This window comes from Chenopodium album, chromosome 5 (assembly GCF_948465745.1).
Source record: "Chenopodium album chromosome 5, dcCheAlbu1.1, whole genome shotgun sequence".
NCBI classification, from domain to species: Eukaryota; Viridiplantae; Streptophyta; class Magnoliopsida; order Caryophyllales; family Amaranthaceae; genus Chenopodium; species Chenopodium album.
In genome coordinates this window covers 65,647,544-65,719,632 of record NC_137838.1, presented here as the reverse complement: position 1 = coordinate 65,719,632, position 72,089 = coordinate 65,647,544, and positions in this window count along the sequence as shown.

Here is a 72,089-nt window from a genome sequence, read left to right as displayed (position 1 = left end):
TAATTTTAAAAGTATAATTAACATTTCAATGTAGCAAAAATTTAGACCACTATTGAGAATTTCTTGTGCCCCGCAAATCCTTTGAAATTACGCGACGTTACTTCACAAACATTTCATAATGCCACATCACCTACCCAACATCTCTTTATGTCATATCATCACTTAATCATATAAAAAAAATATAAGGTAAAGGGGATTCAAACACCCAACCATATATTACAAAGTTGGCTATTTAACCATCTTAACCCATTATCAGCATGTTATAAATATGAAAAAGAAATATAAATAAGTGTTAACTACATGATTTAATTATTAAAAAAAAACCCATTCAATAATGTAGTTTATATCAAATTGCAAAATCCTAAAAAAAAAGTACCCAATTGCACGATTACAAAAGTAGTAACCCAGGGCAACACCCGTGCTACTCACTAGTTTAAAGTTTAAAAGTAGGGATGTCAATGAGACGGGCTTGACAATTGATGGTTTTCCATCCTCATCCCCGCTTAACATCTCTATTTCCATTTCCATCCCCATTCCCATGACGAGTCCAAAATTCATCCCCTGCCTCGACGGACACAATTTCAAAACCATCCTCACTCCACTTACCCCTTGGTTATCTACACTCACACATAGTATAAAAGTATAAAATTTTGTTTTTTTTTATAAAAATATATGAATGTGGTATGTGGATAAGAAGTGTGGGGTGAGTTCAACTTTTGATTCATCCTGGAGGGAGAACTAATCAAAAGTGGAGAGGGTCCAATTGGTAGCAAGCAGGGGTAATATCGGATTTTCGCCACTTAAGTTGAGGGGCTAGCTGGGTAAGCAAAACGGCCTCCGTAGGCCGTTTTGCTGACTGTACTTAAGGATGAAATTTTGGCGAAAATTTCATCTACGCGTGCAATCTTTTCAATTTTTTGGACTTACACTTTTCTTCCACTTTCGACAAAGCAAGAGAGAGAAAGTTCGAGCAAGAGAGAGAAAGTGCGAGCATTAGAGAGAAAGTTCAAGTAAGAGAGAAAGTTCGAGTAATAGAAAGAAAGTGCGAGCAAAGAGTTGAGCATTCACCTATTCTTGTTCAAGGTAAATCTCAATTGAATTCTGAATTCCATTTTTGTATATTTGTGTGTAAATTAATGATTAGTTGTATATTTTGTTTGATTAATTATAAATTTAGAAGCATTTGATTAATTTAGAAGCACTTGTGTTTGTAATTGACTATAATTGCTCCATCCGACTTCTTAATTGTGGTAGATCAATGCTAGGATTATAGTTGAAGACCATTAGTTCAATTTAGGGTTTGTCAAATTGGGATAAATTGGTTCTTTGGCTGATTTAAGGTTGTTGAAATTCTAGGGTTATACTTGAAGACCATTAGATCAATTCTAGGGTTATAGTTGAAGACCATTAGAAGGACCATTAACTCAATTTAATGAGTTCAATTTAGGGTTGTTGTTGCATTAGCTTAGTTTATTTAAATTTAGGTCTTTGATTGAAGTACCTATACCATTAGCTCATTAGTTCAATTTAGGGATTTTAAGGATGTCGTTTAATTGACATGTAGGATTTGAACAAATTATGTGTCTTTTGTGGGGCTAGCAATTCAATTAGTGATACTAGACATAATGAAATCATAAATATATGTGGTAAAAAAATATCTTTTCTGAAAAGGAAATGGGATGCATAAACAATTGATTCACCTAATTATAAGCAAAAAGGGGATACTTTTAAACTTATTGATCAACAAGTAGCTACTTAACAAAACAAAAAGGCCGGAGGAACAACCCCATTAGAAAGAGCAGCATCATAAAACATTCGATTAGCATAAGTGATCAAGTAGAAGTACTACTTAATACCAAATGTGATTGAAATAACAAGCACATTCAATACAAACATGTTGTGTGTAATTGAAATAACAAGCATGTTGACCACAATTCAAAATTCAATACATATATGTTCTATGTAATTGAAATAATAAGCACATAGATACGTTTAACAGGTTGTTGACGCTTTGTTTGGGCATTCACCATTGTTGTTACACTATATGCAAAATTGCAAATCGACTAAAAACTTGAAAATTATTGGAAATGTTCTCTTGTTAAAATTAAACTTGCTACGTTGTATGACATCAAGCCCAAACTTGTTACTATCTTTTTCTGATTTGGAGGTTGATTATATTATTCTTTGTATGTGTAGGTTTGCTTTGTGTTGAATTCTTGTAACAATGACAAAGAGCAAGGGAAAGAAAGTCACTTGTAGAGGTAGATGGGGGGTAAGTTCTTGTTAAATTTTGTTGAATTATATGTTTACTCATATTTTGATTAATATATGAATTAATTGGTTGGAAAATGTGCACTATACTTGCAGAGGAACTTGAGTTAGGTGATGGCTGTTCAACCAGTTAATACAACAAAGAAAGCTACAAAAAAAGAACCTCAATGCAACCAATGTTGTAAAGCTCAACATGATCAAAGCGACGATGAGCAGGAAATCAGTTACTCTAGCTCAGATTATGCTACTGATTCCTCATAGTCCTCGGAGGAGCCTAAAAGAGGAAAGAAAAAAGTGGTTGCGTCTAAGACGTGTAAGAGATCAGAGAGCAAAAGGTCTGGAAAGGCCGATCTTCTTGAGAGTTCTTCAGCCAAAAAAAAAATAAAATGGTCGTACGGAGGTCAAGATTGCTGACCTAAAATTTGAGATATCTGCTGGTGATAGAGTGCGTAGTAAAGGCCTAGTAATATACACTAAAAAACAAAGGGCAAGAAAAAGGGTAAGCACACACTTATATTTGTGTTTGTTTTTTTTTTTCTCTTATATATATATATATAACGTTTCTAAAAATATTTTAGAGAAAGTTGTTTCTAAATTTACTGAAAATAGATATACTTATGGTCTTCGCTCTACTATTTGCAGCCTCCCAATGTAATTTGTAGGGTTGATGCTTGGAGCAAAATGATAAATGTGCTTGATGAGACGAGAGTTATGGCTGTCAAGGGAATGGGTTTCGGTGGGTTGTTGGGAATTAAGCTAAATTTCCTCCCACGTCAACTATGTTATTGGTTGATGTCAAGGATTGTTCGCGATGCCCTTGTTATTGGTGATATGGAGTTCCCTTTGTGCCCCATCCAAGTTAATTGTGTTCTTGGGTTGCCTACTAGACCGTTACAAGTCCCACATGTTGAAGGCGTAGGAGAAGCAACTCCTGAGTTGGTTGATGTTGTTGTTAGTAGATTTGGTACTCTTCAAGAAAATATTGACGAAGATGGGAATGTTAGGTTCATTGTCAAAATCTGTATAGATGATGTTATGAATAATATAAAAGGTCCTAGGGACGAAAAAGGTGTAGCTGTACCATTTGGTAGTGATGATGATATAAAAAATTTCAAACGACTTTCCTTGTTGCTGATTTGGGATTGATTTTGTGCCCCACTACAGATGGTAGTGTCCTTGCAACTAGCTTGCTCCCCGCTTTCACAGTAGCATCTAACGCTAGCAATTACGATTAGTGCAAATTTGTTCAAGACTGGCTCTTAGATTATGCTAAGATGTTTCTAAAAAGGTTTAATTCCAAGGGATATGCTGGTGGTTGTGGAGGGTGTACACTTTTTTTGGCGGTAATCTCCTACTTGTACAACATATATTCTAATTACATTCTCCTATGCATTAACATTTTGTATTGGAGTGCAGATATTTTACTTGGATCGTTTGAAAAGACCACCAATTGAATGGAATATCTTTCCATGGGTGATGGTGTGGGATTCTGAGTTGGTGCGATGTGTGGTGGAAATTGATAGGACTACAATTAAGGACTATGGTGAATTTGGTGTAAGTATGCTGATCCTTAGTAGTTGATGTATAATTATTTTGGTATGTGAATGATTAATGTATTGTCAAATGTGTGTTCTAATTTGATCTACGTTTTAAAAATGGAAATCCAAATAAATCATTATAGAAATGGTAGACCTTTACATTGCATAGCTAAAAGTTGCTTGTTTTTAGATGAATGTTAGATGGGTACTTCCTTACTCACACATTTGATATTTTTTTTCTTTACCAACAGGTTGTTGATGCTACTTATGGGCATGCGCACCCGACGTTTCCTTAAGATGGTAGGGTTACCTACGTTGAGGAAGTTGCAACCGAGGTGAAAGCTATTGCTAGTCCATTTCAAACAATGTCTTGTGCTATATTACATTTTGTGTGGTAAAGGTTATTTGTTATTGTACGCAAGTTGTGAGGCTGATTGGCCCAGAGTTGTAGAAAATGATTTGCTTTATGGTAATTGGGTTGAAGGATGCCGTGAGTGTGAATTGGGAGGAAAAATCAGGCCTTCCCCCTGATGAGGCGTTTACTCCTACTGTTTTGTTTGGGTTTGACATCTATGAAGACATGCGTAACCACCCATTCCAAAATAGGGCTCAACCATCCCATTCCAATAGGTCAACACCTATTAAGAAGCCGGAGGTAGCCCTTGTTGAAAGGTCACAACCGTTTGAGAAGACGGAGGTATCCCCTGCTACAACAAGGTTACAACTATTTGAGAAGCCGGAGGAAATACCTGTTGAAAAGGCACAAGCTTTTGAGAAGCCTGAGGTGGCTGGAGTTAGCCTGAAGTCACCTCCGAAACAAAAGTCGCTTGAGGATAGGTTACTTTCTTTAGACAGTATAATCAACGTGGGTGGTATTGAAGTCCCTATTAGGTTAGCTGTAAGCTCTGTAGCGAAAGAAGTGGCGGATGACACCAGGAAGAATTGGAGTGTAGATCTCCAAGGGCCTCAGTTGATGTGACTGCAGAATATCGAAAGCTGTCAGCATTTCAAAAAGATGTGGCTCACTTCATTAGGAGATGGGGTGAAAACAAGAGAAAAGGAGTTTGGTACGTAAGCATACCTCTCATCCTTTACCTTTAGTTTTGCATAATTTCGATATTAGTCCTTTATACTTATTGTTATGGCTTTTCTTACCTTGTATTTCACAGTCCTGGGCCTATAGTTATTAGGTGTGATGGATATGAAGCATCACAGAAGAATTTCTATAAAGTCCTTCACATGAATGGAAGAGTATCAACCGGATACGTGGGTTTGGCTGTTGTTCTATACAATAAGAGATGGGCATTGAAATACAAAGGGTTGACTAAGAGAATAATGCTTGATTGTTTTTTTGCAGTACGTGTTTGGTTCTGTTGGGTTTTCATAGTTAATGTTTTAAGATAATATTGCAAGAGGCATTTTAAGTTGATTTAACAAAAATTTCAGGCTCAAGTGAAGGCTGGGAAGCATGCTTTGGATTTTCTTGGAAACAGATGGTCAAATTTAAGTGCAACCAAGACAAACGATGTTTGTGTGGTATGATGACAATGTGACGATATTCTATATATGAATCTTGCCAAAATTCTTTTGCAAGTTTATATAAAATGCTAACGCTTATGATAATTGCTGTCTAACCATATTCACATGTGAAATTAGGTGTTTGTTCTAGTGTTGGAGAAAGAGCACTGGCGGTGTATTGCCTTTGCCGGCCAGCATAAAACAATTTGGGTGATTGACTCCCTCTTCATGAATGCATTGGTCCAGCATGAGACTACAATCAGGGAATTGGTAAGACCCTATTCATTCCTCTCTTTCGTTTATGTGAAATGTAATTGGCTAATTTAAAACCTCACTTCTTTTAGATACAAGATGTTGATGTGATGTTACATTGTGTGGATCCTGCCTGGTTGATTAATGACATGCCCTTGTGGGAAATAAAGCAATTGGAAATCCCCCCAACAAACAGATACGTGAGTACAATAGTCGATAAATTTACTTTATAAAATTGCACGTTACTTGTATGAATAAGTATGCAATTCTTGTAATGCAACAAGGTGTGTAGAGTCTTGATGCTGCGCTATGTGAAGCTGTATTGTGAACGGTTTGTAGCTGAAGCTGGAACGGTAATCTCGGACCTATGGATTTGTAGAGTGTTCACGCTGTGCTCTATGTTTAGTCTAATATAGGCCTGTTTTACTCAATTCTTAAAATTTCAATGCAGGTTTCCATTCCCAAAGCTAGACTCAAGCTGCTTGTCGAGGATGTATTCTCGGAAGAAAATGAATTACGATCAAATCTCCATTCCATTATTGCCAGCCAAAAATGATCCCATAACAATCGGAGCAACAATATTGTACTTTTGTCGAACACTTTCCTGAATTTATATTTAATTATGATAGCAATTGAAACTATAATTGTATTAACATGTATTCGTACTGCTTTGTGTTTCCCTATGTTCTGGTACTATGTTTAAGATGTAGGGTACTAACCGCTACTACTCCCACTAAACAACATAGGTCATTTATTTCGCTTTGAAGTGAAGGAGATATATTTTGTCCTTGCGAGGCATAACTCTATCTCAAGGAAACTACTACTATGCTCTGTATTAATCTAGTTGCTATATGTTATGACCAAATACCTCCCAATTGAATTGATCTAATAACTTGATCTAATTTCTAGAATTAATCTAGTTGTCGTTTGTATAGTTGATATTATTTTTTGTGATATTGTATTATTATTTAATAGCTTGGTTGTCTCTAGTCTAAAAATGTTGGATTTTTACAACAAATACTTATTGAAATATTATTAGAATAATGAACTTTGCATGTGTATATTGAATTAGTATGTAAACTTAAATTAATTAGTTTACTCAATGGGTGATTTAGTAATATAAGTGAATTTACTGATATTAATATTATAGCACTTCCCACTTAAGGTTATTTATGTACATTAATATTAGGATTGTAGGCTTTTATGTACTTCCCACCCCCTCTTCTTAGCATTGCAGTCTCAAAGGGTACCATTATGTCAAATAACCTAAGGGTTTAGGGTTTAGGGTTAAGGGTTTAGCTAGGGTTTTGGTTGTATATAAATGTACATAGATAACCTTAAGTGTATAAGTCATACATTATAAATTATTGCATTTTAATTGACCTGACAAATTATGAAGGACGCATAATCAAATTGGAAAGTGTTTTGAAATAATCGAACCCCCAATATGTTAAAATAAATCTGAATCCGAGTAGGTGGTGATTCAAATAAAACTTGTACCCATCGCAAGTATTTATAAGAAGGTGGCTTTTTGCTCCCAAAAGGTCAACAAAAGGTCAAATATACTTAAATAATTATAATAATTTTTCCATTAAGGGTTAAGGGTTTTTACTATAGGGTTAGTTATAATCTTATCTTAGTGTAAACGATAATTAAGTACATCTATAAATCATTCATTATAATTGGAGATGAGTGTTATAGTTGGTGTAGACACCCATTTGTGTCTCCCCAAAACCAAACCCGGTGATGAATACCTTTCACGTTGAATCATAATTGAATGAAGTGAAAGTGTAGAAAGTTTAGTGTTGCGGTTAGTTTTAATTATTTTCTTTCTCTTTATTTTTGAAAACCTATTTTATGAAAATAAGCAATCCAGTTTAGTTTGGTCCATGGCATGGGTCCAATAATAGTGTAGTTGGTTTGGGCTCGAAAAGTGCTTTCCAACGAGATATTTAAAGCCCAATTCCGATGAATAATGAGGAAGTTATGGCCAAATTACTAAACTGGGTCCGATTTGATTTTTATATGCGGCCCAATGATCTAGAGGAGGGCCTATCATTTCTAATGCAATTAGGATTGATTATAGTCTTCTAGAATCTTCTAGAAGGTTCTTTTGAATCCTAATGTGATTAACATTGATAATTGAGTTTAAGAGTTTTATTTAGAATAAAAGAAGTGTTTTAAATGAAATTACAGTTTTACCCCTTGTACGCTTAAATTTTGGCCCTGTTTGGTAGTTAGCTTATTGGGGGTATATTAGCTTATTTGACTAACTTTAGCTGATTGACTAGTCAAACAAGCTAATACAAGTGTTTGGTACTAAGCTTATTGAAAGAGCTTATTCCACTAAATAAGCTCTTTTTGAAAAAGCTCATTTTAGGAGCTTTTTCAATTAGCTTATTCATTAATTATTGTGAAATTACACTTATAACCTCATTTAATTTAAAATCCTATCTAAACTACCTACCCCACAATTAGCTTATTGGTCATTTTACATACTCATTCACCTTTAAGCTATCAGCTATTTACCAAACACTTTTATATAATCAGTTAATACAATAAGTTAGTCAAATTAGTTAATAAAATCAGCTAGTCAAAATCAGCTAACTCAATCAGCTTCAGCTTTCAGCTTTCAGCTTTCAGCTTTCTCCCAAACAGGGCCTTTATCAAAATATGAAAACGTGTGAAAAAACTGTATGCAGCGCCACACCACAGGCTGTCGCCCGGCGACACGCGACAGAGGCTTGTGCGACGCCAGCGTTGTGTTTTATTTTTGGAAAAATGTAAACTAATAATCCCACCTTTACTCCATCTTCCATAAACAATCCCACCTTTTGAAATTCCAGAAACAATCCCACCTTTGACAGGGGTCTTCCACTAACAATCCATAACCGGTTAAATTATTTTGGTAACCGGTTTTACTAGGTTATGAGACACGTGTCGACTTTTAGTTGGTTTATTCTATTTTTTATAATTAAAAAAATTAAAAAAAAAAACAAAACCCCTAACCCCCGCCATTGTTATCGGGGCTAGCCCCACCCCCGCCCCTCCATATCACTGTCGCAGTCGCCTCCCTTCCTCGGCAACCCAACCTAGGCGTCCGACTTAATCTCAACTTCTCAATGATCTCTTTGTATCTTCTTCTTCTCCTTCACTAACTTGAGGAAGGTGGCTGGGGTCGAGTTTTTCGAGGCTAGGGTTTGGGTTTTCAGGGATGGGTCGGGTTTTTAGGGGCTGGGGATGGAGTTTTCTGGCTTCAAAGCCCAAAATCGACCATTGATATTTCTTTTAAATTATTTTTGGGGCTAATTTAGGGGCTGAATTGTGGGTGTGAATTGATGTTGCAGCTATTGAATTGGAGGTCCGGCGGTTGTAAGTGGGCTGCATTGGTGGCGCGTTGATGCGGCGTTGTGAGGTGGGTTAGGCGGTGGTTTACCGGCTGTTGCAGAAGCTGGTTGCTTGTTGTGAGCTTCTGTTGCGAATTTGTTGTGAGAAAGGTGCGTGAGTCGTGGCTGGTGCGATGGCTGTTGGCTGCAGTAGTAGCGCGACTACTTTCGGTTGCCGCTGGTGGTGAAGTGGGAGAAGGGCAGCAGCATGTTGTTGGTGCTAGGTGAGGTGTCAATGTGGTGAGCAGGTAGGCTGGTATGGTGAGTGAAGGAGCTGCGTGGGTGGAATGGTGGTGGACTGGTGGTCCAAGGAGAAAGACTAAGAAAAAAAATTATTAACCGGTTTAACAGGTTGTAGGTCAAAAGGATCATTAGTGGAAGATCCCTGTCAAAGGCGGGATTGTTTCTGAAATTTCAAAAGGTGAGATTATTTATGGAAGACGGGGTAAAGGTGGGATTATTAGTTTACAATTTTCCTTTATTTTTCTCGAAACTCTGATTCTTTTTTTTATCATATTCCGGCTGATTTTCGTTATAAATAGCCTCCTAAAACCTCCGTTTGGAATCACCAACTCTCATCAAGAATTTCTTGATACTCTATCTCTCTTATTCTAAACCACCCTTTTCAAACAAAATTCCGCATTCACAAGATCTAGACACACCTAGCATAATTCGAAGTTGCCTTCGCCCTAGACGTGAAAGGTTTTATTTCTGAGGGTTTGGTCCCAAATCCCTATTTCAATTATTTAATTTAATTGTTTGATTTTATATTTTCCTTGAAGTTACTAACGTGTGTATTTTGTGATTAGAAAGAGATATGAGACATCCAAGTAAGTGCTTTAATTGTTTAATTGATATTATGATATAGAAATCATGCTTAGATTGTTATTTTGATTCCTAGTATCATGTTAGGATGTTTTATTGCTTCCTAGTATCATGTTTAGGGTAAAGAATATAATGTCAATTATGATTTCTGTGATGACTCTTATTTTCTTTCCTAATAGCATGTTAGTATCATGTTAGGGCTAAAGCTTTGATTTTTATATGTTCAGTGACATGTTAGGGCTTGTTATTAATCTTGTTAGTATCATGCCTAGGATCTTGCTGCTATTATGCTTTAGCGTTGATATGATTATTTTAATTATTTTTATAATTGTTTTTATTATGATATTATGTTGCTTAATTATTATTGTTATTGCTTGATCACGCATTTTATGCATGTTTAAAGGGAATTTGTACTTGTAATCACGCTTAATAAGATAATTAATAATCTTGTTTAGGCTTAATTTGATTATAATTCAAGTGATCGCCAATAATAGTTTTATTTGTGCATTAATATTCAACCAACATAGATTAAACAGGTTTAGGGTTAACCTATTGATTGCATGTTAGTCAGAAAGCGCACATGAATACGAGAAGAATAAAGTAGAGGCCTATTATTAGGGCAGGTTCTTTCTCTTTTAGATTGAATTTGTACCTTCATCCCCGAACTTCCAGTCTTGGTTCCAGACCTATTAGAGTTAACGATCTCCTGGATCGTTAAGTGGTGTAACCTTCACCCTGTGGATGGTTTACAAGTTCCTAAAACTTGTTGGCGACTCTTTTGCTCTAGCTTCGTTCCCTTTGGATGCCACCGTACTTAAGTGTATGATCACAGTGGGGTTCAAGTTTGGGGTAATGTTTGAAATATTCCCTACATTTTTTGGCGACTCCACTTGGGAGGATTTCTATTTTAATTCCTGAAATTTATTTTGGCAATGATTTAGAATGAGTGGATGAGACTCGAAAAGTTCTAAGTATTTCATATGCGTAATTTTGATTAACATTATTGTCATATGCATAAGAAAAGGATCTCATTGGAAAGACAATCCGTAATGAGTAAAAAACATAGGATTTTTACACGTAGGGAATTTGAGGAATATCTTTCATAACTAGAAGCGAAATAATGTTGCAAAAAACTGAAAAATTTTACGAATACAGAAATCTGCTGAGGCATGTAGGAACCGGCGTCAAGCAAATAGAGCCTGTCGCCGACGATATGGCTCTGTCGCCGAGCGACAATTCTGTCGCCAAACGACAGGGCTATATTGCAGCGACAATCCTTGTTGGCTGGCGCTGCGTTCTTCCAATACCGAGCCAGAAATATGAGTTCTAATTTCGACCAGTTCTAGCACTATTGGCTCGATTATTCTACTTCCTGATTGAGTTTTTCTCACTTTTCTGAAACTCATATGTGTTCTACATATGGACATAACCCAATGGGAATTCATGCTCCATCTACCTGATTGAACGCTCTAAGCAACAAAGGGTACATCCGAGAATGTTGAATTCACCGAACCATGGAAGCGAGTTTAACTCGCGGGGTCCCATCCACTCGCGCCAACCCTTCCAAAGGTAAGGCTTCCGCGTGGTGCATCTGGACTCATAACCATGTACCCTCTTTAACTAAACCATATCTTGAACTTTAGAGAACTAGAGCCATGGTTAGGTTGCAAACTTATTGCATCATATTGTGCCTACTTGACTATTTGTGCATTATTCGTTGTGCATACTCTATGTGTTTTTCCTAACCGTTTGTTTGATTTGTGTTTAAGCCTTAAATAAACTGATCAATGACTAAAAGGACTTTGCCTAATTAATTAATTAATTAATTTGAGTATTTAAAGTCTAATAAATTAATCAGAATTGACTTAAACTTTAGGTCTGTCCCGTAGAGTAAAAATACTGAAAGCAGTCCTTGATTAATGCTCCAGTAATGGCGCAAAAATTTGGATTGCAGCGCCACACGCTGCTGTGCAAAGCTGAGCGACAACGCTGTCTTCTGGCGCTGCACTGCAGTGTGCGGCGACAGTCCTAATGCTTTGGCGACAGTTCAGGATTTTGCTCGAGTCATCACGACGAGTCTAATTAAACAGTTTGCTAATCGGTTCGATTATTTTGTTAATGACTGTACCCGTGTTTAGTCCTTATTCGAGTCTAGGCACTTAGTCCCATGGTCTTACACAAGAGTCAAAGCATGGCACATGCACTCACAAATAAAGCACACACTATATATACACTTTGACCATGTCTAGAGAGTCTTGTATGCGCGTATTTTCCGTCATTTTTTTAGGGGGGTAAGTCGGATATTAATCCTCCCAATAAACCACTTGTTTGAACCCATATACTTGAATCCCAAAAATATACACCCTATTTTTTTTCCTTTTCTTTATAAACCCGTAAAGTCAAAGTCAATTTGAGTCAAGTCATTAAAATAAAAAATGGTTTAATTTACAGCGCGTGGTCAAGAAAGGAAGAACTTTTGATCAGAGACAACCTTTTCATTCAGGTACAACTTTTTGACAAACCAATCGGCCGGAAAAGGAAAGCTAAGAAGATAATGACAAGTCAAGAAGAAGTTAATGAGCTCAAGAAGCAAATGGCTGGTGTAACTGAACCGCTAAAGACCCTAACTCTCCAAATTAATGACCTTGTGAAAGAACAACAAATGGAGCTCATGCAAGAGAGCTTGAGCAAGATATCCAATGATTACAGGTTCCAGGGCATTAGCTCACAAGGGGTCTCGGTGGACAAGGAGCTTCTTCCGCAGAAGTTCAATGCCAACGACATCCCAAAGTTTAAGGCAACTGATAACCCTTACTTTCATTTAAGAGCTTTTGAGACAATAATGAATATTAAAGGTATTGATAGAAAAGTATTTCATTCTTTATTTTCCTTATCTCTTGAGACCTTTTGCCAACAATGATTCTTTTTCCTTGACAAAGAGAAAACCTCTACCTAGGAATCAATTATAAACGCTTTCATTGATAGGTATAAATACAATATTCAAGTTGAAAATGATCATAGGGAACTTGAAATACTTAAACAAAAAGGGATTGAAGGTTTCACTTCTTTCTTCAATAAATGGAGAGAAACCTCTTCTAGGATGATTGAAGTACCAAGTGAGAAAGAATATGTGAGGTTGTTTATCAAGAACCTCCAAGAAAAGTACTCCTGTAGACACCCATTTGTGTCTCCCCAAAACCAAACCCAGTGATGAGTACCTTTCGCGTCGAATCATAATCGAATGAAGTGAAAGTGTGGAAAGTCTAGTGTTGCGGTTAGATTTTATTTCTTTTCTTTCTCTCTGTTTTTGAAAACCTATTTTAAGAAAATAACCAATCCAGTTTGGTTTGGTCCATGTCAAGGGTCCAATAATAGTGTAGTTGGGTCGGGTTCGAAAAGAGCTTTCCAACGATATATTATAAGCCCAATTCCGATTAATAATGAGGAAGTTATGGCCAAATTATTAAACTGGGCCTAGTTTAATATTTATATGCGGCCCAATGATCTAGAGGAGGGCCTATTATGATTTATCATTCCTAACGTGATTAGGATTGATTATAGTTTTCTAGAATCTTCTAGAAGGTTCTTTTGAATCCTAATTTAATTAGCATTGATAAATTGACTTTAGTTGACTTTTAAGAGTTTTAATCTGAATAAAAGAAGTGTTTTTAAGGAAAATACGATTTTGCCCTCTTGTACGGTTAAATTTTATCAAAATAAGAAAACGCGTGGAAAATTATTTCTAGCGCCATACGACAACTCTGTCGCCTGGCGACAGGCGCGTGTTTGGCGCTGCGGTCGTGTTTTATTCTTTTCGAAACTCTGATTCGTTATTTATCATATCTAGCTGATTTTCTCTATAAATAGCCTCCAAAAACCTCTGTTTTCAATCACGAATTCTTATCAAGAATCTCTTGATTACTCTCTCTTTTTTTTTTCTTTCTAAACTAGCCTTTTGCACACAAAATTCCACATTCACAAGATCTAGACACACCTAGCCAAGTTCAAAGTTGCCTTCACCCTAGACGTGAAAGGTTTTAATTTATGAGGGTTTGGTCCCAAATCTCTATCTCTATTATTTAATTTAATTGTTTATATTTTCCTTGAAGTTACAAACGCGTTTATTTTGTTAGTAGAAAGAGGTACGAGGCATCCAAGTAAGTTCTTTAATTGATTTATTGTTATTATGATATAGAAATCATGTCTAGGTTGTTATTATGATTCCTAGTGTTATGTTAGGGTGTTTTGATCTTCCTAGTATCATGTTTAGGGTAACAACTAAAATTTCTAATATCAAATATGACAATTGTGATTCCTGTGATGTTTCCTATTCTCTTCCCAATATTCATTTTAGTATCATGTTAGGGTTAAAGCTTTGATTTTTATTTGCTTAGTGACATACTAGGGTTTGTTATTAATGTTGTTAGTATCATGCCTAGGATCTTGCTATTATTGTGCTTTAACATGATCATGATTTTGAATATGATTATTGTATTTATTATTATGTTGCTTGATTTTTATTGTTATTGCTTGATCACATCTTTTATGCATGTTTAAAGGGAATTTGTACTTGTAATCACGCTTTATAAGATAATTAATAATCTTGTTAGGGTTAATTTGATTATAATTCAAGTGATCGCCAATAATAGATTTATTTGTGTATTAATATTCAACCAACATAGATAAACAGGTTTAGGGTTAATCCTATTGATTGCATGTTAGTCAGAAAGCGCACATGAATACGGTCAGAATAAAGTAGAGGCCTATATTAGGGCAAGTTCAATCTCTTTTAGGTTGGATTTGTACCTTCATCCCCGAACTAACAGCCATGGTTCCAGACCTATTGGAGTTGACGATCTCCTGGATCGTGTAACCTTCACCTTGTGAACGGTTTACAAGTTCCTAAAACTTGTTGGCGACTATTTTTATCTAACTTCCTTCTCTTTGGACGCCACCGTACTTTAGTGTATGATCACAGTGGGGTTCAAGCTAGGGATAATGCTTGAAATATTCCCTACAACTCCAAACATCTTAAATATCAAAACAATCTACACACTTTCAAGGCCGTCTATGACATAAGGATTAACATTGAAGACGACCTTGCTAAACAAAAAGCTGCTAACAATAACTCCAACAGTGGCTGGAAAGGCAAGAAGAATGACAATCCTTCTGCTTCCAAAACCACCCACTCAAATAATGTTATCACATTTAATTTGAGTGAAGTCCTTGTTATGCACAACCAAGGACAAAAGAAACCATTTAGGAGGAACTTAACTCCCATTGGTATGAGTTATGACACCGCATTCGATCGACTGAATGCAAAAGGTATTTTAACTCCTATTGGACCATTTGGGGACCCACATTTTGAAAAGAGAACAACTAACTGGAACCTCAATGGACATTGCAAGTATCATCACGGTAGGGGCCATCTCACTGATAACTGTTGGAAGCTTAAGGAGGCTATCCAAGACTTGATCAACAACAATAAGCTACCAATGCCCCCCGCAAGCAAGAAACCAAGAATTAACAACGCACCACTCTCTGATTCCTTGGCTATCTCTGATGAGGAAGACCATGTTAATCCCTCATCTCTCATCAAACCTGTTGAAGAAATTCATGCTATCGAAGAAGAGGAGGAAACCCTTTTCGATGCCATGGATGATTTTCCTTTTGAACAAGAACTTGAAACCAAGGAAGAAGTACGGATTCTCATATGGTCAATGTGGGAGGGAATAGACTTGTTACGTGAAACTATTGAATCAGCTAAGAAACAAGGAAAGGAACTTTAAAGAAAGCGTGCTAAAGTTCCACCTATGGAGATGAAATCATTCCCTCTCCAAGTAATTGACACACCCAAGAAGAGTAATAAACTCTATACTCCAATTGGGACTTCCTATGCTAAGATGTTCAAAATTCTCTCCGAGAACGGAAAGGTCAAACCTCTCAAACCGAGACCATTTGAATCACTAAAGAGAACAGATAGGTTCTACTGTCCATACCATCAATTAGGAGGATATACCATTGAAAATTGTTTTAAATTCAGATTTAATTCAGAAGATGATTGATGACAAGAAGCTAGTTCAAATCCCACAAGAACAAGACATTAGCATCAACGGGGTTTGGGATAGCGATGATGAAGACGTCTATCTTAAGGACATGGAAGAACCTCCACTTCAATGTCATATTCAATAAGTGATTTTTGGGATGAAGAAGATTCACCCATAGACGTCCTCACAAGATCTGGGAGAATGCAATATCCCATCTCCACACAACCTATTCCTGCCATACAAAAAGTTCCTTTACCTATTATAGAGGACAATGATATTGTCAAACAATTCAAGAAGACCAAGGCCGAAATGAACGTATGGAAACTTCTAGCTACATCTGGAGAACATAGGTTGGCAGTAATGAACACCTTGGATAAGATAGGGATAGATTCCGACACCACTCCTGAGGGGTTGACTAACTTCCTTACGAGTGATCTCCCTAGTCCTATCAACTTGATCACCTTTTCTGACAAAGATTTACCTCCAGAAGGTGACTAGCATTACAAGGCTCTAAAACTCACAGTAGTCTGTAAGAGGATGAACGTCCCAATTACTCTTGTAGACAACGGATCGACAATTAATGTTTTTCCACTCAGAAATGCAAGGATGTTAGGTGTAGACACTAAAAATGTCTCCCCAAAACCAAACCCGATGACGAACACCTTTCACCGCCATTATTGGTCGGATTGAGTATTTAATCTTGGAGTACTTAAATCCATATTTCCATTTCATAAACCAACCCAACTTCTATCCCATTTCCCCAAACCATAACTTATTTTCCTCTTTTCGTGCCTTTAAACCCAAAATAATTCATTTCGTGTCCTTTAAAATCATTCATTTCGTGTCCTTTTTATAAAACGTTTAATCCAGTTTATTTTGGTCCATAATATGGATCCAATGATTTAATAGTTGGATGGGGTTTTAAAAGAGCTTTCCAACGATATATTATAAGCCCAAATCATAGTTATATCGAATAAGTTATGGCCAAAATATTAAACTGAGCCCAAACCGAACCTAAGCCCACCTTACCTACGACCCAATGATCATGTGGAGGGTCCAAATGATTTAATCCAATTATTAAACCAATTAGGATTAATTAGAAACTTCTATAAGTTTCTAAAAGATCTTAATTATCCTTTTTGAAAAGATAAGATTAAAGAGTTTGAAATTGAATAAAACTACTTTTTTTGAAAGTCCTAATTTTATTCGAATTGAAAGATATTCCAAGATAGACAGATATTATTTTCGCGCCTCATATTTTTTATCCAAATTTTATATTTTTGGATAGCTCTTGAAATTATATTTCCAATTATATATTATAATATCAATTCCGAGCTATAACGGAAAAGATATGAATAAAATATCAAACTCTATCCAAAACTGACACCGTCTCACTATTTCGATCATATCTTTAATTCTATAAAATAATTTAATCTGATATTAATTGGGTTAGAAATTAGACTTCAATAGCTTTCCAACGATATCTTATTTATTTTATTTCTATTTCTGGATCAAAAGATATGATAAAAACAAAAACCATTAAAACTGCTGTCTATCGCAAGAGTTTTATCCGATTCGAATTCTTATCTTTTCTTTATTTGACCCCTCTTTTTTCCTTATAAATAGAGGTCATATCTCCCATTTTTCAATCATCAACAAGCTTTATCACAAAATAATTCTCTTATCCCTCTTTAGCCTAAATACTAGCCATCCTATTCTCTCAAAATACTTCTCCTAATTAAGCACTCCAAGGAGTTCATACAATACCCGAAGTTTTATACTTAAACCAAGGCGTGAAAGTTATAATTAACTGAGGGTTTGGACCAAATCAAATCTATATTTATTTTATTTAATTTCCATTTGATCTATGTTTTATTGAAGTTACTAACAATTTATTCATGATGTAGCTATTTAAAGGAACGCGTGGAATGTGAGTAATTAATTAATTTAATTACTCTTATTTTATTTTAATATTGCTAGTATCATGATTAGGTTATTTTATATTTGATTTTACTAACGCTATTATTGTTGAATTGCTTCCAATATTAATGATTATTCTATTATATTATTTATGATCACCATATTGCATGTTTAAAGGGAATATGTAATTGAAAATCACGCCTAATAAGATAATTTGGACAACCGGTTTGGGTTCCTTTTTAATCTTGTTATTTAATTCAAGTGATCACAATATTTTAGAATTATGTGTTGCATTAATATTTAACCAATTTAGCATAATAATAGTTTGGAGCAAATTGAATATTTTGTTTGTATGCCTTTGAGATCGCAGGAATCACTTTTCACAATAAGAATCGAGTAGAGGCCAATACGCACTAGTAGAAAAAATCTCATTTGTAACGCCCTATTTGTAATCTGCGTAAGTTACGTTAGTTACTAATAGAGCATTAGTAGCTTAAAAAATTAGTGTCGGTTACAAATAAAATAATATTAATAACCGGCGTGGTTAGGTCAGTTACTAATACTTGACCAAAGATTGTCCAACCAAACATTAGTAACATACGGAAAAAAAGGCCCGTTATAAATAGTTGGTGCAACTTTATTAACCTTCTTACTTGTAACTATCTTTAGCAAAGCCGGTTACTAATCTTCCTTGATTAAACGGTTAAATATATCACGCCCTCAGTTTTACATCTCTCTCTTATGAAGATTATAGGTTACTGTAGGCGTCGTTCGAAGTGCGCCTACGTTAAAAGCATGTGGTGAATATGCTTGGCACTCATAGGAAGTGGGAATTGACATTACGATTAGGGACAATGATTAGGGACAAATAAAGTAGGGAGCCGCCAACAAGTTTTTAAGGAACTTGTAAACCGTTCACGGATCATAAAAAGGCAACCACGAATAAGGGACAACAAAGGCAACAACGATTGACCCGTGAAGGTTACACCCCATTCATAATCCATGAGATTACTAACTCCATATGGTTCGGAACCACGAAAGGAGGATCGGGGATGATGGTACGAAGTGAGTCATGGAGTCACATTCGCCCGTATTGGCCTCTACTCGATTCTTATAGTGAAAAACATTCCTGCGATCTCAAAGGCATACAAACAAAATATTCAATTCGCTCCAAACTATTATTAAGCTAAATTGGTTGAATATTAATGCAACACATAATTCTAAAATATCGTGATCACTTGATTAAACAACAAGATTAAAAAGGAATTTAAACCGGTTGTCCAAATTATCTTATTAGGCGTGATTTTCAATTACATATTCCCTTTAACATGCAATATGGTGATCAATAAAAAATATAATAGAATAAACATTAATATTGGAAGCAATTTAACAATAATAGTGTGAGCCAAATCAAATAATAATAATAACAACCCTAATCATGATACTAGCAATATTAAAAATAAAATAAGAGTAATTAAATTAATTAATTACTCACATTCTGCGCGTTCCTTTAAATTGCTACATCATGAATAAACTGTTAGTAACTTCAATAAAAATATAAATCAAATGAAAATTAAATTAAAGTAGAGTTGATTTGGTCCAAACCCTCAGTCAATTATACCTTTCACGCCTTGGTTTAAGTATAGAGCTTTGGGTATTGTATGAACTCCTTGGAGTGCTTAATTAGGGAAAGTATTTTGAGAAAATAGGATGGCTAGTATTTAGGCTAAAGAGGGAGGAGAGAATTATTTTATGATCAAGCTTGTTGATCCTTGAAAAAAGGGGAGATATGACCTCTATTTATAGAGAAAAAAGAAGGGTCGAAAAATTAAGATAAGATCCGAATTAAATCGGAATAAAACTCGATAGACTGCAGTTTTTGCGGTTTTTGTTTTTATCATATCTTTTGATCCAGAAATCGGAAAAAGATGAATAAAATATCGTTGGAAAGATCTTGAAGTCTACTTTCTAACCCAATTAAAATAATATTAAAATATTTTGTAGAACAAAAGATATAGCCGAAATAGTGAGACGGTGTTAGTTTTGGATAGAGTTTCACATTTTATTCATATCTTTTCCGTTATAGCTCGGAATTGATATTATAATATATCATTGGAAAGATAATTTCAAGGGCTATCCAACCATATAAAATTTGGATAAAAAATATAAGACACGAAAATAATATCTGTCTATCTTTGAACGTCTTTCAATTCGGACATAAATAGGATTTTCAAAAAAAGGAGTTTTATTCAATTTCAAACTATTTAATCTTATCTTTTCAAAAAGGATAATTAAGATCTTTTAGAAACTTATAGAAGCTTCTAATTAATCCTAATTAGTTTAGGATTGGGATTAAATCATTTGGACCCTCCACATGATCATTGGGTCGTAGGTAAGGTGGGCTTAGGTTCGGTTTGGGCTCGGTTTAATATTTTGGCCATAACTTATTCGTTATAACTCGGATTTGGGCTTATAATATATCGTTGGAAAGCTCTTTTCAAACCCCATCCAACTATTTAATCATTGGACCCATATTATGGACCAAAATAAACTGGATCAAACGTTTTTATAAAAAGGACACGAAATGAATGATTTTAAAGGACACAAAATGAATTATTTTGGGTTTAAAGGCACGAAAAGAGGAAATTAAGTTATGGTTTTGGGAAATGGGCTAGGAATTGGGTTGGTTTATGAAATGGAAATATGGATTTAAACACTCCAAGATTAAATACTCAACCCGACCAATAATGGCGGTGAAAGGTTGTTCATCATCGAGTTTGGTTTCGGGAAGATATTTTTAGGTGTCTACAGAAGCCCCCACTTTGACTGAGTTTGTAGAAATGTTAGTTTCAAAAACGATAATCAAAGTAGTCGATAGGGACGGAGAATGATTTAAGACGTTCTGCGATCCTAAATCATTCTGTATACGCCGATACCTGCAGAAAAATGTTAGTTCTACAGATAAAAGAGTAAAGGGATAGAATGCGTATCTGACACCAGTGTATCGGTGACAAATGAGTTTGGTAGCTTCCTATGCTTGAAGGAATCCACCGGATGACGTATGTTGAAATGCTTTCCATGCTTGAGGAAAGCCGACAGATGAGTTTGGTAGCTTTCTAAGCCTGAAGAAACCTACCGGATGACACTTTCCATGCTTGAGGAAAGTCGACGTATGAATTTGGTGTCATTCTATGCTTGAAGAATTCCACCGATAATGCCTTCCATGCTTGAGGAAAGCCGACTACTTGGCGGTTTTCTATACTTGAAGAAAAATCCACCGATAATGCTTTCCATGCTTGAGGAAAGCCGACTTGGCGGTTTTCTATGCTTGAAGAAATCCACTGGATAATACTTTCCATGCTTGAGGAAAGTCGATAGTCCGCTTGTCCCCGGACGTGGGATGTAGATGGTCCGCTTGTCCCCGGACGTGGGCTGTAGATGGTCCGCTTGTCCCCGGACGTGGGCTGTAAGTAGTCCGCTTATCCCCGGACGTGGGCTGTAGATAAGACCTGAAAAATAAAATTTTCCAAGGGACTCGTATATACTATGATTGACTTGACCAACTGACTTGACATGACATGTGTATGATTTGTGATTGTGTGTGTCTTGAGTGAGTGTGTGCACTGACACAAGCAATTGAAAATGCAAAAGCAAAAATTTTCCGTCATTTTTGTCATGAGTGGAGGTAATCTGGTGTAAATGCAAAATGCAAAAGCAAAATGCAAAAGCAAAAATTTTCCGTCATTGAAAATGCAAAAGCATTGAAAATTTTTGTCGGAGTGAGTGTGTAATATGGTGTTTAATTAAATTTTGTGTAATCCTGTCAAGGTACTTTCATTTACCTCTTATATATCATATTTCAATGCTTCCTTGTGCTAATTTTTGTGTTTTTGCATGTTTACGCTGTATTTCTCATTAATTACCTTTATATTTGAGAGTTTGTGAAATTATTATTACCCCGTCATTTATTGAGTGGCATGTACCTGTCCTCTAATGTCTATTTTATACTTCTAATTTCGAAACTTGATTTTTTTTTCCTAAGATATTTTCTTTATTAGAAGAAACAATTCACGATTACTAGGATCTTATGGTAAAACCTTGCATAAGCTGACAATGTCATATAGAACGGGCCACTTATGCATGTTCCTGCCCATGAAACAGATATGGACCCATGGTAATTTATAGTTCTTCAAAATTTAGTTAGATTAGTCTACTATTGCACCACTCTATTTCATGTAAACCAGTTTATTTGCACATTCCACCAAAATATGGTTAGCAAAATAATTAAATGGATGGGAGTTTGTGTGAAATCGGATGTGAATTGAGTAAAGATCTATAACTCATCTATTCAAGCCTTTATCTCTCTGCCTCTCTGCCCCCATTAAGGTATAATATATAGAGTGGTTCACTAGTTTATATATATATAGAGTGGTTCACTAGTATGAGGTTGTGGTTCACTAGTTTAGTGTGCTATAGATGGGATTAGTTGGTTATACTGCATCGTGATCTAATTTTAGCTAATGCTCTGGTCCCATAATAAGTTGGAAGCTGATTTTACCATTAAAAGAGTATGCAAAAATGATGTGATTGTTTTTTTTTTATATATATATTAAGTGGTTAAATAGATTGGTTGTTTGCATTTCCTATTCCCTATTTCCCTTGGTAGGAGAACGCTATTGTATCTTGCATGACCAGTAGAGGATATAATATTTTTCCCTTATAAAATAAGTATATGAAAAAAAATTATTTTTAATGTAATTTACAAGCTCTTTATAAAGTTCTTTGGGATATTTAAGAGTCAATTATTTGGATAAATTTCTATTTGAACATTGCTATATCTAAATATAGCACAAGTCAAGTGATATGATCTTGTAGCACAGCTTCTGCAAAGTAAATTGTATTGTGACAATTGCATATTGTAACAGGTTTTTAATAGAAGTTTCCCAAGGTCAAAACATCACTATTTTACAGGACGCTTGTACTCAATCTGTAATTTCTGCTCTCATTGCTAAATAAGTTGTTGTTGTCGCTGCTGCCTCTGTTGCTATTGTCGCGCGCTGCTGCCTCTATTGCTGTTGTCGCTGCTGCTTTAATTGGTGCAATTAATTATACTACCTTGTTCAATTAATATCAATCTAATCATTGTACAATTGATCAGAAAGAAATAATTGTATTACACTAGTAATTATTTGGAATACGTGTTTTGTTGGTTGAATTATAACAGGTTTTAACCCATAGATTAATACTTATTGTATTTATTACTATATAAAAGTTGGGTTAATAATTTATGGTGCTTCACATTAAAAAAATGTAGCGTGGGTAATGGAAGTAGGGCCATCTGCTACTACTGCCAGTATTTTTAAAAATAAAATAAAATGTTATTCGTAACCGACGTTAAGATTTGTCAGTTACTAATAATACCATAATTGTAACCGGCGTAACTTAACGTCAGTTACAAATAGTATGCTTTCTAACTTGGAAAATTGACTTTTTGTAACTGGCGTTCGGTTAAGCTAGTTACGAATAGTACATTATTTGTAACTAACATAGGCCGGTTACGAATAATTTTCACTAGTTGTAACGGTGGCATTCGCAACCAACAATGCCAGTTACAAAAAATTAATTTCGCCAGTTACAAATAGCAATTTTTCTACTAGTGACGGGCAAATGTGACTCCATGACTCACTTCGTACCATCATCTCCGATCCTCCTTTCGTGGTTTCGAACCATATGGAGTTAATAATCTCATGGATTATGAATGGGGTGTAACCTTCATGGGTCAATCGTTGTTGCCTATCGTTGTCCCTTAATCGTGGTTGCCTTTTATGATCCGTGAACGGTTTACAAGTTCCTTTAAAAAACTTGTTGGCGGCTCCCTACTTTCCTTGTCCCTAATTGTATATGTCAATTCCCACTTCCTATGAGTGCCAAGCATATTCACACATGCTTTAACGTAGGCGCACTTCGAACGACGCCTACATTAGGCATAAGGGATGAAGACTTAACCCCGTCAACACAAGGAATAAGAGCCTATGACAATACTCGTCGCCAAGCTCTTGGAAAAATCACTATGAATGTAACGGCGGAAGAAATAGAACATGCCACTACCTTCCAAGTAGTAGATATTAAGGCTTCCTTCAACCTATTGTTGTGACGCCCTTGGCTTCATGATCTCAAGGCTGTCCCTTCATCTTCACTAACAAGTAAAAGCTATACTTGGAGGGATCCCTATTACAATCGATGCTTCACCTATGAGGATTAAAGCTGTTGAAAATCCGATCATTAATGTGGAGCACGATGAGGATGATGAAGACTTGTGGGGCTTTAATGAAGAGGTCTCCTTAATCGAGGAGGATGAAAGGACCCCTCTTTGTCACGACCCCCAGTCCAATATGACGGTAAATGCTATTCTCAAGAGACAGGGACACTTTCTCGGAATGACTCTAGGAAAGAAAAAGGAGTTAGCAAAACAAATGGAATTACCTGGCCTCCCTATGTTAGATACTTTTGGACTTGGTTTCGAACCAACTCGGGAAGATCTTAAGCGAGCCCAGAAAAGGTCTAAGGCGCGTAGGAACGCTCGCACCCAAAAGAAAGCAATCCCAATGGACCAGTACCCTCTTACTCTTAACGGAAAGTTCATAAGGGAAGGAGAGGACTATCCATGTTATGAATTTCCCAAACCTTTTGTTTTAAATGGCAAAACTGGATTGTTACTTTCTAGATGAGATCCCAACTCATATTCACAAGGAGAAAGCACCCCCATGCTTTGACTTTAATGTCATGGGACTACTATTTGGGCGCAAAAAGGATGACCTGAAATATGTAGAGGATAATTCCTCGCTCATCCAAACGAACCTACAAAGCGAGAACTTTGACCCTTCAAAGCACATCACTCTAGCAGAAGGTTTAGTGCAAGGATGGCGCAAGACGGTCAAAGTAACTACTCCGAAAGGAAGAAAAATCTTAATAACAATAGGGCAAGGACCAATGTTTGAAGAGTCGTCTGAGTCAGAGTCTGAGTATGAGTCTTTTCCTGTAGAGTCTTCCAAGTCCTTAGCTATAGCACCCCCTGTTTCTAATTCTTCTATTACTACTCCTAGGATAGTTAGCAATCAAGTCCCCGAGGACATTTCTCTTTTCGATGTAATGATTTCAGAATTAATAATATGTATTCTTCCTCTTACTCCTCGTGTTTTTCATTAACCCAAGATGACGAGCATTTTTTAACTAACAATGGAAATGACAAAGAAATTATTAAAGCAATGGAAACACTAGAAAAGAAAACACCAATACTTGAGGATACTGAAACAGTTGATATCTCAAATGATTCAACCATTAAAATAGAAGTTAATATCAGATTAACGCTTAATAAACAAGAAAGAACCGATTTAATTAATCTAATCAAAGAATTTATCGATGTATTTGCTTGGTCATATGAAGATATGCCATTCATTAATAGAGAAATAGCTCAACACACTATACCACTAATTCCAGGAATGAAACATGTAAAACAAAAGCTGCGGTGAATGAAACCCGATGTAGCTCTTAAAATAAAAGAAGAAGTTCAGAAACAAATAACTGTAGGTTTTATCCAAATACCCCGAATGGGTAGCAAATGTGGTCCCAGTTCCGAAGAAGGATGGAAGGGTAAGAATGTGTGTCGACTATCGAGATTTAAATAAGGCAAGTCCAAAGGACAAATTCCCTTTACCACACATCCATATTTTAGTAGATAATACAACAAATCATGCGCTTCTCTCATTTATGGATGGATACGCGGGATACAACCTGATTCTCATGGCAGAAGAAGACATGGAGAAAACAACGTTCATAACACCTTGGGGTACTTACTGTTACACAGTAATGCCATTCGGGTTGAAAAACGAGGGTGCTACTTACCAACGAGCAGCTACTGCCCTACTCCATGATATGATGCACAAATAGGTTGAAGTATATGTAGACGATATGATTGTGAAATCAAAAGATCGCCCAGGATATCAAGTAGCCTTAAGAAAATTTTTCGAAAGGCTAAGAAAATACAATATGAGGTTGAATCCATCTAAGTGTGCTTTTGGAGTCACCTCAGGCAAGCTCTTGGGATATGTTATAAGCTTTAGAGGAATAGAGATAGACCTAACCAAGATCAAGGCGATCATGTCAATGCCACCGCCCAAAACCGAGAAACAAATTCGAGGATTTATTGGCCGGTTGCAATATAGAAGTAGGTTCATATCGAAGCTAACAACGATATGCGAACCAATATTCAAGAAGCTAAAAAATAATGTGCCAGTAATATGGGACAATGAGTGTCAAAAAGCCTTTGAAAAGATCAAAGCCTGTCTCGCAAATCCTCTCGTATTAGCACCAGCGCTTCTAGGGATCCCTCTTAGGTTGTACTTAACGGTCACCAAGGAGACAATAGGGGCTATGCTTGAACAAGAAGTAAGAAAATGCTCGAGTATGAAGTATGCTACACACCGCTTGAGAAATTGTGCCTCGCATTGATGTGGGCCACAACCAAGCTAAGACATTACATGCTCGTGCATACAGTCTTTGTAGTTTAATTTCTCAAACGGATCCACTTAAATATCTATTTGAAAAGTCTACACTCAATGGGCGCATATCAAGGTGGATAGTCAATTTAGCCCAGTTCGATGTAAGATTCATGCCTCAAAAGGCTATCAAAGGATCTGTGGTCTAGGACTTCCTAGCAGATTTCCCAATAGAAGATTCGACGCCAGTACATGACAATGAATTTCCAGATGAAGACTTGATGGTCAAAGAAGATGATACTTAAACTTTATACTTTGATGGAGCCTCAAACCAAAAGGGATGTGGCATTGGAGTACTATTAGTATCACCTAAAGAAGAGCACGTTCCAATCTCTATAAAGCGAGATTTCGACGTTACCAACAATGCTGTCGAATACGAAGCATGCGTGGTAGGCCTTGAAACATCTTTGGCATTGGGAGTGAAGAAATTGCGAATATTCGTAGACTCTTCGTTGATCATCAACCAAATTTCCAAAATATGGAAAGTAAGGAGTGAAAGTCTAGCCCCTTACCAAACTTATCTGGAAACTCTCACCAACCAGCTGGAAAAGGTAGAATACACCTATCTACCTAGAGAGGAAAACCAATTTGCTGATGCCTTGGCGAGACTAGCCTCAATGGTTAGGATTCCTACGGAAATTGAGCAAATGCCTCTAACCATAGAGAAAAGGCATAAACCGGCTTATATTCAAGCAATAGAAGATGTTGAAGTGGTCCAAGATGAAGAAGAAGAAGAACCGTGGTATACGGATATACTTAACTACGTCACCAAAGGAGAATATCCTGCTCATGCTGACAAAAGAGCAAAACGAGCATTAAGACTCTTGGCTTACCAATATGTACTCATAGACAACGAGTTACATAAAAGGGTACCTAAGGGTCGAGCTCTCTTATGTGTAGGGAAAAAGGATGCCCAAAGAGCTATGAGGATAGTCCACAAAGGCATTTGTGGAACCTATGTTAAGGGAAAAATGCTAGTCCAAAAGATAATGCGAGAAGGGTACTATTGGACTACCACAAATAGGGATTGTCATCAATATGTAAAAAGATGCCCTAAATGCCAAATTTATGCCAATTTACAACATGTTCTCCCGTCTCTGCTTTACACCTACACTTTGCCATGACCATTCTCTACATGAGGAATTGATATTATTGGTAAAATTACCCCTCATGGGACAGGAGGTCACAAATACATCTTAGTAGCAATTGGTTACTTCACAAAGTGGGTTGAAGAACAATCATATTCTAAACTCACTGCGAAACATGTAGCACTCTTCATCGAAAGGAATATTGTTTGTCGATACGGAGTCCCAGATGAGATGATAAGTGACAATGAAACTCACTTTCAAGCAGAATGTAAGGAATTGTTACAAAAATATGGTATTCAATACCATCATTCTTCCCCTTATAGACCTCAAGCAAATGGAGCAGTTGAGGCAGCTAATAAAAATCTAAAGACTATTATCGAGAAAATGACATAAAATTACAAGGATTGGCCCGAGAAACTCCATTTCGCACTTTGGGTTTACCGCACGTCAATTCGCACATCAACAGGAAATACGCCATACTCCTTGGTTTACGGAATGGACGCCGTACAACCTGTAGAGCTAGAGATACCATCTCTACGCATTGCACTAGAAAGTAAACTCGATGAAGTCGAATGGACTAGAGCAAGGTATGAAGAGCTAATTCTACTCGACGAAAAGCGACTAGAAGCTCTACATCATACCCAATGCTATCAAACCCGTATGGCTAGGCACTTTAATAAGAAGGTCAAGACAAGAAACATCAAAATAGGAGACTTGGTGTTAAAAGCATTAAGAAAAAACGTTTTGGACCCAAGAGGAAAATTTAGGCCTAATTGGTCCGGACCATATATCGTTAAAACCATCCTATTAGCAGGTGTAGCAAACTAACTGACATGGATGGCAATGAGTTCTCAAACATGACGAACCTTGACCAACTTAAAAAGTATTACCCATAAATACTTGAGTAGGACACTCAAGAGAGCTACGTTTGGCTTGATTCCTTAGGAAAGGATACGTAGGCAACCCTTTGCAGGGTGCGACCACTTTAATTTTTTCAAACCTCGCATCCCAGAAATAAGAAGAAATTCGACGGAATAGCAGCGCCATAGAAAGAGGTATGTCCCCGGCCGACAGACTGCAGCGCAAATCGACAGAGCCTGCCGCTCGGCGACAGATGCAAAACAGCGACGTCGCTTTTCTGGAATATCTGGGCAAATTTCGGTGTTTTTCGGAAAATTTTCGACTTTCGTACTCGAGAATATTTCTGGAAATAATTAAATTTGTTTTCATTGCTTTAATTAATTAAATTTAAAAAGTTGATTTAATTAAAAGAGCTGAAATTTCATTAACAAAATAAAATAAACATTACATTATTGATGGAATTCAAATAAAAGCTTAATAAAATAAAATTGACTTTAAATTTAAACTAGTCTAATAAATTGGAAGTTAAGCAATGCTTCAATCTTTCTTCTCTTTCTTTGCCCTCTTCCAATTTTTATCTGCATCCTCCTCATCGTCCATGACTTTATCTAGTAGGCATCCTTTAGAGGACCTACATTCAATTTTAGAGTAAATGGTTTCTCCCTTAGCTAGGACTCCATGTTTCTTTTCTACCCAAACCTTCTTTTCTGAAGTGTCAGCTTTTCTTTTCCCTTTATCCTTTGTGGCATCTTTCTTCTTAGGCATTACAGGTGTTTTAAATTCAATTTTTTCACCTAAGCGTTCCTTAACAGGAATCACTTTGTCACCTAGATGATTCTTCACATTGGTCCTACTTTGATTTTTCTTCATGTCCTTTGTCGGCTTATGAAGAAGCCATCTTTTCACATAATTGGGCAAGGAAGGAGGAACCTTTTGGGTAATCACTTCCCATAAAGGCCTAGCACTCCAATATGTGTCAAATTTCTCTACTTCTTGTGAAACAGGGAATTCATAGGGACGACGGAGATCCCCAGAAGGAATTGTTTGAAGTAGACCGTACTGCCTTTTTATCCTGCAGGGATAGTAAAAAGTCATCTTGGTTAAGCTTGGAAGACGACAGAAGAGTTTCTTGTTGACACCAACCATCTTCTCTATTTTCCACCATGGAACGACCCACTTGATAGCAAAGTTGCAAGAAGCAAAGACTTTATTCCATTCATGGCGCCCCATCTTAGAGAAGCGTTTCTTTCGCCTCACAAAACAATTTGGAGTATATTTTTCAATATTGTCAGGAGGACTAATTAATTCTAGTCTCTCTATTAGCCATATCTGCAAAAAAAAAAAAAAAAAAAAAAAAAATTCAATGCAAATAAATTAGTATTACTATACAAAAATATGTTTTAGATTTCTGCAATTAAACATATTATTTTTCTACCTGTAATAAAATTGGAGAGCCCTGAAAAGGTGCTTGTAGACACCCATTTGTGTCTCCCCAAAACCAAACCCAGTGATGAGTGCCTTTCACGTCGAATCATAATCGAATGAAACGAAAGTGTGGAAAGGTCTAGTGTTGCGGAAAGTTTTATTTCTTTTCTTTTCTCTCTGTTTTTGAAAACTTTATTTTAAGAAAACAGCCAATCCAGTTTGGTTGGTCCATGATATGGGTCCAATAATGGTGTATTTGGATGGGGCTTGCAAAGACTTTTCCAACGATATATTATAAGCCCAATTCCGATGAATATTGAGGAAGTTATGGCCAATTTACTAAACTGGGCCCGGTTTGAGCTTTAAGTACGGCCTAATGATCTAGGGGAGGGCCTAATATAATTTATCATTCCTAATGCAATTAGGAATGGTTTTAGTCTTCTAGAACATTCTAGAAGGTTCTTTTCATTCCTAATTCAGTTAGGATTCAAGATCAAATAGCATTTTCGATTGGAATTATACTATTTTATCTTCTAGTACAGGAAATTTATCAGATTTTCGAAAACGCGTGGAAAACCGCTTTGGCGTCCAACCCCAGGCCTTGGCGCCTGGAACCAGGATTGGCGCCAGGCGCTAGCCACTGGTGCTGGCGCCAATTAGCCAGGGCTGGCGCCAATGTTGATTTTCGATTTTCAGACTCTGTTTTGTTAAATTATCTTTTTTGGATGATTTTCTCTATAAATATCGTATCAAAAATTCCGTTTTCATTCACCAACTATCTTCATCATTCATCAACAAGCACCAAGAATCATCAACTCTCTTCATTCACGAATTCTCATCAACAATTAGTTTTAATTAGCATTCATCAATTCCCTTCATTCATCAAGCTTTCATTCTTTAGCATTCTTTTCTTTTCTTTCTTTTGCTTTTTCATACAAAATTCCACATTCACAAGATCTTGATACACCTAGCCATATTCGAAGTTGCCTTCGCCCTAGACGTGAAAGGTTTTAATTTCTGAGGGTTCGGTCCCAAATCTCTATTTCAATTATTTAATTTAATCGTTTTGTTTATTATTTTCCTTGAAGTTACTAACGCGTGTATTTTGTTATTAGAAAGAGGTACGAGGCATCCAAGTAAGTGCTTTAATTGATTAATTGATATTATGATGTAGATATCATGCTTAGATTGTTATTTTGATTCCTAGTATCATGTCTAGGGTAACTTTAATATTAAGTATGATTAAAAGTATGATGCCTTTTATTCTCTTCCTAATTTTAATTCATGTTAGTATCATGTTAGGGCTAAAGCTTTGATTTTTATTGCTTAGTGACATGCTAGGGTTTGTTATTAATCTTGTTAGTATCATGCCTAGGATCTTGCTATGCTTTAACATGAACATGATTATTATCATGATTATTTCAATTATAATTTATTATTAATGATGTTGATTATTTATTATGTTGCTTGATGCTTATTCTTTATTGCTTGATCACCTTTTATTGCATGTTTAAAGGGAATTTGGTACTTGTAATCACGCTTAATAAGATAATTAATAATCTTGTTAGGGTTAATGTGATTATAATTCAAGTGATCGCCAATAATAGTTTATTTGTGCATTAAATTCAACCAACATAGATTAAACAGGTTTAGGGTTAATCCTATTGATTGCATGTTAGTCAGAAAGTGCACATGAATACGAGAAGAATAAAGTAGAGGCCTATTATTAGGGCAGGTTCAATCTCTTTTAGGTTGGATTTTTACCATCATCCTCGAACCCTTATTTGGTTCATGACCTTATGGAGTTGACGATCTCTAGGATCGTTAAGGGGTGTAACCTTCATCCTATGAACGGTTTACAAATTCCTTAAAAACTTGTTGGCGACTCTTTTGCTCTATCTTCTTCCCTTTTGGACGCCACCGTACTTTAGTGTATGATCACAGTGGGGTTCAAGCTAGTGGGATTTTAAAGGCTTGAAATTATCCCCTACAGTTTTTGGCGACTCCACTGGGGAGGATTTCTATTTTAATTCCTGAATTTGTTTCGGCAATGATTTAGAATGAGTGGATGAGACTCGAAAAGTTCTAAGTATTTCATGTGCGTAATTTTGATTAACATTGTGGCATATGCATAAAAAGGTTCTCATTGGAAAGACCATCCGTAATGAGTCAAAAACATAGGATTTTTACACGTAGGAAATTTGAGAAATGTCTTTCACAACTAGGACTGAAATAACACCGCGCGAAACTGGTTGATTTTATTGAGCACAGAAAGCTGCTGAGGCATGTGGGAAGTAGCGTCAGGGGCCAGAGCTTGGCGCTAAACATTTAGCCGTAGCGCCAGAAGCCAATATTGGCGCCAGGCGCTACAGTTAAAAGTTGGCGCCAGTCTCTGTTTGCTGGCGCCAATTTCCCCCAATACCGAGCCAGAAATATGCGTTCTAATTTCGACCAGTTTTTCGTATTGTTTGCTCGATCCTACTTTCTGATTGAATTTTTTTCTCACTTTTCTGAAACCCATATGTGTTCTACATATGGACATAACCCTCTGGGAATTCATGCTCTATCTACCCGATTGAACGCTCCTGGCAACAAAGGGTACATCTGAGAGGTTGAATTCACCAAACCATGGAAGTGAGTTTTTTCTAAAAACTCGCGGTGTTCTATCAACACGCGTGAACCCTTCACGGTTAGGCTTCTACGCGGTGCATCTGGACAATTAACCATGGACCCTGTTTGGCTAAACCATATCCCGAACTTTAGAGAACTAGAGCCATGGTTAGGATGCGAACTCATTGCATCATATCGTGCCTATTTGACTAATTGTGCATTATTTGTTGTGCATATATATTCTATGCTCCTCTTAACCGTTTGTTGATTTGTGTTGAGATTATAATTGATGACTTAAAGAACTTTGCCTAATTAATTAATTAATTAATTAATTCGAGTCAATAAAGTTTTTTTTTTTTTTTTCTTCTTTTAATCGGAATTAACCTAGCACGACTTTAGGCATACCCCAGTTGACTAATAATATCGAAAACAGTCCCAGACCGAGGCTCCAATATTGGTGCCAAAATCTGAGCTGTAGCGCCACTGTATGGTGTGTAGCGCCAGACATTTACTAAAAAGTCTGGCGCCAACCACCATATTGTGACGCCAGTCCTGTCGCTTGGCCGACAGTTCGGATTATTTGTCGAGTCATCACCTAATGTCTAATTAATCAGTTTCCTGTTTAATTCGGTTAATTTTGCTGATTATAATGCCTAATTAAATTAATATTCGAGTTTAGGCACTAAGTCCCATGGTCTTACACAAGAGTCCAAGCATGTCACTTACACTCAATACACACACCAATACACATGTCTTGACCATGATTAAGGGAGTCTTGTGTGCGCGCGTCATTTTTCGTCATTTTTTTTAGGGGGGTAAGTCGGATATTAATCCTCCAATAAATAATAATACTTAAGTTCCCTAAACACATGTACATTATTTCTCCCTAAAAATATGCATACTTTTTGCATACCCTTTTTTAAAATAAAAACCATAAAGTCAAATTGATTCGAGTGAAGTAATTAAAACGCAAACTGGCTTAATTTACAGCGCGTGGTCAAGAAAGGAAGGACGATTAATCAAAGATAACCTCTTCGTACAAGTCCAACTTTTCGACAAACCTATAGCCCGCAAGAGGAAAGCAAGAGTCATAATGGCAACTCAGGAAGAAGTTAACGATCTCAAGAACCAACTGGCTACTGTAACTGAGACACTGGAGCTTCTCGCACTTAAGATCGAGGATCCTGTGAAGCAACAACAAATGGACCTCATGCAAGAAAGCCTAAGCAAGTTGTCCAGCGACTACAAGTTTCAAGAACTTACATCCCAAGGGGTCTCGGTGGATAAAGATCTTCTTCCGCAGAAGTTCAGCGCCAACGACATCCCAAAATTTAGGGCAATCGACAACCCCTACTTCCATCTAAGGGCATTTGAAACAATAATGAGTATCAAGGGTATCGATAAGAAAGTCTTCCCTTCTCTGTTCTCGCTATCTCTTGAGACCGTTTGCCAACAATGGTTCTTTTCTCTTGAAAAAGAAAAGACCTCTACCTGGGAATCCATAGCAAATGCTTTCGTTGATAGGTACAAGTGCAACATTCAAGTCGAAACTGACCATAGAGAACTTGAAATTCTCAAGCAGAAGGAGATGAAGGCTTCACATCTTTCTTTAACAAGTGGAGAGAAACCTCAGCTAAAATGATTGAGGTACCAAGTGAAAAAGAGTCCGTGAGACTGTACATTAAAAACCTCCAAGAAAAATATTCAAAACATCTTAAATATCAAAATAACCTTCATACCTTTGAGGCTGTTTATGATATTGGGGTTAATATCGAAGATGACTTGGCTAAATCTAAAGCTGCCAACAATAACTCCAACAGTGGCTGGAAAGGAAAGAAGAGCGACAATCCTTCTTCTTCCAAAACCGCCCACTCAAATAATGTTAGCGCCTTTAACCTGGGAGAAGTCCTCGCCATGAACAACCAAGGACAAAAGAAACCGTTTAGGAGAAACTTCACTCCTATTGGCATGAGTTATGACACCGCGTTTGATCGACTAAATGCAAAAGGTCTTATAACTCCCATTGGACCATTTGGAGATCCACCAGTCGAGAAGAGATCGCCTAACTGGAACCCCAATGCACATTGCAAATATCATCAAGGTAGGGGCCATTCTACTGAAAGCTGTTGGAAGCTTAAGGAAGCTATTCAAGACCTAATTGACAGTAACAAGCTACCGTTGCCCCCTGCCAGTAAGAAACTGAGTATTGACAATGCATCTCTAGCTCATACTTTGGCTATTTCCGATGAAGAAAGCAAAGTTGACCCCTCATCTCTCATTAAGCCTGTCAAAGCAACCGATGTCGAAGAGAAAGAAGAAGAGATCTTTTTCGATGTCAAAGATAATCTTCCAGAACCAGCAAATGAGGTAGAGATACGAGTGCTCACACTGTATATGAGGGAGACATCGCAACTGTTACGTGAAACTCTCAAAATTATGGATGAACTTAAGAGAGAATTCACACCAGTAAAAACAACTTATAAGGCAAAACACTTTCCCTTACAAGTCACCGAAAGACCCAAGAAGAGCAATAAAGTTTATACTCCAATTGGGATCCCGTATACACAAATGTTTGAAATGCTCTCCGAGAATGGCAAGGTCAAACCTCTCGAACCGAGACCATTTGAATCATTAAAAAGGACAGATAGATATTACTGTCAATACCATCAGTTAGGAGGACATACCCTAGAAACCTGCCTCAAGTTCAAGGATTTGGTGCAGAAATGATTGATAGAAAGGAATTAGTCCAAGTTCAACAACAAGAGGACATAAATGTTAATGGAATATGGGACAGTGATGAAGAAGATGTCTATCTAAAAGACATATTAGGACCTTCACCTTCTGTATCATACACCACGGACGACATTTGGGCTGAAGAAGATTCATCAATAGACGTCCTCACAAGATCCGGGAGAATACAACCTCCCATTTCAACACAACCTATGCCTACTGTACAACAAGTTCCCATACCTATCATCGAAGACAATGACATCGTTAAACAATTCAAGAAGACAAAAGTTGAAATGAATGTATGGAAGCTTCTGGCAACATCTCGAGAACATAGGTTAGCTATGATGAATACCTTGGATAAAATCGGGATAGATTCTGACACCACTCCTGAGGGACTAGCTAACTTCCTCACAAGTGACCTCCCTAGTCCGATTAATCTAATTACCTTCTCTGATAAAGATTTACCCCCGGAAGGTGACAAACACTACAAGGCGTTAAACCTCACGGTAGTCTGCAAAAGGATGAATGTTCCCATGACTCTTGTAGACAATGGATCGGCTATTAATGTCTGTCCACTTAGGACTGCAAGGATGCTTAGCATAAGAGATGAGGATTTAACTCCGTCCACACAAGGAATAAGAGCTTACGATAATACTCGACGTCAAGCTCTTGGCAAAATAACCCTAAATGTGACGGCAGGAGCAATAGAACATGCTACTACTTTTCAAGTGGTAGACATCAAAGCCTCATTCAATCTGTTGTTAGGACGCCCTTGGCTCCATGATCTAAAGGTCGTCCCTTCATCTCTCCACCAACAAGTGAAAGCCATAGTTGGAGGAATCCCCATCACTATTGATGCTTCGCCAATGAGGATCAAATCAATAGAGAATCTAATCATCAACGTGGAGCACGACGAAGATGATGAAGACCTATGGGGCTTTAACGAAGAAGTCTCCTTAATCCAAGAGGATGAAAGGACATCTCTTTGCCACGACCCCCATTCCAACATGATTATCAACACTATGCTGAAGAAACAAGGACACTTCCCTGGGATGACCTTAGGAAAGAAGAAGGGAATAGCAAAATCGATAGAGTCACCTGGCCTCCCTAAACTAGATACTTTCGGACTTGGTTTCGAACCGACTCGGAAAGATCTCAAGCGAGCCCAGAACAAATTGAAAGCACGTAGGGACGCTCGCATTCAAAAGAAAGCAATTCCAATGGATCAGTACCCCCTTACGCTTAATGGCCAGTTTATAAAAGAAGGAGAGGACTATCCATGCCATGAATTTCCCGAACCATTTGTTGTAAATGGCATACGACAACTAGGATTCGAGATTTTCTTGGATTGCTATTTCACCGACGAAGTCCCAACTCCCGTCCATAAGGAGAAAGCACCCCCATGCTTTGACTTTAACGTCATGGGATTACTGTTTGGGCGAGAAAAGAATGAGTCAGTTTATGAGGAAGACAACTCTTCACTCATTCAAACGGTCCTACAAAGTGAAAACTTCGACCCCTCAAAGCTAATTGCTCCAGCCAAAGGATCGCTGCAAGGGTGGCGCAAGACTATCAAGGTGACTACTCCGAGTGGAAGGAAGATATCGACCACGACAGGGCAAGGGCCGATGTTTGAAGAATCGTCGGAGTCAGAGTCAGAGTCTGAGTCAGAGTCTTTCCCTGTAGAATCTTCTGGGTCTTTAGCTATAACGCCTCCCCTTCCTATCTCTTCTCCTAGGATAGTTAGTGATCCAGTCCCTGAGGACATATCACTCTTTGATGTAATGATCTCAGAGTATAATAATATCGCTCATTCTTCTTACTTCTCGTGTTCTTCCCTAACCCAAGATGACGAACATTGCTTAGATAACGATGAAAAAGATAAAGAATTTATTAAAGCAATGGAAACACTTGAAAAGAAAACACCAGTAATTGAAGAGACCGAAACAGTTGACATCTCAAATGATTCAACTCATAAAAGAGAAGTTAAAATCGGACTAACATTGAATAAACAAGAAAGAACCAATTTAATTAACTTGCTTAAAGAATTTATCGATGTATTTTCCTGGTCATATGAAGATATGCCAGGCATTAACAGAGAAATAGCTCAACACACTATACCATTAATACCTGGAATGAAACCTGTAAAACAAAAATTGCGTCGAATGAAACCCGACGTAGCACTTAAAATAAAAGAAGAAGTTCAAAAACAAATAACTGCAGGTTTCATCAAGGTATCCAAATACCCCGAATGGGTCACCAACGTCGTCCCAGTTCCAAAGAAAGACGGAAGGGTAAGGATGTGTGTCGACTATCGAGATCTAAATAAGGCAGGTCCAAAGGACGACTTCCCTTTGCCACACATCGATATTCTGGTAGACAACACGGCAAATCACGCGCTTCTCTCATTCATGGACGGATATGTAGGGTACAATTAGATTCTCATGGCAGAAGAAGACATGGAAAAAACAACCTTTATCACACCGTGGGGCACTTACTGTTACACGGTAATGCCATTTGGGTTGAAACACGCAGGTGCTACTTACCAACGTGCAGCAACTGCCTTGCTCCATGACATGATGCACAAAGAAGTTGAAGTATATGTCGACGACATGATTGTGAAATCAAAGGACCGTCCAGGCCATCAAGTAGCCTTAAGGAAATTTTTTTGAAAGGTTAAGAAAATACAATATGAGGTTGAATCCATCAAAATGTGCTTTTGGAGTCACCTCAGGCAAGCTCTTGGGGTACGTCATAAGCTCTAGAGGAATAGAGATAGATCCAACCAAGATTAAAGCAATCATGTCAATGCCACCGCCCAAGACCGAGAAACAGATTCGAGGATTCATTGGCCGGTTGCAATACATAAGTAGGTTCATATCAAAACTAACAACGATATGTGAACCAATCTTCAAAAAGCTCAAGAAGAATGTACCAGTAATATGGGATGATGAGTGTCAAAAAGCCTTTGACCGGATCAAAGCCTATCTCGCAAATCCTCCCGTATTAGCGCCAGCACTTCCCGGAATACCTCTTAGGTTATATTTGACGGTTACCAAAGAGACAATGGGAGCCATGCTAGCACAAGAGGTAGAAAACAAAGAGAATGCAATCTATTACTTAAGTAAGAAGATGCTCGAATACGAAACACGCTATACACCACTCGAGAAATTGTGCCTTGCTTTGATGTGGGCCACAACTAAGTTGATACATTACATGTTGGTGCATACCGTTTTCGTGGTATCTCGATTAGATCCACTCAAATACTTGTTCGAGAAATCAACGCTCAATGGACGTATTTCAAGATGGATAGTCAACTTAGCCCAATTCGATGTGCGGTTTATGCCACAAAAAGCTATTAAAGGATCTGTGGTGTCAGACTTTCTGGCAGATTTTCCAATAGAAGACTCGACACCAATACAGGACAATGAATTTCCAGATGAAGATTTGATGGTCACCGAAGATGATACTTGGACCTTGTATTTCGACGGAGCCTCAAACCAAAAGGGATGTGGTGTCGGAGTGCTACTAGTATCACCTAAGGAAGAACATGTCCCAATCTCAATAAAGCTTGATTTCGACGTTACCAACAATGCTGCTGAATATGAAGCGTGTGTGGTAGGCCTTGAAACAGCTCTGGCACTGGGAGTAAAGAAATTAAGGATATTCGGAGATTCCTCTCTAATCATCAATCAAATATCTAAAAGGTGGAAAGTAAGGAGCGAAAGCCTAGCCCCTTACCAAACTTATCTGGAAACTCTTACCGATCAGTTAGAGAAGGTGGAATACACATATCTACCTAGAGAAGAAAACCAATTTGCTGATGCCTTGGCAAGATTAGCCTCAATGGTTAGGATTCCCACGGATATCGAGCAAATGCCTCTAACTATTGAAAAAAGGCACAAACCAGCATATATACAGGCTATAGAAGACGACAACCCAGTCCAAGACGAAGATGAAGAACAAGAAGAAGAACCATGGTACACAGACATTCTCAACTATGTCACCAATGGAGAATACCCCCCTCATGCTGACAAAAGAGCGAAACGAGCCTTGAGACTTTTGGCTTCTCAATATGTACTCATAGACAACGAGCTACATAAAAGGGTACCTAAAGGTCGAGCTCTCCTATGTGTAGGGAAGGTGGATGCACGAAGAATAATGAGAATGGTCCACGAAGGAATCTGTGGAACTCATATAAATGGCAAAATGTTAGTCCAAAAAATAATGCGAGAAGGGTATTATTGGACTACCATGAATAGGGGCTGCCATCAATATGTGAAAAGATGTCCTAAGTGTCAAATTTATGCCAATTTACAACACGTTCCTCTATCTTTGCTCTACACCTACACGTCACCTTGGCCATTCTCTACATGGGGAATTGACATAATTGGCAAGATCACTCCTCCAGGGACAGGAGGCCATGAATTTATTCTAGTAGCAATTGATTACTTTACGAAGTGGGTTGAAGCGCAATCATATGCTAAACTCACCGCAAAACATGTAGCACTTTTTATCGAGAGGAATATCATTTGTCGATATGGAGTCCCACATAAAATGATAAGTGACAATGGAACTCACTTTCAAGCCGAATGTGAAGAATTGCTACATAAATATGGTATCCAACATCATCATTCGTCCCCTTATAGACCTCAAGCAAACGGAGCAGTCGAGGCAGCTAATAAGAATTTAAAGACTATCATCGAGAAAATGACAGAAAATTATAAAGATTGGCCTGACAAGCTTCACTTTGCATTGTGGGGTTATCGCACGTCAATCCGTACGTCAACAGGAAATACACCATTTTCTTTGGTATATGGAATGGATGCCGTACAACCTGTCGAACTAGAAATACCATCTCAACGTATTGCGCTAGAGAGTAAACTCGATGAAGTCGAATGGACTAGGGCACGATATGAAGAATTGATCCTACTCGACGAAAAACGACTAGAAGCTCTACATCACACTCAGTGCTATCAAACTCGTATGGCTAGACATTTTAATAAGAAGGTCAAGACAAGAAATATCAAAGTAGGAGATTTGGTATTAAAAGCACTAAGGAAAAATGTTTTAGATCCAAGGGGAAAGTTTAGACCTAATTGGTCTGGCCCCTACATTGTCAAAACAATCCTGTCAGGTGGTGCAGCAAAATTAACTGACATGGATGGCAATGAATTCTCAAACATGACCAATCTTGACCAACTTAAAAAATACTACCCATAACTACTTGAGTAGGACACTCAAAAGATCTACGTTCGGCCTGATTCCTTATGAAAGGATACGTAGGCAACCCATTACGGGTGCGGCCACTTTATTATTTCAACATCTCCGCGTTCCAAAATCGACTAGAAGTCAACAAAAGTCGGAAAAGCAACTGGCGTCACTGAGCAGAACCTGGCGCCAGCAATAGGCCATTAGCGCCAGCCGACGATATTGGCGCCTGGCGCTAGACCTTAATAGTTGGCGCCAATTTACAATTACTGGCGCCAGCTCGATAATAAAATCTGGGCGAATTTTGGTGTTTTTCGGAAAATTTTCGACTTCCGTACTCGAAGAATTTCTGGAAAATTTTTTTTTTTTTCGGTTTTTCATTGCTTTAATAAAATAAATTTAAAGTAACCCATTTATATGAAAGCTGAAATTTCATTAATAAAATAAAATTACATTGTTAATGGAATTCAAATAAGGCTGAAATAAATCAACTTTAAATAAAAATTAAGAATCTAATAAATCTAAAGCTAAGCAATGTTCTAGTCTTTCTTCTCCTTCTTTGCCCTTTTCCAATTCTTTTCCGTTTCCTCCTCTTCATCCATTACTTTAGCTAGTAGGCATCCTTTAGAGGACCTACATTCAATTTTAGAATAGATTGTTTCTCCTTCAGCTAGCACCCCATGCTTCTTTTCCACCCAAACCTTTTTGTCTGTAGCTTTCCTTTTCCCCTTGTCTTTAGTAGTATACTTCTTCTTAGGCATTGTAGGTGTTTTGAACTCAATTCTTGCACCTAAGAGTTCTTTGGCCGGTGTCACCCTGTCACCTAGACGATTCTTCACATCGGTCCTACCCTGATCAATTGAAGACTTCTTCAGCAACCACTTCTTTACATCATTAGGTAAAGAAGGGGGAACCTTTTGGGTAATCACTTCCCATAAAGGTCTAGCGCTCCAGTAAGTGTCAAATTTATCTACTTCTTGAGATATGGGATACTCATAGGGAGGACAAAGATCCCCGGAAGGAATATTTTGAAGCAAGCCATATCGTCTCTTTACTCTGCAGGGATAATAATATGTCACGCGAGACAAGCTTGGAAGACGGCAGAAAGGTTGCTTGTTAACACCAACCATCCTTTTTATTTTCCACCATGGGATGACCCACTTGATAGCAAAATCACGTGATTCAAAGACTTTCTTCCACCCATGACGCCCAATTTTAGGGATGCGTTTCTTCCTTCTCACAAAGCAAGTGGGCGTATAATTTTCAATGTCGTCCGGAGGGCTAATTAATCCTAGCCTCTCCATTAGCCACATCTGTAAAAAAAAAATTCCAATGCAAATAAATTAATATTACAATACAAAAATATTTTTTTTGATTTCTGTAATTAAAAATATTATTTTTCTACCTGTAATAAAATTGGAGAACCGCGAAGAGGTGCTTTTGGGTCCCTTTTCAATTCATCTAGACTAATCATAGTCTCTCCAACTATCAATGGCATTGGATTTCTCCCTGATTCAATTTGTTCTAGCACAGTGGTTATAATTGATTGACCCTCGTTAATTTTACCACTACTAAGACAATATTGATTAAGCATGCAGAATAAGAACGCCCTTCTTCTATATATGTGAAAAGATTCAGAAAGCGGTTTATCAAAATAATAGCGTGCGAATTCTTTTAAGTTCACTACATTGCCATCTACTATTTTTGTTAAATCCCTTTCCTTCAAGTTAAAGAAGCGCTTTAAATCCTTATAGTAATATGCATCTACTCTAGGGATTACTACCAGGTCTATTGCAGGGAAGCCTAAAATAGCACCAAATTCCTCTGGCAAAGGGCTAATTTCATCATACCCTATTCTAAAACAATGTGTATCAATGTTCCAATATTCCAAAGCGGTATGTATGAAGTCTATGTCTAAATCTACCCCTTTGATGCCATAAATTCCCCCCATGTGAAATAAATCCAATTCTTTTCTTTCTCTAGCATTGAGAGATCGACACCATTCATGAGAATATTGGGTGAAGGTTTTAGTGGCTAAAGACATGATTATTATTTTTTCTAAAGAGAGGACTAATTTCTTCGCTGGAATTATGTGAAGAATCAGCTGAGCAGGGGATTATTTATGCATAAATTACGAGGATTTTCAATCTGAATGAAATACGGAGTCAGCTTCCATTGGCGTCAAAACCCCGATATTGGCGTCACACAACAGCTTATGGCGCCACACGCTAGGTGTAGCGCCTGGCGCCAGCTGGCGCCAAGTCAGCAGGACGGCCGCGCATGCTCAGTTTGCGTTTTGATATTAAATTGGAGTCGGTTAATGACTTTTGGCCCCGTTTTAATTTCTTCTAAATATTTTTCTATCCTTTTATTAATTAATTAAATATAGCAATTTTTTTTAGTTAATTTTTATTTCTTTTTGAATTTTATATTAATTTTCAAAAATCAGCTTTTTTCTCCGTTTTATTTTTCCTTTTTATTTTTTCTTTTTGGGGGAGAGAGTCGGATAATACCCTCCATCAATAATAAAAATGACGGAAGTTTTGCGCAAAATTGTTATCACATTTGCACACACTAACATACACTAACATAATAATAGATAATAATGAATTTACAATAAACAAAGTGTCTAAATAATAAGTCAAAGGCAAAGTTCTATAAAAAGTCAAAATAAAATGCATATACAGAAATGAACTACGGCGCCGGAGGACGTAGGCCCATCATGCCATAAAACTGCGCCATCCGAGGAGTCACCTCTCCGCCAGCTCCGGCCTCAGCACCAGCTCTAGTCTTCGTAGGAGGAGGGAAACTCAAAACAGGACCGCTCCAGCCAAGGTCAACCTGAGGCTGAGACCGCGGAGGCTGCTGCGATGACGAGCCAACCTCGTGCATCCCACCACCTCTGAAAGCCGAGGTAGCCTCTCCTACCGGTGCAGCAGGAGCACCCTCAGAAGAAGACCCTGAGCCCTCAGCAACATCGGCTCGAGCAGCCTCAGAACGACCACCTCTACCTCCAGACGAAGTGCGACGACGTCTCGAGCTAGACCTCGCCGGATCTCTCCGCCCCTCAGGCCTCGTGCGGGTGTGAGAAGCGATCGGCTGACCCTACAAAAAGAATTAGATCAGAAACAAGGTAAAAACTGAAGCATAGCGCAAAAATAATAAGTAAAGAAAAGTTACCTCTCGGACAGTGTCGTCTCGACGACAGGTAGCCGCATTCCTCATCCGAACGAGTTGGCTCTGGAAGGCATCTATGCATCGTGCCATAGCCGAAACCACCTCGCGTGAGAACTGTCAAGGAAAGTTAAGTCAGTAAAAATGCATGATAACTGAATACAAGATTCTGAATTAGAACTAGACTTACCCTAGTCTGGTGACGAGGAATCGACCGCTCCACAAAGCGCTCGCCCTCAGGAGCCGGAGAAATCATCTCCTCGATCGGCCCGTACATCCCCTGGTAGTGGATGGACATACAGGGTGGCACAAACTCAGTGGGACCATCCTGATAAAACATAAAGAAATCAGTAAGGTATTACTTGGGGGCTACTCAGCGAAAAACAAAAAGTTAAGGATCTTACCCTCACATCCTCGGCCGGTACAGGGGCCGGAGCCAACAAAGGAAGTAGCTCCTCAGCATAACTCCGCCCAAGGATCACATGGGACCGCCAGAGGGAACCTGACTCCTCAGCCATGCTCGACAACTCTCTCTCGTCGAACATGTGACGTGGTGGAGGAGCAAGAACAACAAAAATATCGGAAGAGTGCTGTCTAGCAACTCTCTCTCCTAAGTACACAACCGCTTCGTAGGTCCCCAGAAAGTAGCGGCGCTCTGCAGAGTACTCTGCGGCTAATCCAGGGATTGTCCAACCACCCCATGGTTGGTATACTACCTCAGGTCCCTAAAAAAATACCAATTGGGTAAGAACATGTCTAAAACGTCGCAGGAGAGCAAGATAAACACTAAAAGTCGTACCGAGATGATCCGACTCCGGACGCGTGCAGTAGACAGGTCCACATGGTGGCCGCCCCAAGAGGCGCTCACCGGATACCCCCTCGGCGATGGTCTCGCCGGCGCAATGGAAGGAAAGTACTCATAGAACCAGATCTACAAGAAATTAAACGCGTGAGTAAATGCTAACTAACGTATAGGGTTAAACTTTATAGGGAATAATGTTTACCTCTATGACTTTCCAGAAAGCAGATAAAGCAACGTTTGTCCTAAAGGACCGATGGCGACACGAGTCCCTCAGCGCGCGAACGAAGTCAGTATAGGCCAAGCTGGCCCAATCATAAGTCCCGATCCGCTAGAGATCGCGAACAGCAGGGAGGTAGTAAAGCAATGCCCTACTACCCCTGTCAGGGGAGAGTGTCCCTGACAACAACATCAGCACGAAGATGCGCACCCGTTGCTCTCGGGTGGTCGCATCGTCATCAAGAGCCGCTGCCAGTGTCGAGCGGCGAATCCCTCTAGCGCTGAACTGAGTCGTCTCGACCTCAGGTCGGGCCCGAACAGCAATCGGCCCCAACAGCTCCTCGACTTGCGGAGAAAAGACGTCGATACTGCCGTCGAATGGCAGCGGCACAGAAGAGAACTCCAGTCCTGTGATGAGACTGAAGTCTGTAGGAGTGACCATCATCTCACCCCATGGAAAATGAAAAGTGTTGGTGGTGTCCCAGAAGAACTCCACCAGAGCGCGTACTACGTGGTGACCCCCGCTGGAGGCGACCATAGCCTCGGAGGTCTCGAACAGGGCAACCAGTCCGCAAGACTCCCATAGGAGTCTCGTCTCTCGATCTCTGGCGATGTGCATCCTATACAAATCGCCTAGACCATCACAGCCAGAGCCGTGATGCCGTGTCCTCCCATGCTCGGTTCCCCGTCTCACCCTCTTGGAAATGTGATGGACAGGGGCAAAGAACAAGGTCTGTTCATCCCACTCTGGGAACCGACCAAGCGAAGTGGACGGTGTAGTGTCGTTCTCCACGGGCTCATGCTCCCGTCTAGTGTTTCGGGACCGTGAACCTGAGCCTCTTTGTCTAGCCATGCTACATTGTGCAGAATCATCATAAATTAAGGTTCTATAGTATCTAAAGGTTTGCCTAGCCGCATGATGCTATGTTCGCAAAAAACAGAGTACGTAGTACTAAAACAGAGCACAAATTCAAATTGAGCATGACAGCATTTTTTCAAGCAATCAAACAATTTCTTGCAACACTATAGTGATTATTGTGACAAATTGAACAAGAATTGCTAGCAAAAATGTCAAGAACGAGTCATATTGTTCTTCACGACCTTAAGAGGTCCAACAATGGCAAATTGCTCATTTCTTCACCAAATTGAGTCAAACAAGTCTCAAATTACTCCTAAGGAAATATACAAACATAAACAAGCAATTTCATGGCATAAAACTTGATAAACTTAGCAAAATTGTGCATTATAAGTTTTGAATTTTCATGAAATTCGTGAATGAACATGCCAAGAATTCATAAAAACCGGTGTGAGTTGGAGGAAAACTTACATAGATCGGGAATATGGATGAGAAGAGCTTTGATTTGCAATAAATTTGAGCGAATTCGGTTGAGAAATGAGTGTGCAACAATCAATTGAAGTTTTCGGACTTCTCTCGGGCTGTTTCGCGGCGAACAGAGCAAGAAATAAAACGGAAAATTGAATTTAAAGAAGAATCCGTGCTGGCGCCAGTCCCTAGGCATTGGCGTCACATTCTGTGCTTGGCGCCAAATGCCAATGCCAGCGCATGGCGCTAATGCCATAAGGCTGGCGCTGATTGTTTTTCAGCGACGCCAGCCACCTGTTGAGGTTGTGCTAGCCTTCTGCAATGTATTTTGGGTTCCTTGGTACGCCAGTTAGCCCCTCTAAGCAATTTGACCTGATTAGGTAATCGGCTTGATTACGTAAAATGATCGACCTGATGAAAAGATCGTCTCACTTAGCTTAAAGCGCCTAAGCATTGGCTCATTAGCAAAAGGCACCGACATATAGGTTCAAGAGCAAAGGGCACCGACATACAGGTTCAAAGCAAAAGAGCGCCGACGTACAGGCATAACACGAGCAAAGTTCAGGCAAACTTTTAAGGATCGACAGGCGTGGATCTTCGGTATTTTCCTTTGGGAAATTATCGCATCAAATGAGGATGACTTCAAGAGAAGATGTCTTCGGCATCATTCCCTGGCTTACGGAAGGTTGTCACAAACAGCTGAAGGTAATTTCGGGCGAAGTTTTCTTCGATCATAATTCCTGAGGCATGGAAGATGATCGTAATGCGGATGAGAATTATTTCAAGAGAAATAATTTTCGATGATGTTCCCTTGGACGTGGAATATTATCATAGCGGGGAAGATAGTCTCAGGCGAAGCAATCTTCTAATTTGGAAGCCGTTACGGGCGTAGCGGTTTTCAGGCGGGATGGCATTCTCTAGCTTGCAGGAGGTCATCAAAACAACAGCAACGGCAACAATCGGTTACTTTCAGAGACGTGTGCTCGACGGTGCAAGATACGCGTTTCTTAACTCTTTTATCTGTTTAACTAATGTTTGTTTTGCAGGTATCGGCGTTATAAGATTGATTTAGGATCGCAGAACGTTCTGAATCATTCTCCGTCCCTATCGTTACTTTGACTTTTGTTTTCGAAACTTGTGTTTCTCCAAACTCAGTCAAAGTGGGGGGGCTTCTGTAGACACCCATTTGTGTCTCCCCAAAACCAAACCCAGCGATGAGTGCCTTTCACGTCGAATCATAATCGAATGAAACGAAAGTGTGGAAAGGTCTAGTGTTGCGGAAAGTTTTATTTCTTTTCTCTTCTCTCTGTTTTTGAAAACTTTATTTTAAGAAAACAGCCAATCCAGTTTGGTTGGTCCATGATATGGGTCCAATAATGGTGTAGTTGGATGGGGCTTGCAATGACTTTTCCAACGATATATTATAAGCCCAATTCCGATGAATATTGAGGAAGTTATGGCCAATTTACTAAACTGGGCCCGGTTTGAGCTTTAAGTACGGCCTAATGATCTAGGGGAGGGCCTAATATAATTTATCATTCCTAATACAATTAGGAATGGTTTTAGTCTTCTAGAACATTCTAGAAGGTTCTTTTCATTCCTAATTCTAGGAGGGCCTAATATAATTTATCATTCCTAATCCAATTAGCCAAGGCTAGCGCCAATGTTGATTTTTGATTTTCAGACTCTGTTTTGTTAAATTATCTTTTTTGGATGATTTTCTCTATCGTATCAAAAATTCCGTTTTCATTCACCAACTATCTTCATCATTCATCAACAATCACCAAGAATCATCAACTCTCTTCATTCACGAATTCTCATCAACAATTAGTTTTAATTAGCATTCATCAATTCCCTTCATTCATCAAGCTTTCATTCTTTAGCATTCTTTTCTTTTCTTTCTTTTGCTTTTTCATACAAAATTCCGCATTCACAAGATCTTGATACACCTAGCCATATTCGAAGTTGCCTTCGCCCTAGACGTGAAAGGTTTTAATATCTGAGGGTTTGGTCCCAAATCTCTATTTCAATTATTTAATTTAATCGTTTTGTTTATTTTTTTCCTTGAAGTTACTAACGCGTGTATTTTGTTATTAGAAAGAGGTACGAGGCATCCAAGTAAGTGCTTTAATTGATTAATTGATATTATGATGTAGATATCATGCTTAGATTGTTATTTTGATTCCTAGTATCATGTCTAGGGTAACTTTAATATTAAGTATGATTAAAAGTATGATGCCTTTTATTCTCTTCCTAATTTTAATTCATGTTAGTATCATGTTAGGGCTAAAGCTTTGATTTTTATTGCTTAGTGACATGCTAGGGTTTGTTATTAATCTTGTTAGTATCATGCCTAGGATCTTGCTATGCTTTAACATGAACATGATTATTATCATGATTATTTCAATTATAATTTATTATTAATGATGTTGATTATTTATTATGTTGCTTGATGCTTATTCTTTATTGCTTGATCACCTTTTATTGCATGTTTAAAGGGAATTTGGTACTTGTAATCACGCTTAATAAGATAATTAATAATCTTGTTAGGTTTAATGTGATTATAATTCAAGTGATCGCCAATAATAGTTTATTTGTGCATTAAATTCAACCAACATAGATTAAACAGGTTTAGGGTTAATCCTATTGATTGCATGTTAGTCAGAAAGCGCACATGAATACGAGAAGAATAAAGTAGAGGCCTATTATTAGGGCAGGTTCAATCTCTTTTAGGTTGGATTTTTACCATCATCCTCGAACCCTTATTTGGTTCATGACCTTATGGAGTTGACGATCTCTTGGATCGTTAAGGGGTGTAACCTTCATCCTATGAACGGTTTACAAGTTCCTTAAAAACTTGTTGGCGACTCTTTTGCTCTATCTTCTTCCCTTTTGGACGCCACCGTACTTTAGTGTATGATCACAGTGGGGTTCAAGCTAGTGGGATTTTAAAGGCTTGAAATTATTCCCTACAGTTTTTGGCGACTCCACTGGGGAGGATTTCTATTTTAATTCCTCAATTTGTTTCGGCAATGATTTAGAATGAGTGGATGAGACTCGAAAAGTTCTAAGTATTTCATGTGCGTAATTTTGATTAACATTGTGGCTTATGCATAAAAAGGTTCTCATTGGAAAGACCATCCGTAATGAGTCAAAAACATAGGATTTTTACACGTAGGAAATTTGAGAAATGTCTTTCACAACTAGGACAGAAATAACACCGCGCGAAACTGGTTGATTTTATTGAGCACAGAAAGCTGCTGAGGCATGTGGGAAGTAGCGTCAGGGGCCAGAGCTTGGCGCCAAACATTTAGCCGTAGCACCAGACGCCAATATTGGCGCCAGGCGTTACAGTTAAAAGTTGGCGCCAGTCTCTGTTTGTTGGCGCCAATTTCCCCCAATACCGAGCCAGAAATATGCGTTCTAATTTCGACCAGTTTTTCGTATTGTTTGCTCGATCCTACTTCCTGATTGAATTTTTTTCTCACTTTTCTAAAACCCATATGTGTTCTACATATGGACATAACCCTCTGGGAATTCATGCTCTATCTACCCGATTGAACGCTCCTGGAAACAAAGGGTACATCTGAGAGGTTGAATTCACCAAACCATGGAAGTGAGTTTTTTCTAAAAACTCGCGGTGTTCTATCAACACGCGTTAACCCTTCACGGTTAGGCTTCTACGCGGTGCATCTGGACAATTAACCATGGACCCTGTTTGGCTAAACCATATCCCGAACTTTAGAGAACTAGAGCCATGGTTAGGATGCGAACTCATTGCATCATATCGTGCCTATTTGACTAATTGTGCATTATTTGTTGTGCATATATATTCTATGCTCCTCTTAACCGTTTGTTGATTTGTGTTGAGATTATAATTGATGACTTAAAGAACTTTGCCTAATTAATTAATTAATTAATTAATTAATTCGAGTCAATAAAGTTTTTTTTTTTTTTCTTCTTTTAATCGGAATTAACCTAGCACGACTTTAGGCATACCCCAGTTGACTAATAATATCGAAAACAGTCCCAGACCGAGGCTCCAATATTGGTGCCAAAATCTGAGCTGTAGCGCCACTGTATGGTGTGTAGCGCCAGACATTTACTAAAAAGTCTGGCGCCAACCACCATATTGTGACGCCAGTCCTGTCGCTTGGCCGACAGTTCGGATTATTTGTCGAGTCATCACCTAATGTCTAATTAATCAGTTTCCTGTTTAATTCGGTTAATTTTGCTGATTATAATGCCTAATTAAATTAATATTCGAGTTTAGGCACTAAGTCCCATGGTCTTACACAAGAGTCCAAGCATGTCACTTACACTCAATACACACACCAATACACATGTCTTGACCATGATTAAGGGAGTCTTGTGTGCGCGCGTCATTTTTCGTCATTTTTTTTAGGGGGGTAAGTCGGATATTAATCCTCCAATAAATAATAATACTTAAGTTCCCTAAACACATGTACATTATTGCTCCCTAAAAATATGCATACTTTTTGCATACCCTTTTTTAAAATAAAAACCATAAAGTCAAATTGATTCGAGTCAAGAAATTAAAACGCAAACTGGCTTAATTTACAGCGCGTGGTCAAGAAAGGAAGGACGATTAATCAAAGATAACCTCTCCGTACAAGTCCAACTTTTCGACAAACCTATAGCCCGCAAGAGGAAAGCAAGATTCATAATGGCAACTCAGGAAGAAGTTAACGATCTCAAGAACCAACTGGCTACTGTAACTCAGACACTGAAGCTTCTCGCACTTAAGATCGAGGATCCTGTGAAGCAACAACAAATGGACCTCATGCAAGAAAGCCTAAGCAAGTTGTCCAGCGACTACAAGTTTCAAGAACTTACATCCCAAGGGGTCTCGGTGGATAAAGATCTTCTTCCGCAGAAGTTCAGCGCCAACGACATCCCAAAATTTAGGGCAATCGACAACCCCTACTTCCATCTAAGGGCATTTGAAACAATAATGAGTATCAAGGGTATCGATAAGAAAGTCTTCCCTTCTCTGTTCTCGCTATCTCTTGAGACCGTTTGCCAACAATGGTTCTTTTCTCTTGAAAAAGAAAAGACCTCTACCTGGGAATCCATAGCAAATGCTTTCGTTGATAGGTACAAGTGCAACATTCAAGTCGAAACTGACCATAGAGAACTTGAAATTCTCAAGCAGAAGGAGATGAAGGCTTCACATCTTTCTTTAACAAGTGGAGAGAAACCTCAGCTAAAATGATTGAGGTACCAAGTGAAAAAGAGTCCGTGAGACTGTACATTAAAAACCTCCAAGAAAAATATTCAAAACATCTTAAATATCAAAATAACCTTCATACCTTTAAGGCTGTTTATGATATTGGGATTAATATCGAAGATGACTTGGCTAAATCTAAAGCTGCCAACAATAACTCCAACAGTGGCTGGAAAGGAAAGAAGAGCGACAATCCTTCTTCTTCCAAAACCGCCCACTCAAATAATGTTAGCGCCTTTAACCTGGGAGAAGTCCTCGCCATGAACAACCAAGGACAAAAGAAACCGTTTAAGAGAAACTTCACTCCTATTGGCATGAGTTATGACACCGCGTTTGATCGACTAAATGCAAAAGGTCTTATAACTCCCATTGGACCATTTGGAGATCCACCAGTCGAGAAGAGATCGCCTAACTGGAACCCCAATGCACATTGCAAATATCATCAAGGTAGGGGCCATTCTACTGAAAGCTGTTGGAAGCTTAAGGAAGCTATTCAAGACCTAATTGACAGTAACAAGCTACCGTTGCCCCCTGCCAGTAAGAAACCGAGTATTGACAATGCACCTCTAGCTCATACTTTGGCTATTTCCGATGAAGAAAGCAAAGTTGACCCCTCATCTCTCATTAAGCCTGTCAAAGCAACCAATGTCGAAGAGGAAGAAGAAGAGATCTTTTTCGATGTCAAAGATAATCTTCCAGAACCAGCAAATGAGGTAGAGATACGAGTGCTCACACTGTATATGAGGGAGACATCGCAAATGTTACGTGAAACTCTCAAAATTATGGATGAACTTAAGAGAGAATTCACACCAGTAAAAACAACTTATAAGGCAAAACACATTCCCTTACAAGTCACCGAAAGACCCAAGAAGAGCAATAAAGTTTATACTCCAATTGGGATCCCGTATACACAAATGTTTGAAATGCTCTCCGAGAATGGCAAGGTCAAACCTCTCGAACCGAGACCATTTGAATCATTAAAAAGGACAGATAGATATTACTGTCAATACCATCAGTTAGGAGGACATACCCTAGAAAACTGCCTCAAGTTCAAGGATTTGGTGCAGAAAATGATTGATAGAAAGGAATTAGTCCAAGTTCAACAACAAGAGGACATAAATGTTAATGGAATATGGGACAGTGATGAAGAAGATGTCTATCTAAAAGACATATTAGGACCTTCACCTTCTGTATCATACACCACGGACGACATTTGGGCTGAAGAAGATTCATCAATAGACGTCCTCACAAGATCCGGGAGAATACAACCTCCCGTTTCAACACAACCTATGCCTACTGTACAACAAGTTCCCATACCTATCATCGAGGACAATGACATCGTTAAACAATTCAAGAAGACAAAAGTTGAAATGAATGTATGGAAGCTTCTGGCAACATCTCGAGAACATAGGTTAGCTGTGATGAATGCCTTGGATAAAATCGGGATAGATTCTGACACCACTCCTGAGGGACTAGCTAACTTCCTCACGAGTGACCTCCCTAGTCCGATTAATCTAATTACCTTCTCTGATAAAGATTTACCCCCGGAAGGTGACAAACACTACAAGGCGTTAAACCTCACGGTAGTCTGCAAAAGGATGAATGTTCCCATGACTCTTGTAGACAATGGATCGGCTATTAATGTCTGTCCACTTAGGACTGCAAGGATGCTTGGCATAAGAGATGAGGATTTAACTCCGTCCACACAAGGAATAAGAGCTTACGATAATACTCGACGTCAAGCTCTTGGCAAAATAACCCTAAATGTGACGGCAGGAGCAATAGAACATGCTACTACTTTTCAAGTGGTAGACATCAAAGCCTCATTCAATCTGTTGTTAGGACGCCCTTGGCTCCATGATCTAAAGGCCGTCCCTTCATCTCTCCACCAACAAGTGAAAGCCATAGTTGGAGGAATCCCCTTCACTATTGATGCTTCGCCAATGAGGATCAAATCAATAGAGAATCTAATCATCAACGTGGAGCACGACGAAGATGATGAAGACCTATGGGGCTTTAACGAAGAAGTCTCCTTAATCCAAGAGGATGAAAGGACATCTCTTTGCCACGACCCCCATTCCAACATGATTATCAACACTATGCTGAAGAAACAAGGACACTTCCCTGGGATGACCTTAGGAAAGAAGAAGGGAATAGCAAAATCGATAGAGTCACCTGGCCTCCCTAAACTAGATACTTTCGGACTTGGTTTCGAACCGACTCGGAAAGATCTCAAGCGAGCCCAGAACAAATTGAAAGCACGTAGGGACGCTCGCATTCAAAAGAAAGCAATTCCAATGGATCAGTACCCCCTTACGCTTAATGGCCAGTTTATAAAAGAAGGAGAGGACTATCCATGCCATGAATTTCCCGAACCATTTGTTGTAAATGGCATACGACAACTAGGATTCGAGATTTTCTTGGATTGCTATTTCACCGACGAAGTCCCAACTCCCGTCCATAAGGAGAAAGCACCCCCATGCTTTGACTTTAACGTCATGGGATTACTGTTTGGGCGAGAAAAGAATGAGTCAGTTTATGAGGAAGACAACTCTTCACTCATTCAAACGGTCCTACAAAGTGAAAACTTCGACCCCTCAAAGCTAATTGCTCCAGCCAAAGGATCGCTGCAAGGGTGGCGCAAGACTATCAAGGTGACTACTCCGAGTGGAAGGAAGATATCGACCACGACAGGGCAAGGGCCGATGTTTGAAGAATCGTCGGAGTCAGAGTCAGAGTCTGAGTCAGAGTCTTTCCCTGTAGAATCTTCTGGGTCTTTAGCTATAACGCCTCCCCTTCCTATCTCTTCTCCTAGGATAGTTAGTGATCCAGTCCCTGAGGACATATCACTCTTTGATGTAATGATCTCAGAGTATAATAATATCGCTCATTCTTCTTACTTCTCGTGTTCTTCCCTAACCCAAGATGACGAACATTGCTTAGATAACGATGAAAAAGATAAAGAATTTATTAAAGCAATGGAAACACTTGAAAAGAAAACACCAGTAATTGAAGAGACCGAAACAGTTGACATCTCAAATGATTCAACTCATAAAAGAGAAGTTAAAATCGGACTAACATTGAATAAACAAGAAAGAACCAATTTAATTAACTTGCTTAAAGAATTTATCGATGTATTTTCCTGGTCATATGAAGATATGCCAGGCATTAACAGAGAAATAGCTCAACACACTATACCATTAATACCAGGAATGAAACCTGTAAAACAAAAGTTGCGTCGAATGAAACCCGACGTAGCACTTAAAATAAAAGAAGAAGTTCAAAAACAAATAACTGCAGGTTTCATCAAGGTATCCAAATACCCCGAATGGGTCGCCAACGTCGTCCCAGTTCCAAAGAAAGACGGAAGGATAAGGATGTGTGTCGACTATCGAGATCTAAATAAGGTAGGTCCAAAGGACGACTTCCCTTTGCCACACATCGATATTCTGGTAGACAACACGGCAAATCACGCGCTTCTCTCATTCATGGACGGATATGCAGGGTACAATCAGATTCTCATGGCAGAAGAAGACATGGAAAATACAACCTTTATCACACCGTGGGGCACTTACTGTTACACGGTAATGCCATTTGGGTTGAAAAACGCAGGTGCTACTTACCAACGTGCAGCAACTGCCTTGCTCCATGACATGATGCACAAAGAAGTTGAAGTATATGTCGACGACATGATTGTGAAATCAAAGGACCGTCCAGGCCATCAAGTAGCCTTAAGGAAATTTTTTCGAAAGGTTAAGAAAATACAATATGAGGTTGAATCCATCAAAATGTGCTTTTGGAGTCACCTCAGGCAAGCTCTTGGGGTACGTCATAAGCTCTAGAGGAATAGAGATAGATCCAACCAAGATTAAAGCAATCATGTCAATGCCACCGCCCAAGACCGAGAAACAGATTCGAGGATTGATTGGTTGGTTGCAATACATAAGTAGGTTCATATCAAAACTAACAACGATATGTGAACCAATCTTCAAAAAGCTCAAGAAGAATGTACCAGTAATATGGGATGATGAGTGTCAAAAAACCTTTGGCCGGATCAAAGCTTATCTCGCAAATCCTCCCGTATTAGCGCCAACACTTCCCGGAATACCTCTTAGGTTATATTTGACGGTTACCAAAGAGACAATGGGAGCCATGCTAGCACAAGAGGTAGAAAACAAAGAGAATGCAATCTATTACTTAAGTAAGAAGATGCTCGAATACGAAACACGCTATACACCACTCGAGAAATTGTGCCTCGCTTTGGTGTGGGCCACAACTAAGTTGAGACATTGCATGTTGGTGCATACCGTTTTCGTGGTATCTCGATTAGATCCACTCAAATACTTGTTCGAGAAATCAACGCTCAATGGACGTATTTCAAGATGGATAGTCAACTTAGCCCAGTTCGATGTGCGGTTTATGCCATAAAAAGCTATTAAAGGATCTGTGGTGTCAGACTTTCTGGCAGATTTTCCAATAGAAGACTCGACACCAATACAGGACAATGAATTTCCAGATGAAGATTTGATGGTCACCGAAGATGATACTTGGACCTTGTATTTCGACGGAGCCTCAAACCAAAAGGGATGTGGTGTCGGAGTGCTACTAGTATCACCTAAGGAAGAACATGTCCCAATCTCAATAAAGCTTGATTTCGACGTTACCAACAATGCTGCTGAATATGAAGCATGTGTGGTAGGCCTTGAAACAGCTCTGGCACTGGGAGTAAAGAAATTAAGGATATTCGGAGATTCCTCTCTAATCATCAATCAAATATCTAAAAGGTGGAAAGTAAGGAGCAAAAGCCTAGCCCTTTACCAAACTTATCTGGAAACTCTTACCGATCAGTTAGAGAAGGTGGAATACACATATCTACCTAGAGAAGAAAACCAATTTGCTGATGCCTTGGCAAGATTAGCCTCAATGGTTAGGATTCCCACGGATATAGAGCAAATGCCTCTAACTATTGAAAAAAGGCACAAACCAGCATATATACAGGCTATAGAAGACGACAACCCAGTCCAAGACGAAGATGAAGAACAAGAAGAAGAACCATGGTACACAAACATTCTCAACTATGTCACCAATGGAGAATACCCCCCTCATGCTGACAAAAGAGCGAAACGAGCCTTGAGACTTTTGGCTTCTCAATATGTACTCATAGACAACGAGCTACATAAAAGGGTACCTAAAGGTCGAGCTCTCCTATGTGTAGGGAAGGTGGATGCACGAAGAATAATGAGAATGGTCCACGAAGGAATCTGTGGAACTCATATAAATGGCAAAATGTTAGTCCAAAAAATAATGCGAGAAGGGTATTATTGGACTACCATGAATAGGGACTGCCATCAATATGTGAAAAGATGTCCTAAGTGTCAAATTTATGCCAATTTACAACACGTTCCTCTATCTTTGCTCTACACCTACACGTCACCTTGGCCATTCTCTACATGGGGAATTGACATAATTGGCAAGATCACTCCTCCAGGGACAGGAGGCCATGAATTTATTCTAGTAGCAATTGATTACTTTACGAAGTGGGTTGAAGCGCAATCATATGCTAAACTCACCGCAAAACATGTAGCACTTTTTATCGAGAGGAATATCATTTGTCGATATGGAGTCCCACATAAAATGATAAGTGACAATGAAACTCACTTTCAAGCCGAATGTGAAGAATTGCTACATAAATATGGTATCCAACATCATCATTCGTCCCCTTATAAACCTCAAGCAAACGGAGCAGTCGAGGCAGCTAATAAGAATTTAAAGACTATCATCGAGAAAATGACAGAAAATTATAAAGATTGGCCTGACAAGCTTCACTTTGCATTGTGGGGTTATCGCACGTCAATCCGTACGTCAACAGGAAATACACCATTTTCTTTGGTATATGGAATGGATGCCGTACAACCCGTCGAACTAGAAATACCATCTCTACGTATTGCGCTAGAGAGTAAACTCGATGAAGTCGAATGGACTAGGGCACGATATGAAGAATTGATCCTACTCGACGAAAAACGACTAGAAGCTCTACATCACACTCAGTGCTATCAAACTCGTATGGCTAGACATTTTAATAAGAAGGTCAAGACAAGAAATATCAAAGTAGGAGATTTGGTATTAAAAGCGCTAAGGAAAAATGTTTTAGATCCAAGGGGAAAGTTTAGACCTAATTGGTCTGGCCCCTACATTGTCAAAACAATCCTGTCAGGTGGTGCAGCAAAATTAACTGACATGGATGGCAATGAATTCTCAAACATGACCAATCTTGACCAACTTAAAAAATACTACCCATAACTACTTGAGTAGGACACTCAAAAGAGCTACGTTCGGCCTGATTCCTTATGAAAGGATACGTAGGCAACCCATTACAGGTGCGGCCACTTTATTATTTCAACATCTCCGCGTTCCAAAATCGACTAGAAGTCAATAAAAGTCGGAAAAGCAACTGGCGTCACAGAGCAGAACCTGGCGCCAGCAATAGGCCATTAGCACCAGCCGACGGTATTGGCGCCTGGCGCTAGACCTTAATAGTTGGCGCCAATTTACAATTACTAGCGCCAGCTCGATAATAAAATATGGGCGAATTTCGGTGTTTTTCGGAAAATTTTCGACTTCCGTACTCGAAGAATTTCTGGAAAATTATTTTTTTCGGTTTTTCATTGCTTTAATAAAATAAATTTAAAGTAACCCATTTAATTGAAAGCTGAAATTTCATTAATAAAATAAAATTACATTGTTAATGGAATTCAAATAAGGCTGAAATAAATCAACTTTAAATAAAAATTAAGAATCTAATAAATCTAAAGCTAAGCAATGTTCTAGTCTTTCTTCTCCTTCTTTGCCCTTTTCCAATTCTTTTCCGTTTCCTCCTCTTCATCCATTACTTTAGCTAGTAGGCATCCTTTAGAGGACCTACATTCAATTTTAGAATAGATTGTTTCTCCTTCAGCTAGCACCCCATGCTTCTTTTCCACCCAAACCTTTTTGTCTGTAGCTTTCCTTTTCCCCTTGTCTTTAGTAGTATACTTCTTCTTAGGCATTGTAGGTGTTTTGAACTCAATTCTTGCACCTAAGAGTTCTTTAGCCGGTGTCACCCTGTCACCTAGACGATTCTTCACATCGGTCCTACCCTGATCAATTGAAGACTTCTTCAGCAACCACTTCTTTACATCATTAGGTAAAGAAGGGGGAACCTTTTGGGTAATCACTTCCCATAAAGGTCTAGCGCTCCAGTAAGTGTCAAATTTATCTACTTCTTGAGATATGGGATACTCATAGGGAGGACGAAGATCCCCGGAAGGAATATTTTGAAGCAAGCCATATTGTCTCTTTACTCTGCAAGGATAATAATATGTCACGCGAGACAAGCTTGGAAGACGGCAGAAAGGTTGCTTGTTAACACCAACCATCCTTTTTATTTTCCACCATGGGATGACCCACTTGATAGCAAAATCACGTGATTCAAAGACTTTCTTCCACCCATGACGCCCAATTTTAGGGATGCGTTTCTTCCTTCTCACAAAGCAAGTGGGCGTATAATTTTCAATGTCGTCCGGAGGGCTAATTAATCCTAGCCTCTCCATTAGCCACATCTGTAAAAAAAAAATTCCAATGCAAATAAATTAATATTACAATACAAAAATATTTTTTTTGATTTCTGTAATTAAAAATATTATTTTTCTACCTGTAATAAAATTGGAGAACCGCGAAGAGGTGCTTTTGGGTCCCTTTTCAATTCATCTAGACTAATCATAGTCTCTCCAACTATCAATGGCATTGGATTTCTCCCTGATTCAATTTGTTCTAGCACAGTGGTTATAATTGATTGACCCTCGTTAATTTTACCACTACTAAGACAATATTGATTAAGCATGCAGAATAAGAACGCCCTTCTTCTATATATGTGAAAAGATTCAGAAAGCGGTTTATCAAAATAATAGCGTGCGAATTCTTTTAAGTTCACTACATTGCCATCTACTATTTTTGTTAAATCCCTTTCCTTCAAGTTAAAGAAGATCTCAAAATCCTTATAGTAATATGCATCTACTCTAGGGATTACTACCAGGTCTATTGCAGGGAAGCCTAAAATAGCACCAAATTCCTCTGGCAAAGGGCTAATTTCATCATACCCTATTCTAAAACAATGTGTATCAATGTTCCAATATTCCAAAGCGGTATGTATGAAGTCTATGTCTAAATCTACCCCTTTGATGCCATAAATTCCCCCCATGTGAAATAAATCCAATTCTTTTCTTTCTCTAGCATTGAGAGATCGACACCATTCATGAGAATATTGGGTGAAGGTTTTAGTGGCTAAAGACATGATTATTATTTTTTCTAAAGAGAGGACTAATTTCTTCGCTGGAATTATGTGAAGAATCAGCTGAGCAGGGGATTATTTATGCATAAATTACGAGGATTTTCAATCTGAATGAAATACGGAGTCAGCGTCCATTGGCGTCAAAACCCCGATATTGGCGTCACACAACAGCTTATGGCGCCACACGCTAGGTGTAGCGCCTGGCGCCAGCTGGCGCCAAGTCAGCAGGACGGCCGCGCGTGCTCAGTTTGCGTTTTGATATTAAATTGGAGTCGGTTAATGACTTTTGGCCCCGTTTTAATTTCTTCTAAATATTTTTCTATCCTTTTCTTAATTAATTAAATATAGAAATTTTTTTTAGTTAATTTTTATTTCTTTTTGAATTTTATATTAATTTTCAAAAATCAGCTTTTTTCTCCGTTTTATTTTTCCTTTTTATTTTTTCTTTTTGGGGGAGAGAGTCGGATAATACCCTCCATCAATAATAAAAATGACGGAAGTTTTGCGCAAAATTGTTATCACATTTGCACACACTAACATAATAATAGATAATAATGAATTTACAATAAACAAAGTGTCTAAATAATAAGTCAAAGGCAAAGTTCTATAAAAAGTCAAAATAAAATGCATATACAGAAATGAACTACGGCGCCTGAGGACGTAGGCCCATCATGCCATAAAACTGCGCCGTCCGAGGAGTCACCTCTCCGCCAGCTCCGGCCTCAGCACCAGCTCCAGTCTCCGTAGGAGGAGGGAAACTCAAAACAGGACCGCTCCAGCCAAGGTCAACCTGAGGCTGAGACCGCGGAGGCTTCTGCGATGACGAGCCAACCTCATGCATCCCACCAGCTCTGAAAGCCGAGGTAGCCTCTCCTACCGGTGCAGCAGGAGCACCCTCAGAAGAAGACCCTGAGCCCTCAGCAACATCGGCTCGAACAGCCTCAGAACGACCACCTCTACTTCCAGAAGAAGTGCGACGACGTCTCGAGCTAGACCTCGCCGGATCTCTCCGCCCCTCAAGCCTCGTGCGGGTGTGAGAAGCGATCGGCTGACCCTACAAAAAGAATTAGATCAGAAACAAGGTAAAAACTGAAGCATAGCGCAGAAATAATAAGTAAAGAAAAGTTACCTCTCGGAAAGTGTCGTCTCGACGACAGGTAGCCGCATTCCTCATCCGATCGAGTTGGCTCCGGAAGGCATCTATGCATCGTGCCATAGACGAAACCACCTCGCGTGAGAACTGTCAAGGAAAGTTAAGTCAGTAAAAATGCATGATAACTGAATACAAGATTCTGAATTAGAACTAGACTTACCCTAGTCTGGTGACGAGGAATCGACCGCTCCACGAAGCGCTCGCCCTCAGGAGCCGTAGAAATCATCTCCTCGATCGGCCCGTACATCCCCTGGTAGTGGATGGACATACGGGGTGGCACAAACTCAGTGGGACCATCCTGATAAAACAGAAAGAAATCAGTAAGGTATTACTTGGGAGCTACTCAGCGAAAAACAAAAAGTTAAGGATCTTACCCTCACATCCTCGGCCGGTACAGGGGCTGGAGCCAACAAAGGAAGTAGCTCCTCAGCATAACTCTGCCCAAGGATCACATGGGACCGCCAAAGGGAACCTGACTCCTCAACCATGCTCGACAACTCTCTCTCGTCGAACATGTGACGTGGTGGAGGAGCTGGAACAACAAAAATATCGGAAGAGTGCTGTCTAGCAACTCTCTCTCCTAAGTTCACAACCGCTTCGTAGGTCCCCAGAAAGTAGCGGCGCTCAGCAGAGTACTGTGCGGCTAATCCAGGGACTGTCCAACCACCCCATGGTCGGTATACTACCTCAGGTCCCTATAAAAATACCAATCAGGTAAGAACATGTCTAAAACGTCGCAGGAGAGAAAGATAAACACTAAAAGTCGTATCGAGATGATCCGACTCCGGACGCGTACAGTAGACAGGTCCACATGGTGGCCGCCCTAAGAGGCGCTCACCAGATACCCCCTCGGCGATGGTCTCGCCGGCGCAATGGAAGGAAAGTATTCATAGAACCAGATCTACAAAAGGCTAAAGCATGAGTAAATGCTAACTAAACATATAGGGCTAAATTTTATAGGGAATAATGTTTACCTCTATGACTTTCCAGAAAGCAGATAAAGCAACGTTCGTCCTAAAGGACCGATGGCGACACGAGTCCCTCAGCGCGCCAACGAAGTCAGTATAGGCCAAGCTGGCCCAATCATAAGTCCCGATCCGCTGGAGATCGCGAACAGCAGGGAGGTAGTAAAGCAATGCCCTACTACCCCTGTCAGGGGAGAGTGTCCCTGACAACAACATCAGCACGAAGATGCGCACCCGCTGCTCTCGGGTGGTCGCATCGTCATCAAGAGCCGCTGCCAGCGTCGAGCGGCGAATCCCTCTAGCGCTGAACTGAGTCGTCTCGACCTCAGCTCGGGCCCGAACAGCAATCGGCCCCAACAGCTCCTCGACCCGCGGAGAAAAGACGTCGATACTGCCGTCGAATGGCAGCGGCACAGAAGAGAACTCCAGTCCTGTGATGAGACTGAAGTCTGTAGGAGTGACCATCATCTCACCCCATGGAAAATAAAAAGTGTTGGTGGTGTCTCAGAAGAACTCCACCAGAGCGCGTACTACGTGGTGACCCCCGCTGGAGGCGACTATAGCCTTGGAGGTCTCGAAGAGGGCAACCAGTCGGCAAGACTCCCATAGGAGTCTCGTCTCTCGATCTCTGGCGATGTGCATCCTATACAAATCGCCTAGACCATCATAGCCAGAGCCGTGATGTCGTGTCCTCCCAGGCTCGGTTCCCCGTCTCACCCTCTCGGAAATGTGATGGACAGGGGCAAAGAACAAGGTCTGTTCATCCCACTCTGGGAACCGACCAAGCGAAGTGGACGGTGTAGTGTCGTCCTCCACGGGCTCATGCTCCCGTCTAGTGTTTCGGGACCGTGAACCTGAGCCTCTTTGTCTAGCCATGCTACATTGTGCAGAATCATCATAAATTAAGGTTCTATAGTATCTAAAGGATTGCCTAGCCGCATGATACTATGTTCGCAAAAAACAGAGTACGTAGTACTAAATAGAGCACAAATTCAAATTGAGCATGACAACATTTTTTCAAGCAATCAAACAATTTCTTGTAACACTATAGTGATTATTGTGACAAATTGAACAAGAATTGCTAGCAAAAATGTCAAGAACGAGTCATATTGTTCTTCACGACCTTAAGAGGTCCAACAATGGAAAATTGCTCATTTCTTCACCAAATTGAGTCAAACAAGTCTCAAATTACTCCCAAGGCAATATACAAACATAAACAAGCAATTTCATGGCATAAAACTTGATAAACTTAGCAAATTTGAGCATTATAAGTTTCGAATTTTCATGAAATTCGTGAATGAACATGCCAAGAATTCATAAAAACCGGTGTGAGTTGGAGGAAAATTTACATAGATCGGGAATATGGATGAGAAGAGCTTTGATTTGCAATAAATTTGAGCGAATTCGGTTGAGAAATGAGTGAGCAATGATCAATTGAAGTTTTCGGACTTCTCTCGGGCTGTTTCGCGGCGAACAGAGCAAGAAATAAAACGGAAAATTGAATTTAAAGAAGAATCCGTGCTGGCGCCAATCCCTAGGCATTGGCGTCACATTTTGTGCTTGGCGCCAAATGCCAATGCCAGTGCATGGCGCTAATGCCATAAGGCTGACGCTGATTGTTTTTCAGCGACGCCAGCCACCTGTTGAGGTTGTGCTAGCCTTCTGCAACGTATTTTGGGTTCCTTGGTACGCCAGTTAGCCCCTCTAATCAATTTGACCTGATTAGGTAATCGGCTTGATTACGTAAAATGATCGACCTGATGAAAAGATCGTCTCACTTAGCTTAAAGCGCCTAAGCATTGGCTCATTAGCAAAAGGCACCGACATATAGGTTCAAGAGCAAAGGGCACCGACATACAGGTTCAAAGCAAAAGAGCGCCGACGTACAGGCATAACACGAGCAAAGTTCAGGCAAACTTTTAAGGATCGACAGGCGTGGATCTTCGGTATTTTCCTTTGGGAAATTATCGCATCAAATGAGGATGACTTCAAGAGAAGATGTCTTCGGCATCATTCCCTGGCTTGCGGAAGGTTGTCACAAACAGCTGAAGGTAATTTCGGGCGAAGTTGTCTTCGATCATAATTCATGAGGCATGGAAGATGATCGTAATGCGGATGAGAATTATTTCAAGAGAAATAATTTTCTATGATGTTCCCTTGGACGTGGAATATTATCATAGCGGGGAAGATAGTTTCGGGCGAAGCAATCTTCTAATTTGAAAGCAGTTACGGGCGTAGTGGTTTTCAGGCGGGATGGCATTCTCTAGCTTGCAGGAGGTCATCAAAACAACAGCAACGACAACAATCGGTTACTTTCAGAGACGTATGCTCGACGGTGCAAGATACGCGTTTCTTAACTCTTTTATCTGTTTAACTAATGTTTGTTTTGCAGGTATCGACGTTATAAGATTGATTTAGGATCGCAGAACGTTCTGAATCATTCTCCGTCCCTATCGTTACTTTGACTTTCGTTTTCGAAACTTGTGTTTCTCCAAACTCAGTCAAAGTGGGGGGGCTTCTGTAGACACCCATTTGTGTCTCCCCAAAACCAAACCCAGCGATGAGTGCCTTTCACGTCGAATCATAATCGAATGAAACGAAAGTGTGGAAAGGTCTAGTGTTGCGGAAAGTTTTATTTCTTTTCTCTTCTCTCTGTTTTTGAAAACTTTATTTTAAGAAAACAGCCAATCCAATTTGGTTGGTCCATGATATGGGTCCAATAATGGTGTAGTTGGGTGGGGCTTGCAAAGACTTTTCCAACGATATATTATAAGCCCAATTCCGATGAATATTGAGGAAGTTATGGCCAATTTACTAAACTGGGCCCGGTTTGAGCTTTAAGTACGGCCTAATGATCTAGGGGAGGGCCTAATATAATTTATCATTCCTAATGCAATTAGGAATGGTTTTAGTCTTCTAGAACATTCTAGAAGGTTCTTTTCATTCCTAATTCAGTTAGGATTCTTCAGAGTTTTAATCAAGATCAAATAGCATTTTCGATTGGAATTATACTATTTTATCTTCCAGTACAGGAAATTTATCAGATTTTCGAAAACGCGTGGAAAACCGCTTTGGCGTCCAACCCCAAACCTTGGTGCCTGGAACCAGGATTGGCGCCAGGCGCTAGCCACTGGTGCTGGCGCCAATTAGCCAGGGCTGGCGCCAATGTTGATTTTCGATTTTCAGACTCGGTTTTGTTAAATTATCTTTTTTGGATGATTTTCTCTATAAATATCATATCAAAAATTCCGTTTTCATTCACCAACTATCTTCATCATTCATCAACAAGCACCAAGAATCATCAACTCTCTTCATTCACGAATTCTCATCAACAATTAGTTTTAATTAGCATTCATCAATTCCCTTCATTCATCAAGCTTTCATTCATTAGCATTCTTTTCTTTTCTTTCTTTCGCTTTTTCATACAAAATTCCGCATTCACAAGATCTTGATACACCTAGCCATATTCGAAGTTGCCTTCGCCCTAGACGTGAAAGGTTTTAATTTCTGAGGGTTTGGTCCCAAATCTCTTTTTCAATTATTTAATTTAATCGTTTTGTTTATTATTTTCCTTGAAGTTACTAACGCGTGTATTTTGTTATTAGAAAGAGGTACGAGGCATCCAAGTAAGTGCTTTAATTGATTAATTGATATTATGATGTAGATATCATGCTTAGATTGTTATTTTGATTCCTAGTATCATGTCTAGGGTAACTTTAATATTAAGTATAATTAAAAGTATGATGCCTTTTATTCTCTTCCTAATTTTAATTCATGTTAGTATCATGTTAGGGCTAAAGCTTTGATTTTTATTGCTTAGTGACATGCTAGGGTTTGTTATTAATCTTGTTAGTATCATGCCTAGGATCTTGCTATGCTTTAACATGAACATGATTATTATCATGATTATTTCAATTATAATTTATTATTAATGATGTTGATTATTTATTATGTTGCTTGATGCTTATTCTTTATTGCTTGATCACCTTTTATTGCATGTTTAAAGGAAATTTGGTACTTGTAATCACGCTTAATAAGATAATTAATAATCTTGTTAGGGTTAATGTGATTATAATTCAAGTGATCGCCAATAATAGTTTATTTGTGCATTAAATTCAACCAACATAGATTAAACAGGTTTAGGGTTAATCCTATTGATTGCATGTTAGTCAGAAAGCGCACATGAATACGAGCAGAATAAAGTAGAGGCCTATTATTAGGGCAGGTTCAATCTCTTTTAGGTTGGATTTGTACCATCATCCCCGAACCCTTATTTGGTTCATGACCTTATGGAGTTGACGATCTCTTGGATCGTTAAGGGGTGTAACCTTCATCCTATGAACGGTTTACAAGTTCCTTAAAAACTTGTTGGCGACTCTTTTGCTCTATCTTCTTCCCTTTTGGACGCCACCGTACTTTAGTGTATGATCACAGTGGGGTTCAAGCTAGTGGGATTTTAAAGGCTTGAAATTATTCCCTACAGTGCTTTTGGATTTTTTATTCCATTCATCAAGACCAAGCATAGTCTCTCCAACAATTAAAGGCATTGGGTTTCTTCCAGATTCAATTTCCTCCAAAATAGTTAATATAATTGCTTGACCCTCATTAGTTCTACCACTAGTGAGAAGATATTGGTTAAACATGCAAAAGGGAAAAGCCCTTCTTCTATAAACATGAAAATATTCAGAATCAGGTCTATCAAAGTAGTGGCATGCAAATCCTTTTAGATTAACTACGCTACCATCTACAATACTTGTTAGATCCCTGTCTCTTAAATTAAAGAAGCGCTCAAAATCTTTATAATAATATTCATTTATTCTATGGATTACTGTAAGATCTAATGAAGGGGAAGCCTAAGATAGCACCAAATTCTTCCGGTAAAGGGCTAGTTTCATCACACCCTAGTCTAAAGCAATGTGTATCTGTGTCCCAATATTCTAAGGCGGTATGAATAAAATCTTTGTCAAGATCTACCCCCTTAATACCATAAATACCTCCCATCTGAAAAATGTCGAGTTCTTTTCTTTCTTTAGCAGATAAAAGACCAACACCATTATTCACAAGTGAAATTGCTAAAACTCTTAGTGACTAAAGACATGATTATTGAAAGGAATGGTGTCCTTCGAACAAGTGTATTATTCTGATAGCGGGTTCAGAATTATTAAAAAACTAATATATTCAGTAAGGTCAAGTGATCGGAATGCCTGGGTGGAGGCCGCTTCCAATCAGTAATATTAATATAATCAATATTACAGCTTAATCTTGACTGACCCTTCGGGTCACACCCAAGCAAAATATACGAACCGACTCGACGAATTTATTCGGAAGAAATTAATTCGTCGCCCGAGTGTTAAATATTTAGACGTCGGAAATTCGAGCTTAGAGCGTCGAAACCGAGCGTCGGAAGTCGAGTCAAAAATAATAAAAAGACGAGACGACAAATTAGTAATAAATCAACAATGACCAAAATACCCCAAGCATCGGAATCCCGAGTGCTAGGGGATTAACCGAGCTAACAGCACGCACCATGTGCGAGACATGCTAGCAAGGCGTGGCTAGCAGCCCGCACCATGTGCGAGGCATGCTAGCACAACACGGCCAGCAGCCCGCAAGTAGTGTGTGGCGTGCTGGCGTGCGCTGCTGCTAGCAGCCCGCACATGTGCATGGCTAGCTAGCAGCGCCCTCGGCATCAGCAGCCCGCACTGATGTGCGTGGGCGTGCTGCGCCGAGCTGGCAGCAGCTAGTAGCCCGCACGGTGCGAGGCTAGCTGGGTCGTGGGCCTAGGTCGGGTAGATAGGGGAAGCTAGTAAGTATGCTTGCTTTTTGGTGTGGACAAGTGTCACAAGGAGAGGAAGGAGTGGGGAGCAAGTATGGTCCCCTCCTCTCCAAGTGGTCCATACTCCTCTTTATATATGACTAGGACACTTGTTGATTATTACTTGCTTATTTATTTAATTTAATTTAGCTTTAAATTAATTTGTTGAATTTCATGAATCCCACATTGATGGGATAGAAATTCCCACTCATACTTTCCTCTATAAATACCAACCTTGGGATTTGGAGTAAAGTGCTTGAGTGGGAGTTAGAAAGAGCATTCCATATTTTGGAAAAACTCTTAAACTCCATTAACACTTGGGTTTTGGTCGGACCTTGCTAACTCCAAGGTAGCGGACCTAAAAAGTCGTGTTCGTCCTTTGTGGGTGGATACCGTTGGAGGCACGGCATTTGCGGTGCTCAAGGCTTTTAAGTAAGAGCCCGCTTTGAGAGGGCGAAGCTCGCTTCAAGGGTATGATTCGTTCTTTCTTTTCTCGTGTTTATTTATGCTTTATGGTTTTATTAATTATGAGTGGTTCCTTGGGTCGGGGTCGTTTCCGCGGTGAGTCAGACTCACCAAACCCCAACAGCGGTATCGGAGCCCCGCTTGTTTATTTTTATAATAATGTTTTTCAAGGTTTATTTTGGCTTATTTTTCTGGTTTAAGTTACTAGTTAGATTAGTAGCTCGGTTTTATTAATTTTAATCCCGTTTTTAATGTCGAATTTGGCCCAGAACCCAAATTTTCGCCCAAAAATAGTGAATTTTGGGTAGAAAAGGCGTTCTGGAAAGGCTTTTATCCCTTTGGGCTTGTGATTTTAGCCAAATTCTGACCAGAAATGCCTTTTTCGAGGGATTTTTTTGTTTTTGACGAAAAATTTTAAGTCTTTTCTAACCTTGAAATTAATGGCATAACTTGTTGATTATGTGGTTGATTATTTGCATTATTTTCTGCTTTTTTAAGTCCCCTTAAAGCACACTTACTTGGTAGTATTTGATGCTTAAAGATTGATTTATTTTCACATAATTGCAAACTAATTGCTTTTTAGTGTGAAAATTTTTGTTTTGAGGCTTCCTAAGTGTTAAAGATTCAATCTTTATTTGTGATAAGTGATTGAAACTTTAAAAACCACTAAATTCCATGTTATTTTGTATTAAACTTTGTTGTTTTAATAATTTTGAGTTGATTGGAAACATAAAGTTTCAATTTTTGTGATAGAAATTTGGTTATCCTCATGTTGGAAGATATAATTTTCAAGGATTCACAAAATTTAGATGTTGGAATTTTCATTTGAACATTAAAGTTCATATTTTTCCAACTTCCCCTTACTTTGTCAAATTCTCAAGTTTAATTTAAATTGATTAAATTAAAAGTGAGAAATTGCCTCAACTTTGTTATTGCACCAAGCTAAACCAATTTAATTAAGAATGGTTCTTGGAATTATTTTGGTTATTTGCACTTTGAAATTTTATTAAGTTGGACTTGTTTAAAATTTTTTCATTTTTGCTCATTAAGTTAAATCCAAAATTAATTTAGAATTAATTAATTATGTCTCGCGAAATGGGATCAAATCCCGAGGCCATGGCACGCAAAACGAGGCAAAGAACCACACTTGGCTAGCCGGGCTGCATAGCAGCCCGCATGTGGCTGCCAAGGTGGCTGCCCTGCCTTGCGTGCGGCCATATGTGCGGCAGCAGCACACGGCCACAGCAGCCACGCAGCAGCAACCATGGATGTGCGTGCACGTGCGTGCGGCAGTGGCAGCAGCTCAAGGCTGCTTGCCGCGGGCCGTGTGTGCGGAGCTTTTGTGTGTGTATGTGCTTGGTGCGGTGATGCGAATGGCCGTAGTGTGCTTGGTTTGCACGAGCCGCAATTATTCGAGTTTCTTTGGCAAAACACTTAAATCGAAAGCCACTTGAAATGCGGTGGCTTAATATTTGCTTACTTTGCCGTTTTATTTATTTTAATTAATTTTGTTTATTTTAATTAAAATTTTGGGAGGCTAGGCCTCGGTTTTGAGCGGCATTGGCAAAATTTTATTTTGACAAGTTTGGGTGCTACCGACTTAATTAATTGGATTAATTAAGGGAAATGCGGAATTTAGTGGGAGCTTCAATTATTAATGACGTCAATTACTAAATCGGTTAAACAACTTTGACTAGTTTTAATTAGGCGTGTTAATCGGATTAACCACTGATGAGTGACATAAATGTCACTCTTAGGGAGTAGTTTTAGAGTCATTTTCGTGTTTATTTTATCTTATTTTCCCTTTCTTTCTCTTGTTTTCTCTTTAATAAAGTTTCTTGTTTATTTGGTAGTTTTGGAGCGTTTTAGTTTATTTTCTTTATTTTATTAGCTTTAGTTTATTTTCGTATTTTATTTTACTTTATTTGCTTGTATAGTTTTTGTTTTATTTTTATTAGTTTAGTTTTATGTCTCTTATTTTCTATTTTATTTTATTTATTCCTATTTTATTTATTTTATTTTATTTTATTTTATTTTATTTGTCTTGGTTTTATTTTATTTCGTCCTTTATCTATTTTCATTTTATTTATTTCTATTTCATTTATCTTATTTTATGTCCCGATTCTCCAATGTGTATTTTTGGTTGTGTAGGTATGTTTTCGGGTTCAAGCACGGATTTCAAAGTCAAGTGGTTTGCATTGGATGTTCGAGACCCGAGTCAATCAAGTCAAGCTGCTGCCCTTGCTGCCACCACACCTATCCTTCACCCCACCACACCTATCCTCCACCACACCAAGCACATACTTATCTCCCCTGCTCCTAGCTCCCCACACTCACAGCACCGCAGCCACCAATCAATGCCGCCGCACACAGCAGCCACCAATTGCAACCTCCCACAAACCACCACACACCACCTTCACGTGCAGCCCCAACCCCAAAACCAGCCTGCAACTCCGCAAGCACCAATTACCACCAGCCGCACCACCGTTCTCAACCACCAACAACAGCAACAGCAACGAACACAAGCATTTCGCTGCCCCTGCCTCACTTCCAGTTGCCAGCAACAACAACCACAATCACCCACCAATTCACGCACATCCCCTGCTCCACCAACACCAACAGCAACGCAAACCACCAACGCAATCAGCCGCACCTAAACCGGCAACATCAATCCACCAATTCACACAAGCATTTCGGCCCCGCAATTAAGCAATTCAGAACAAATTGAAAATCAATCAAGTTCGAGCATACCGTTTGTGGTTCGATCGAACTTCGAGACAGAGACTTTATGGGTTTTGTTAATCGAAGAGGAGTGGTCGAACATACCCATGGTTCGACCGAACCAACCCCGTAGTTCGGCCGCACCAACCCACGGTTCGATCGAACCATTTCACGAGCTTTTCGCGTGATTTTTAATGAAAATTAGACGGCCACGATCTTGGATGCTTGATGAAGATGATGATGATAAGCGGTGATGATTTATTATTTTGATGCGTGGTGATGGTGATGAATGGAAATCAGGGAGCCACGAAGAGAAGGGAATGAAGGTCTGATGATTCTTGTTTTTGGGGAGTTTGTGGGTTTATTTTTCTTTTTCTTTTATTTTTATTTCTTTTCCTTTTCCTTTTCTTATTTCTTTTCTCTTTTGTTTTCTTTTCTCTTTTATTTTCTTTTTATTTCCTTTTCTTTCTTTATTTTATTTCCTTCTTTTATTTTTCTATTTTTCCTAGTTTTATTAGCTTAGTATAAATACCCAATTTTGGGGTAATTAGAAGGGGAATAACTATCTATTATTCTCTCTAATTAGTTTTAGGTTAGGTTAGGATTAGTCTTCTTTGGTAGAGAGAGAAAGTGAGGTTTTCTTCATTAATAAACTTGGATATTGAAGAAGGAGCTTGTTCAATCCTTTGTAGACCTTCATCTTCAATTAATGAGCAATTTCTTACTCTCTCTCCTCTATTTTTATTTGTTTATTTTGATTATTATTTTAGTTGTTGGTATTGCTTGTTGATCATGTTGATTCTTGATTATTTGTTGATTAATCTTGTTATTATCATGATTAGTGAGTAATTTCCCCATTAAGGGGATGGTTGTGGTGTAGTTGGACCTTGAGCATGTTCTAGGGTTTAGAATTGATTTATTTGTGATTAAAGTCTTTATATGCTTGATATTCTTTAATCTTCTTGCAAGTGCACATTGTTGGTTGATTAAAGGTGAATCTTTGCTAACAAGAAACGGAAGTTGACTTAGTTAAGGTTCATTAGTATCGATTGTTATTTAATAGTACCTCCTAGTATATGGTTCTAATGTGGAAGCATAGAGGCTATGTTAGGAGAAGCCAATTGACCCCGGAAGGCGGCTAGATTGGATTCTTAATTTCGATATTCGAGCATGTTTAGTTCATAATTAATTCAATTTCTATGCCTTTTTATGTTCAAGTGAATGCTATACCTAAACCATTTCCCTTAATGTTTTATTTCTTGTTTTAGCATTTTTAGACTTTAGTTTATTTATCCCCTATTCCGGACTAGCTTAAATGTTGATAACATTTGGTGGTGTTTACCGCTCTCTGTGGTTCGACCCCTATGCTTGCCTTATACTCGTATTAGGTTTGTTTAGGTTGTATAAATTGTATTTGATCTAGGGATAGACAATTGACGACGCGTTTATTCCCCTGTCAACCACCTAGATTACTTACTAGTGCGCGCGTTGTTTAAATGCATTTTACTTGTTTGATATTGTAAATTGCATGGGCCATTCACAAATAGTGAATGGATGAATGGAATGTATATTCTCTCTCACAGGTTTTATGAAATGGCAACTAGTGGGACCCGATTAGGATAGAAAATACGGACTACGTGCCG